This window comes from Jatropha curcas, chromosome 9 (genome assembly GCF_041381405.1).
Source record: "Jatropha curcas cultivar XTBG-Jc1 chromosome 9, XTBG_Jcur_1.0, whole genome shotgun sequence".
Classification (NCBI taxonomy): Eukaryota; Viridiplantae; Streptophyta; class Magnoliopsida; order Malpighiales; family Euphorbiaceae; genus Jatropha; species Jatropha curcas.
The window spans coordinates 16,051,686-16,123,774 of record NC_143159.1 but is presented as its reverse complement, the minus strand read 5'-3'; the positions used below and the strand labels follow the sequence as shown (position 1 = coordinate 16,123,774).

General features: G+C 38.7%; 1 protein-coding gene, 1 non-coding gene and 1 pseudogene across 2 annotated transcripts; all 3 read left to right on the top strand.

The window, feature by feature from the left end:
• Positions 1–23: 23 nt before the first annotated feature.
• On the top strand, positions 24–130 carry LOC149493707 (small nucleolar RNA R71). Its single transcript, XR_016322750.1, has one exon. It is a non-coding gene; the product is annotated as a small nucleolar RNA R71 (small nucleolar RNA).
• A 4,429-nt stretch (positions 131–4,559) lies between these two features.
• Positions 4,560–10,217, top strand: LOC149493706 (GDSL esterase/lipase At1g29670-like). Its single transcript, XM_089725680.1, has 4 exons — positions 4,560–4,987; positions 5,416–5,655; positions 8,786–9,041; positions 9,741–10,217. Exons 1-4 carry the CDS (start codon positions 4,592–4,594, stop codon positions 9,971–9,973), a joined length of 1,125 nt encoding a protein of 374 aa, XP_089581806.1. The 5' UTR covers positions 4,560–4,591; the 3' UTR covers positions 9,974–10,217.
• A 19,194-nt stretch (positions 10,218–29,411) lies between these two features.
• Positions 29,412–59,219, top strand: LOC149493705 (uncharacterized; annotated as a pseudogene).
• Positions 59,220–72,089: the final 12,870 nt, after the last annotated feature.

Here is a 72,089-nt window from a genome sequence, read left to right as displayed (position 1 = left end):
GATGGATGACAAAATGCCTGTCCCAGCCATGGTGAGGGCACTGCATTTGGACATCCTGATATCTCTCCCGGGCCTCAAAAAGACTTTCATCAGGTTTCTGCCTAAAGGTGGCAATCTTTGTTTTCAACTTCTGAGTCTTGCTGGGGGAAGTACTTCTTCAAAAATGCTGCACAGAGCTCGCCCCATTTCCTAAAAGTTCTTGCCGGCATCGAATATAACCAAGCTTTGGCTCTATCACGTAGTGAAAAGGTGAAGAGCCTCAGGTTTTTAGCTTCTTTCGACATTCCATTGATCCTCACTGTGTCATATATCTCGTTGAAGGTTGTAATGTGGAAATTTGGATCTTCATGCGACAACCCTCCAAACTGATTATTTTGTAGCAAGTTGATCAGGGATGCTTCAATTTATAGTTATTTGCTGCGACTATTGGTTGTACAATTGATGCGCATATCCCTTCAACAGTGGGGATGGTTAGATCTACCAATCTACGGTTATCTCCCATTGGTGGTACTTCTTCAAAACTAGGAATCTCTTCCTCTTGATCTTCTTCAAACACTTGTTGCTTATTGTCAGAAGCTAGAGCTTTAACCTGGGGTTCTGCAGAAACTCTCCTTGAAGAGCCTCGTTGATATTTGGGATTTATCCTCCTCAAAGCTGTTGTTGGTCTTTCGATCTTAAGATTTGTAGGAAGCAAATATCAACTTCTAGACCTGGGCATACAAGGTAATGGTTTATGAGTAGAAATCAAGGTGAAATAAGGAATCTAGATCAACACTATGGATCTGATTACTAATATCAACACAAAAGTGCCTATCCCTGGCAATGGTGCCAAAAACTATTTAGTGATTCCGCAAGTTTACAGATTGTGCAAGTAGTATAATAAAGATATCATCCTTAGGAATAGGGGGACTGAATATTAGTTTTAGATCCAGATGAATTGTCAAGAAATTAAACGAAGAATCATTGAAATTTAAATTATTTAAATGTAAAGCAAATGCTTAAATTAAAAGAAAGGATGCTAGATTTGTTGTAACCAACAAATAAAAGGCACTAACGTTAGGATCAACTCCACTGAACAACATTATGAAACTCAATTCCCATTTTTATCTATTTAGGAATGCATCTTGAAGGGGGAGCGGTCCCTTAATATCTATGCCATCTTCCAAGTGTCAAACGTTCCAGTATCATAAGAACATCTAACTTTCATGGTGTAATGATGATTCCAGCCCATTACTCTCTGTGACTCTCCCTAGTTCCTCAAAGCAATATCTCATTCCTAAGTCTATCACCTAGGTTCATGTGTAGGTCGATCCAATAAGAGACTTTACCTTCCAGTCATTCATCCTCTCATTTCATTTCATACAAATATGGAGCTCTACACATTTATAGGCATTAAGTACACAAACATATAAATCAAGAAAACATCGAATAAATAGAAATGAAAGAAATTAATTAAATAATTATCGCTCAAATGGGTTTTCACCCAACACTAGCTTAGGGAACTATTCACTACATATAATCAAATTACAAATCAAAAGATTGAGAGGAATTAGTAGTTCTAAAACCATCCTTGTGCATAAAGGAAACTAAGATCGAAACCTTGTTTCAATTGCTAACTATGGAGTAGATCCTTGAGCTAATCTCCAATTAATCCTCTTTAAATCAGAATTGTTCCTTAGCTATTACTTGATGCCCATCTGCATTCTTTCTGTATCCTTTTATAGCCTCGAAAAAGACTTGGAGTATCCTTTTTGAAAAGATCTTTGACATATTCTTCTTCTTTCAGTTTGCCAGCTGAGGAAAACATACAGCCGATGCTTTGGTTGTGCTTTTTATGCTATGTATTCAGTATGCCAAATTCACGGCCCGTCATATGGGCAGACAGATTGTGCTGTTGGAACCCTAGCAAAATTCACGACCGATGCAACGGTCGTAACTTTTTATACAGCCGATTGATTGGCCGTATATTTTGCACTGAAAGTTTCTGTCTCGTGAGCTAAAAGCACAGTGGGTGCACTGCTTGTGCATTTTTTCACTAAGTCCTCTTCTTGTGGAATGGTCCAAAATGACTAAAATGACCCCTGTTTTAGTGTTTTCTCCCTAAAAAAGGTAGGACCTGCATTAGAAGACAAGACAAATGCAAAATATGCACAATGCATGCAAAAACTAACTTTAATTTATTAAAATCCCTAAAATTGGACCAAACTAGGAGATTAAAGATATAAATATTTATGCATGAAATGCACACATCATTATAGGAAACAAATGGCTTGTTGTGATTTCTCTTGTTTATTCCTTGGCATTTGTGTTAAAAGAGTAATCATTGAGGACCGACAATGAAATAGCAAATTGATCACATTTGAGTGTTATTTCTTATGTTGCACTATCATACTGTGATCCACGGTGGTTAAGTCATTTATATTTGTAATTATGGATAGATCTTTTGTCAATAAAGGCCATAATTATCACCATGATTCGATATCGATGACTTAATGTGGATGGGATTTTTAGAGGTGTCATTTCTTAAACTGTTTGTTTTAACAGTAAGTGGCCACAATTGTATTTTACTATTCAGTTTGAAAGTCGTTTTCAAAATTATTTGTAAATATATTTAAAAGCCACAATTAATATTGCCTGAGAGGGAGAATGTAAGAATTTTTAATGCGGGCTACTATTAGTTGTGGGCTATTTTAGTTTGTGAAAATGGACCGAATAAATACAGTTTAAGAATATTTATGTGAAGCCCAATTCATGTTTAAGTGATCACTTGTGTAATGGGCTTATGCACCTCTAATGGGCCAGTATAGTTAGGTGATAAAAGTTTAGGCCTAATCCTATAAGGACTTGTGATGGAAAGTCTATAGGATTCTTCATAAATAGGCTAGGTCCTCTCTCCATCCTTAACACTAATTTTGGCTAGTCCATTGAAAGCTGTCTTTGCGAAAAAAGGAGAAGGAGAAGAAGATCTAGTCTTTATCTCAGAAATACTAATTTTATTTGCAAGCATGTGGTTGCAGAAAATTCAATGAGTCAAATTGGAATCTCTGCTTCAAACCATAAATCAGGTATGCAAATTGCTTCTGCCATATAATAATTATTAGTGTTCTAAATTCACGTACTAGATCCAAAATATCTTACAAAATATTGATCAGTATATGGTTAAGATAATTTTTAGAACAATAATTGTTATATTTTTTAACTATCAAACTAGAGTTTAATTAATCTAATTTTATAAGTTGAAATATTCAATGAAACAAATAAAATATTTAATAGTCCAATTCAATCGATCAAATAAAATATAAACTATGTGATTGAATAAATCCTCCTCTATCTGTTTTAACAGGTCCAATTTAGTGGATCAAATAAAATATTTAATAGATTCAATTTTGTAAGTCGAAGTGTTCAATGGATCAAAGTAAAAGTTGAAAGTACCATAAGTTTTTTTTTTTTTTGTGAAAAGTATAGGGATAAATTTATGGATTAAATTCAAGATTTTTGAAACCGAAGTGGTCTAAGAATAAATAATACAATATTGAAGGTGAAATTAGTTTTTCTAAAATTTTATTGATCACAATGTTACCTATATAATTTACAATGTTATGGACCGAAATATAATAAAAAATCATAAATTTATAATTAAGGATTAAAGTGTTGGGTTATCAAAATATGTGGACCAAAATTGCTAGTTCTAAAATTGTAGAAATTACTTGCATATGATCAGAAATCTCAAAGCCTTTCGTTTTATTTTAATTAATTTTTAGATATTTGAAATAATCTATATATAAGCTATCTAAAACTTTTCGATTTCACCATGATATTAACCTTTGAATTACACCAGGTTTCCAGAATTCTCGGTTGTGAAGTCTTGACTTTCTAGATAAAATTCAGTTGAAGAGATAATATATTTTGTTGATCTAATTGCTTACGGGTACATTCTGCATTTATGTTATGCATTCAAAGGTTATCTCTTCGACAAAGAGTGGCCGCGTGGTATACATTTCACCTCACTCATTTATATATATATATATATATATATATATATATAAAAAAAAAATTTTGTTTCCATACATAAGAGGTGAGATGGAATGACAAAGATTTCTTCTCCTTTAATTAAAAGTCTCGAATTCGTGCCTTGAGTAATATTCAAAGTGAGCGCTTTACTCTTTCTATAAACTTACTCGGTACGAATCCGGATTAATCGAACCAAATGTCAAAGAGGCTGGACCCTCCAAACTGAATTTTTCTTTACTTAAAAAAAATTCAGATTTATCTTTTCATTCTATAAATATATAAATTTTGGGTCAAAAAAATAAAATCCACGTTCCCCGGCGCCATAATTAAAGAGCGCATTAAAGTATTTGTAAAAAAACAATCTTTAATGCAAACATTATTTTTTTTCTTTCTTTAGATTCTTTATTATAATTTTTAATATTATCTTCTATTTTTTAATATATCCCAACATAACTATTGCAGTTATTAAACCTAAATATAGTTAATGTTGCTTCTACCTAAAAATTCAACCATACCTTTCCTTCCTTATATAATAACAGAAACTTGACCCTTTCAATAAGCTATCACTTTCACCAAAAAAATGACTCAAAAGCCAACCTCAAGATGTGCCTTCTTACACCTCTCCATGCTTGCCATTCTTTTTCTATCCATTTCACACTCAGTAGAGGGAAATAAAGATGGGAAGATCAAAGGAATGTTTGTATTTGGTAGCTCTTTAGTCGATAACGGTAATAACAATTTTCTACCAAAATCAAAATCTAAAGCAAATTATTTGCCTTATGGAGTAGATTTTTCTTCTGGGCCTTCTGGTAGATTTACAAATGGGAAAAATGTGATTGACCTTCTTTGTGACCAACTTGGTCTTCCTTTGATTCCACCTTTTTCTGACCCTACAACCAAAGGAACCAAGATCCTCAACGGTGTTAATTTTGCTTCTGGTTCTTCTGGCATATTAGATGAAACTGGCTCTATTGCTGTAAGTTAATTTCCCTTTTTGTTCCTTTTTGGCTTTTTTTTGAGCCTTTCATCTATTTAATTTGTTATGCTAATTTGATATTATTGTTAAAAATATTAATTAAAGATGAATTAATTATTGAGTTTTGGTTAAATATTTCCCTGTATTGCATGGAAACCGAAAATGGAAAAATGTGAAAACTCAGATACGAGAAAACGACATATAAAATATTATTTTTACACGGAAAAGATGTATTTTATATAAGAAAATGACAAGCAGAAATGTTTATGAAATGCGAAAATGCCTATGGGTAAAAGTTTCGGTGAATCATAGTTAGTCCTTGAATAAGACATAAAAGAAGTTTTTTTTTTTTTTCATATTTAATTAACAAATGATTGATGGCAAATTACACATTTAGGGTTTGTAAGTTTATTTATTGGTGAAAACAGGTCGAAGTGATTACTTTGAACCAGCAAATAAGGAACTTTGAGGAGGTTACAATGCCAGAATTAAAGGCATTACAAGGGAAGAAAAAGAAAAGTGAGGAATTATTAGCAAAATACATGTTTGTTGTGGGAACTGGAGGAAATGATTACTCATTCAATTACTTCCTCAAACCACCCAATTCCAGTGTCAGTCTTCAGTTCTTCACTGACAATCTCGCTGACTCCTTATCCAAGCAACTTCAGGTGCATTCACTTCCTATTCTCTCCCAAATATAATGCAATCTATCATTAGTTTCTTAGTTCTGCTGAATATTTTTCTGTTTTTTTTTTAATTACATTCAAACATTTTAATTTGCATCACGTGGTGATCCCATTTGGTTATGCAAATAGAACTAATCTGCGGTTAAACCGGAAATAGTATTTCCCCAGATTGACTATTTCTCTTATAAGTTCTGATGATTTTAATAAAGTACCACGGATGTAATAATCTAATAATTAAATATCTCTTGTAATGTGGGAAAAGGCTTGAGCAGTTTTTATTTTAAATTTTTGATTTATAAAAAAAAATATAATATACATAAGTAAATTAGGAAATGGTTCTTGTCTTCTTATTTCACACTGCATGCTTTTGTAGGTTTGATCTGCAACATTCTTTAAGGATTACCTTTTACATATTCAAGATTTTTGTTTTAGTGATCAGCATAAAGGATTACCTTTTACCTCCATCTTTTATTCATCATGTAATACTGCTTTTTGATCTTAATGATAATTAAGCAGTTTTTTCTTTAAAAAAACAAAACAATTTGATTTTGGAACATAGATTATAAGAATATATATCTTTTTTAATTTAATTTTCTAATTTTAGTATGCTGTGGAAAAGCTAGATTTACCACCTTATCGCTAAATAAAAAATGGAAAATAAAAAAGCTTATAAATTAAGATTACATAGTGATGTTTAATGAAAGTGAAGAAAAGGGTTTATTCTTATGTTATTCTAAAAACACATACAAACATAATATGTTATTCTAAAAAACATAAAAACATTTGTGAATTTTAAGAAATAATATTTTTTCTTTCTATTTTTACCCTTTGCAAATGATGAACATTAATTGCTATAATTCTAAAAAATCTCTCTCTTTATTGTTGATAATGGTAATATAGTAAATTTATTTAAGGTTTGTCCAACAAAATTAGCTGTTTTGGTAACTGTTTGCTATTTTCGTAGAGTTTAACTGTTAGTTGTTTGAATAGCTTTTTCTAAAACACTAAAAGTTAAACGTTACATGAATTAATTTTTTATAAAACACTACTTTAACCTCTAAAAGCTAGCTCAAATCTTTTGTAACTGAACACGATAAAAAATAGCATTTGTTGACTAGTCAAAACGTTAACAGCTACTTAAAAAGTTGTTGCCGAACACATCCTTAATAATTTATACAAATTAAACAAATTAAATGATTTGCTTGTTAGATGAAAAAACTGCAAACGTGACACTTAGTTATGGATGGATGAAGTATATTATAAACTCGACTTTATGGCTCTGTTCGTTAAAATATTTTAAGCTAGCTTTTAACGTTTTCACCAAGTCAAAATTCAATCTCTATTAATAGTAGTGTCTGGTAACATGGATTTCATAATAGTTTTTAGAGTTTGAGAGAGCTTTTTATTAAACGTTAAAGGTTCTGTTCAGAAATATTAGATATTTTAGTAGCTATTAGCTATTTTGGTAATTTTTTTATGTTAGCTATTGCAATAGCTGGTAGCTGTTTATATAATGGTTTTTTTTTTTTTTGAGAAGAAATGAAATTAGAAATTTCACTAAGTAGAAATTGTATACAGATGTAGATACAAATCAATATGTTTCTATATTTTTGTTTAGGAAATCTTATAATAAACCACTTTTACATAGAATAAAAATAATACAATCTTGATTTGAAGTATCTAATCGAGTTGACAGAGTATAGTATTTGTGTCATAGGCGATCGCTTGCTCCACTTGTTAGTTATTCATGGCCACTATTTGACTCTATAGTCTTTCTCTAAGTCCGATCTGATTACCTTTTAATTTCTTCTTTCTATTGGAGAAGAGATATGCACTTCTTTCTGCATAACTATCTAAACAATAAAAGACACTAGACAAAATCATCATAATGATAATAACAATAACTCAGAACTAATCTGAGAACAAAATTTCAAGATATGGGCAACAATAAATCCCAATATTTAGCGATAATAACTCAGATCTATATACAGATATGAGGATATTTGCAAAAAGAAAAAAAAAGGAAAAGTGGTGACCACCGATAAGAGCTCACCGATGGCCACCCGTGGAAGAAGAAAAGAGAGCTTTTAGGTTTTAGGTTTCAAGAGAGAGGCAGAGCGGCTAGGGTTTATAAAGTAGTTTTATATAACGGTTTAAATTAGAAGTGTTTAGTAAAAATAACTTTTAAATTAGTTGTTTAACTTAAAATGATAAAAAAGACGCTAGTAGTTTAATTAGCTGAATTTTGAGAAAAAAAAGGGTATGATTGTCAAAAAGATTTAATTTACAAGTTAAAAGCTAAATGTTATAGGGTCTGTTCGGCAAAAGTAGCTATTTTGGTAGTTGTTAGCTGTTTTAATAGCGTTTAGTTATTAGCTGTTTCAGTAGCTTTTCATAAAACGCTAAGCTAAATATTACATGGATTAACTTTTTATAAAATGTCACCTTAACCTTTAAAAGTTAATTCAAAAGTTATGTTACCGAACACCATAAAAAATAGGCGTTAGTTAAAACGCTAAAAGCTATTTATAAAGCTGTTGTCGAACATAGTCATAATGTTTAATGTATCATAAAAAGCTCTCTCAACTTCTAAAAGGTATTATAAAAGTTATATTACCGAACACTACAATTAATAGACTAAAGTTTTGACTTGGTCAAAAAGCGAAAGGCTAATTCATAAGTTGTTATCAAACAGGGCTAAACACTGGAGCTTTTAGCGTTTTGAAGAGATTAATAACTTTTTTTTTACAATCATTACACTTATTATTTTTTTCTTCCGAATTCAACTAATTAAATACGTGAGATCCTTGTTGTCATTTTAAGTTAAATAATTAATTAAACAAATATCTTTGCCGAATATTTCTAATTTAAATCTCTCTGTAGACAATTGTCATCTAAAAGCTAAAAGCTAACAACTAAAAGTTAATAAAATAGCTAACAGTTAATATTGTGAATAGATCCTATATATGGAGAAATTTATATTAACTGCAATTATGTCTATATAATTTTGAATCTAATGACTAATAAAGGTATACTCTCATACCAAATGGAGCGTATATAGCACACCTACTCTCTGAAGTTTACAATATTAACGAAATTAATGTTGATGCAGAAATTGTACAATATAGGGGGTCGAAAGTTTGTGTTGATGTCGGTGAATCCAATTGGGTGCTATCCATATGTAATTACCAACTTAAAATCTCCTAACAATACTTGCATTGAAGCTCTGAACAATGCAGCTGAGCTCTTCAATGCTCGATTGAAGTCAACGGTGGACGCTACCAAGCAACAAATGCCTGCTTCTCATTTTGTCTTTGTCAATAGCTACAAGATTATCGCGGATATTATCCAAAATCCTGTATCCCAAGGTAAATTTTGGAGTATTTTTTATTCCCTTTCTTTATTTGTGGTTTCAAAAGTGGATTTTCATATTTGAAATTTCTTTCTCAAGATCGATTTTTTTTTTTTTTAAAAAAAAAAAAAACAAGTTCAAATGATTGAATATTCTGAATTTTAATAGTTTTATAACTTTATATTTAAAATTAATATTAAAATCTATGCCTATTTGAACTGGCTAAATACCCAAAGGATTCTTTATATTATATTTTACACAGCTAAACATATTATTAAAATATTCAAACTTAAGCTATTATTTACTATTATTTTCATTTTAGCTTTGGAAAGTGAAATTTTAACAATAGTGAGAGTTGAACTATAGTGTCCGACTTTTAAAGTAGTCTCCACTCAGAGAAATGTTAGGTGCAGTAGAGAAGTGGGAAGTATCATTGCTCGCACCACAGTACCATCTATTCTCATTTCACCTCACCTTTTTTTTTATTATTATTTATTTAGAGGTTGATGAGACAAAATAACACTGCGGGCTAGACAATAAAGGTAGCTATTTTTTAAAACTCACCAAATTTGTGCAAAAACTTATGGTCGAAAGAGATCTCACACTCCACACATAAGTAAAAAGACAACCAGATCACACTTGATTGATTTCACCTCATCTTGTTCTAAAAAATATAATTGCATAAAAACTAATGTTTTGGGTTTTTATTTAATAGGGTTCAACAACACCAGCAATAATTGTTGTGAAGTGGGAAGTGTAAATGAAGAAGGAAATGGTATCTTATGCGAAAAAGAAGGAAAGGTTTGTGATGAAAGGAGAACTCATGTTTTCTTTGATGGGTTGCATCCAACAGAGGCAGTGAATATTCTTATAGCATCTAAAGCTTTTAATTCTACTCTTACAACTGAAGCCTATCCCATTAATGTCCAACAGTTAGCTAAGAATTAAGTTTCCTCAACGTTTGGATGATAAACCTATTCTTGCTTCAAAATTTTCAAATATTAGAAGGTCTTGCTTTCTGTAGACGTGAAAAATATCTTCTATTTTTTTTTAATTTTCTATTTCTCTTCATTTTTTATGTAATGGTTAAGTGCTTGTTTAATCTCTCTACTCTTTTATATTTGTTTTTGTAATGAGAAGACAATAATTAAAGTTTGAATTGTTGATACTTTATATCACTAAATTATTGCTATATTCGGCAACAACGTTTTAAGTAGCGGTTAGCGAACGCTACTTAAAAAATTATTCGGTAACATAGCTTATAGACTAGCTGTAGAGGTTAGGGTAATGTTTTTTGAAAAGCTAATTCATGTAACGTTTAACTTTTAGCATTTTATGAAAAGTCACTCAAATATAAGGATGGACAGCGTTTTTCGCAAAGGAAAATATATTAATAGAACAAGCTTGGTTCATTTTAGTCATTAAATTGGTTTTCTCTTTTAAATCTATTCATTAATCCTCAAAAGGCCGATCCTTTAATGTTTCCTACTTTGGTAAGAGTTTTAATTTTTGAGTCGCCACCCTCTTTAGGGAAAATGTAACACCCTAATTTTTTTTGTAGCTTAGATAGTAATTTGTCGGTCTGTGAATAATACTAAGCGATCGGAAATTGATGTTTTTTCGATCCTGAAGTATTATTATTCACAACTAATATTTTCAATAATTATTTTGGAGCATACATATATATTATTTTGATGGGCAAGAGAGTAAGTTATGAATTTATTGGAGAAATTAAGTAATTAATGAATAGTAATTCGGGGTCTTTTTTAGAAATTAGAAAGATTGAGAATTTAATTTATTGAAAATTTTTAAAGAGATCTGTGGAGATAAATATAATTTTTAGAAGATGTTATAGGGTTTAATATTGGCTATTAGATTAAAGTTTGGAGATTAAATCTCAACCACCCATTCAATAACTTCCTAAGGAAGTTGTTCAAAATTTCAAAAATGCCCTTGAAGCTTTGTAAAAGCTTTTTTTCCTCCTCTTTTTCCTTCCATTTGATTTTCCTCTCTTCTCCCATTTCATGGCCTAACCCCTTACTCTCTCTTCCTCTCATTTTCTTTTGATTTCTACCTAAGAATATCATAAATTAAACCTAATTAAACCTAAAGCTAGTGATTATTCTTGAAGATTAAAGCATAAATGGTGATTGTGGCTAGTGGGGTTTAAGCCTTTGGAGATTTCTACAAGTTCAAGTAAGTTGAGTGTTGATTTTGAGTTAAATTATGGGATTTAGGTTGGGTTTCTTGAATTTTTTTACATCTTTCTATTTGATCTCTTCCTCTTCTTAGCTTTTCTATTTGTTGATGGTGACTTTCTCTTATGTAGAAAAAGGAGAACTATGTAGAACGGACTAAGTGAAGTTCATTTCTTGAATTGGTGTTTTTTTTTAAAGCTTCTTAAAGCTTAATTGAAAGGTTTTTGTTCACTAATTTCATCTCCTTTTGCTTGTTCTTTGAATTCAAATTTTAGGATTCTATGAGATAAATTTAGGAATTTTGTGATTTTTGGCTTAAATAATGTGTTCTAAGAGTTTAATTGTGTTCTTGGGTGCCAAATTAGTTTGGAAGTAGGTTTGATTGCATGAGAAGGTTTCACCTTCTATTTTTCCTATGAGTGGCAAAACCACCCTAGTGTGATAAGACTTGTTTTTTCTAGAATTTAATTAGTGATAATGCTTCTAAATTAATTCTAGATATGTATTTTATGTGTTGGGAAATTTTCCTTACATGAATTCTTATCTTAGCTAAATTTTCCTATGACTTAAAAGCATGAGAAATTGGGGGTTTTTGATCATAAGCATGCAAATGGTGATTGGACTATATATATGTGTTATTGAGACTTAATGAAATGTTTGAATGATTAGAATAAAAAGGAAAGTCCTCCTCTCCTTTGCCCTTAGTTAAGGCCAAACCTAGGAAGAGCATGAACCTAGGTTTGTTTTCCTTTTTAATTGGAAATTCTTATTTTAATTACGGTATTAAACATGTGGCTTAGAGTTGGTAATCATGCTTTGCCTAAACCCTTAAGAACGTAACTTTTCCTATAACTTTGAAAGTGGGATTTGGACCATATTAGGTGAATTCATATATATTAAATGTTCTTTTATGCTACACATGATTTATATATGAAATTATCAAGCTTGAATGAAAGAGAAGATTACTTTTTGATATGGAACTTCATTTGACTAAACCAGAGAGGAACAGGTAGCCTTGTGAATTCCTTATCATTAATTGACTATTTTCTTTCCATTTTGATGCTTAGCATGTATTTAGAATTTGACATAAATATCTCTTTTAAATTTTGAAAAAAAAATGATAAATTTTCTATGACTTAAGACAAAGATTTTTGGAGAAGACGTGAGTTTATGCATGCTTTAAGTTTAATTATGCTTCTTTAAGTGCAATAAGTATCTTGAATGAGTCGAATGAGAAATAGGGAGCTTTTATGGTAAAAATCACTTTTGTGACATGACTTTTCTTATGACATGAAATTTATGAACTTTGGAAAATTGTACAAGATTTTGCATGTTTAGAATATATCTATACTTCTAAGGATATAATTAAGGCTTTAGATGAGTTGCATGTAAAAAGGAAGATTTATATGATAAGAATCACATGAATTTTTGAAATATGAGATGTCGTATGGCTTTTCTTAAAATTGAGTTGAAAAGAGTTTTTACATGTTATTGATGGCTTGTTGAATGTGATAGTGCAATTAATGTAAAATATATATATATATATATGTTTTCTTGATGAAAGTGTATCTCAACCTAACTATATAGCCTTAGTATGCTATTATTTTCTTACTTTTAAATTGATAATTCATGTTTAAAAATAATGCCTATCATGTGGTTAAAATTTGGTAATGAAGTTTTTGATGAATTCTTAGAATTGACTATTTCTTAAAACATGAGATTTGGAGAATTTTGGAAAATGGTATAAGATTTTGTATGAGAAGTGTCTAATTATTTTTTTAATTATCTAACTAAGGTTTTAGTTGATTTAAATGTAAAAGGAAGGATTAATTTTTTAAAATCACATTTTGGGCCATATGGACCATGAAACCCTTCCTATCAGTCATGTGACTTGCATGATGTTGAATATTATGATTTCCATAATTGAAGGACTAAAAATTTGGTTTAAAGCATGAGTTATAAACTACTTGATTATGAGAAAAAAAAAATGAACTTTCAAAGTAATATGTTTTTCATGAAAATGAGACTTTTGATACAAGCATTAAAAATATGATTTTAGTTCGTGTATATGGATGATATATATACATATATGCATGTTGGATTTGAGATTTATGCCTATATAGGTAGTTATGTGACTTTAAAGCTCATTTGGGATTAGTGAGTTCACATGGGTCGTAAACATGGATTTTGGTATTGTATGATGTTATTATCTATGGACCCTTTGGAATTTCTTGAATGCTTATAAGATGGTTTATGTGATTTTCCAAACATATTGGCTATGTTTAAGTTACATAGCCTAATATATATATATATATATATATATATATATATATATATATATATATATTAAGAAATATATATTTTATTGATAATGAAAAATAGGAAAAGATACATCGGTAAGAATAGCCCCCCTAACTATTTTGGGCAAACTTGAGAATGTAATAAAAGTTGTGTACAAATTATGTTCAAGAGAAAATGAAGCTAAATGGTGGGCAGCTTGGTTCCCTTCTCTAAAAATATGTTGAATGTGAATGTTATACTCCACCAGCAATTTTTTGAAGACCCAGTTATCATTCGCCGTTTCAGTCCGTTTCTTCAAATCCATAGAGTCGGTCTCCAAACATTGAATTTCACCTAGGTTAATTGCCCAGAGAGTTCCCTTGAAAGCAGCTTCCGTCGCCAAATCTAGCGAGTGTGAAGTGTCAATTTTGAAAGATAGACCAGCTATGAATCTTCCTTGGTAATCCCTAACGATCACAGCGCCAGCCCCTCCATTTCTTCCCTTCACTCCATCTGTGTTGATTTTAAGTTTATTTTTGTCTGGTGGTACCCAACTGACTCTAATTATTCTATCCGAAATGTGTAGGTGATATTGGGGAGTAAGCTTTGCAAGAATTAGTCTTTCGTGATTTTTGGCTAGTCTGGAATGCTCAAGATTCATTGCCCAACGGTAAGTCATCCATGTAATTTCCTGTATCAGCCTATTCTGATTGAATTGTTCCTCACCATGAGTGATGTTGTTATATGTTTTCCATATGTGCCAAGTAATAATTCCTGGTAGCACACCCCTTATGATTTTGACAATATCTTTCTCCCCTGCTTGTAGCCACCATAGCATGCATATCTGGTGATAGTTATTAGCTGTTATTACCTGCAAGTCCAAAATATCAGCAAAGAAAAACCATATTGTTTTAACTTTTGTACATGTATAAAACATATGGTTATTGGTAGCTTCGTCTTTCTTGCAAAAAGGGCATTGGGTGGGTAGGTGGAACCCTATCTTCCGCAAATTGTCAGGCACAGCTAGACTTCTATTGAAAAGTTTCCATAAGAAAACCTTAATTTTTGGAACTTGTTTGAAACTCCATATTGCTTTGTCTATGAATGAGCCTGTGGTCTGTCCTTGACACCATGTATAAATCTGAGATAGAGAGTGAGTGGTTGTGTTTGGATCCTTAGGAACTTCTGCTATCAACTCCTTCTCTCTATCGTTGAAAGAACAGATAGTTTTCCAAATAGGAGAGTCCACAAGTTTGGCAATAAAGTTGTCCCCCCTTGGATATCTTGAATGCATAAAATGTCCCCACCAAGAGTTATTAGCAACATAGTCTTCCCAAATTTTTAAAATTTATGGATTTCTGAAGTTTGTCTATGCTTCTGATTCCTAGACCTCCCTGTGTAGTAGGCATGCATAGTTTACTCCACTTCACCCATTGATGCTTATTTACATCAGTTGTTGAGCCCCAGAAGAACCTTGCCATTTTCTTGTTTAAAAGTTTTATAACTGATTTTGGAAGAGGGGAAGCTGCCATATTATGTAGAGGGATGGCACTTAGGACATGCTTTATCAGGACTAGTCTACCACTTGGAGATAGAGTTGGCTTGAACCATCCATTGAGTTTTTTGTCAAATAGATTAAGGAGTTTGGTGCAGTATTTAGTTCTATTGATTCCCTTGAATATCTGAGCACCTAGATATTCAAAGGGCTGACTGCTCCTTGACATACCTAGGGCTCTCTCCATTTCTCTAAGTTTGTGGCTCCCCAATTTTTCTGATGCTATGAAATGACTTTTTTGGAGATTTATCCTTTGTCTTGATACTGATTGGAATCTATTAAGGAAATGCTTGAGTTTCAACAGATTAGGCAAACTTCCATTGGTGAATAGTATTAAGTCATCTGCATAGGCTAGGTGACTGACCAGTTGAGAGTGTCTTCCCAGAGAATATGGTGTAAGAACTCCTGATGTGAAAAGCTTGTTAAAGCCTCTGGAGAAACCCTCAGAAGCAATGATAAAAAGTAGGGGGGAAAGTGGGTCTCCTTGCTTTACCCCTCTACATGGTTTGAAGAAACCTTGTGGACTTCCATTAATTAAAATTGAGAGGTAGGTACTGTCTAGAAATTGAATAATAAGATCTTGGAATTTAGGAGAGAATCCAAATGCATTCAATATCTTTGAAATGTAGGTCCAGGACATCATATCAAATGCCTTCTTCATGTCAAGCTTGATAACTAGGTTCCCCCCTCTCACTTTTTTGTCCAAAAGGTGAATCATTTCCTTGGCTATTAATATATGTTGATGAATGCTTCTTCCTGGGATAAAACCAGCCTGTTCCACTGATATTATCTTGTGTAGAACTTTAGAGAGCCTGGTTGCTAGTATCTTGGTGAGGATTTTGCTAAAGAAGGTTGATAAGCATATTGGCCTGAATTGATCCATTCTATTAGGACTTTCAGTCTTGGGAATAAGAGCAATTAGGGTGCTTCCTGCAGCTTTTGGAATTTTCACCCCCAGAAAAAATTCTTGGCAAGCTGAGGTGACATCAGTATGAATAATATCCCAACATTTTCTAAAGAAATATCCATTGTAACCGTCTGGACCTGCTGAACTATCTGGATGCAAATCCCATATTGCTTCCTTAATTTCCTTTTCATTTGGGATGGATAACAAATGTGAGTTATCTTCTTGTGTGATGATCCTTAGTATACTTGAGAAGAAATCCTCATCTTCCTCCACTGGTTGAAATTGGTACAGATTAGAGAAAAATTGGATGGCCTCCTCTTTGATTTCATCTTGATTATCAGTCCATGTTCCATCCTCACTTTTAATGGTTAAGATAGCTTGCTGTCTTCTTTTTTCTTTGGTTAGGGTATGGTAGAATTTTGTATTTGCATCACCTTCCTTAAGCCACTTCACATTTGCCTTTTGCTTCCAGTAGTAGTACTCCTCATTAGTTGCTTTTGTCAGTTCTGCCCTTCTTTGGAATGCTAGAGCTCTATTTGCTGCTGTTGGATTATTTTCAAAAATTATTTCTGCCTCCCTTGCTGTTATTTCTGCCCTGTTAATTTTGTCAAAAATATTCCCAAAGACCTCTGAGTTCCATCTTCTGAGTGCTTCTTTAAGAAATTTAAGCTTGAGCATTAGACCATGCATGCCATTACAAGGAGGATTAGAGTCCCAACTTTTCTTAACAGTGTCATGAAATGAGTGATGGGAAGTCCAAACATTAAGAAATCTGAAGCTTTTTGGTCCCTGTCCCTGAGGCAGCCAACCTTTCAAGAGTAAAGGATTATGATCTGAGGTTCCTCTGGCTAGAATTTGAGTGGTAAGGTTGGGGAAAATGTCTGTCATTGGAAGGTTGTGGAATACTCTGTCAATTCTTCTCCAGATCCTCACATTACTTCGAATACCAGTCCAGGTATAAGATTTGCCCAAAGTGTCATTCTCCAATAGGTATCTTTCTTCTATACATCGCTGAAAATCTGCTATATATGAAATATTGGGAGTGGAGGGTCCTTTGTGATGTTCCAGACTTGATATTGCATTGAAGTCACCCCCCAATAACCATCCAATAGCAGTGTCTTTAGCTTTTCGAGTTATCTCTTCCCATAATGTTTTCCTTGCTTGCTGGGTATGTTCACCATATACTGCACTAAACCAGAATTTTAGCCTTGTTTGAGTACATTGGAAGAGGCAGTGTACTATTTGATTATAAGGAGCCTGTTGAAGAAGTGTAAATTTGTCTGGGTTCCAAAGAATCCAGATTTTATTATCATAAGCATGAATGTATCCACCCATACCATCTTCAAAGCAAAATTATGGATTTTAGTGTAACTAACCATGGGTTCCATAATAGCAGCTATATCCATGTGCCATTTGTTGATTAATTGGTACAGCCTTTGGCACCTGGAGGCTATCCCACATACACTCCAAAATAAACAATTCATGAGGTATGGGTGAGGGTAGAAGCTTGTGCCATACTCCGGGTGCATATTCTGGTAGATTGTTGCTTTCTTCTATGATGCATCTTCCCATCAAATTTAGTATCACTAGTGGCAAGTCTTACCAGAGTATTAGTTGCCTAATATATATATATACTTAAGACTGATGACTTGATATGTATAATTATGAGGATTTTATCCTAATTACTTCGACTTAAGGCATATAAGACTTTCCATGTGTTAAATGGTTTCAAGGACATATGAATTAAGAGAAAACATGTATAAGCTATGTACTATCTGAATAAGTAAAGTATTATGAGTACTTTTATGATTTAAAGAAAACAAATAAAGTCTTGGGCTCTAATATTTGGTGTGAAATTGTTGTGTGATTTGGATTTATTCTGTTATGAGCATGCTCGACATTTGATGCCTTTCTGTTATTGGATATAGCTATGATCATATACTTGGCACGTGGGTGCCCTCTATATGAGCGGACGCGCTCTATCTGATTCTGTTAAGCTTTTAAAGTCCATCTGATTCTGTTAGGCTTTTTAAAGCCTCTCTGATTCTATTGGCTTTTAAAGCCTCTTTGGTTTTGTTGGTTTCTAAAGCATCTCTGATTATGTTTTTGAAATCTAATCTGCTTCATTTTCTTCTAAGTATATGTGAGTTTTACAAGTTAAAAAGGAAAGAAATTTACTTAATAAGATAATAATTCATGACATGTGTATTTATGAGTTTATGATTTACTTATGATATACTTGCTTGAAATTCATGATTTATATGTCTTATACTTTATAGAAGGATATTATATATTTTTAGCTTATGCTTATGTATTATGCTATTAAGTGAAGTTATATAATATGATTATGAGAAATCTAGATTCACATGTTTAACATGCCTATATGCAGTATAAATGCTTAAGTATGATTTATATGATATGATATGAGTTAATTATGAACACTATTGATATATATGTTTAAAATAATTACATGTACCATAAATGCTTATGCATGTTTACTATCCTCATGATTATATGATTATGATCTTGATTGTGGAATCTTGATTTGAATGTATGTTGCCACCACAATATTTTGGATGTATGTGATTTGTGAGCACCACTGAGTTTTATACTTAACACGTTGATTTTTATCACGCGTAGATTGTTGATCGAGGCTGCTGGTAGAAGACCAGAGTATCAGCATTAGAGCAGAAAGATATTCATTTTGTTAGTTTAGATTATGTCGTTTATGCATTTGTGTGAACCCCTCCCCCGAAAACAGGCATAAAAAATGCATGTGACTAAGGGTAGAAATGCACGTGAATGTATGAGTCGCCACCTTGTTTAATTATTTTAGGGTAAACTAGGAAAAACCCTAAGTGACTCCGATTTTAATTAACCTAATTACTAGATTAATTAACCCAATGTTTAAGGCATAATCCGCAAACCCGAGGTGGATCCCGAGACCATGTCATGTTGATGAACTAACCGATGAATGAAATGCTTTGCAAGGTGAATGAAGCAATTGGACCAATTAAAATGTTTATGTGATTTCGACTTGCCGCTCGGGGTTAAATCCCAAACGTGCCTACATACTTCCGTTTGAATGGAAGATCAAAGTCAACGTAGTTCGATAGGCCTTTTTTAAAGGGCTTTGAATGGGTATGCTTAATGCATGAGTGTGTGTATGCTTTGTGCATTTTGTTTAGGCCTTTTGCCAAAGAATTGATTGATTTTTAGGCATTAGTTGCCAAAAAATGTTGATTTAAGGCTTTTAGCCAAAAGATTGATTTAGGCAATTTGTTGCCGAAAAATTGATTGGGCGTTTGTTGCCAAAATGCTTGACTTTAAGGTTTTTAGCTAAAAGATTGATTAATTTGAAGGCCTTTAGCCAAAATGATTTGATTTAGGCAATTGTTTACCAAAAATTGATTGATTGGGCGTTTGACGCCGAAATGCTTGATTTTAAGGCTTTTAGCCAAAAGATTGATTAATTTGAAGGCTTTTAGCCAAAATGATTTGATTTAGGCAATTTGTTGCCACACTGTGATTGATTAAGGCTTTTAGCCACAATTATTGATTAATTGGACTTAAGCCGGATTATTCGAAATAAAGGCAATTTCACCATAGTTATTGATTAACTAGACTTTTCAGCCAATATTGTCGGATCTAGGCTTTAATACCACGATTATTGATTAACCGGGCATTTTAGGCTTAGTCATATTTAATTGAGGCAATTTATTTGCCTAATCTGATGACGTGAAATGCATTTATGCCAGAATTCAGAATTTGGAGTAGAAGAGAAATTATGCAGATGATACTGAAATTAAATAAACAGGGTTTCGTTATTACCTGAGTCAGTCGTCGGCCACTTCTTAGCTCCAGGTTAGGGAGAAGGAGTGTCCGTCAACACAGACTGAGTGAGTTGGAATGAAGACCCGGGACTGTATTTATAGGCCAAAAAAGGACTGAGGGCGGCCGCTGCCGCTGTGGCGGGCGACAGCTCCCGCCGAGGAGGGCGGCCGCCGCCGCCATCGCCGGCGGCCGCTACCGCCGGTGAGGGCGGCTGCTGCCGCCGTGAAGGGCGGCCGCAGCCACTGTCGCCGGCGGCTACCGCTGCCGCCGTCGCCGTGAAGGGGGGCCGCCGCAGTCGCGGACTTTCTAATTTTATGTTCCGGAGGCTTTTTCGGGAGTTTCGGACCTCCAAAAAATATTTCGGGACCAGTTCCGCGATCCTCGCAACGTCCCGGACGTTTTAAGTTCCATATTGGCATACTTTCGGTAAATTTCCAAAATGGCCTCTGGTCCGGCCGGACTGTTTGTAGTCCGGGAAAATTGGCTTTTTGAGCCTCAAAATTTGAGTATTCACAATTTGTTAATTATGGCATGTATAGTTTAAAATTTTTTGGAGTATGTAATTAATTGGGACTTATTTATGTATGAATGGATTATGAAATTTGTACTTAAGAGTATTTATGATAATATATGATCATGGGATGATGGTGATGATGATGACGATTTAAGAATTATGTATGCATTAGAGTTTGAGTTTGAGATTGACTATATGGGAGTTGATGGATTGTTGAGGTTAGTTTTGGAAGTGGTTTCTTGCTTCACAGGTTTTAGTTAAGTTCAACTTTTAGAAAAAACTCTTGCACTTTTTTTGTAGGATTCCCCCAATCATTTTCTAAGTAAAACCATGGACTTGCTAGACTTATGAGACTCGAACAAAAAATATCCATATCTTTAGCTAATAAGAATTAAACTTATATCTTAGAAAGGTGCTTCCGGCACCGAATGTGGCATCCATCGCCTAATCCTCCGGGATCGGCCAATAGGTGTTATAGAAATTATCTCGAACACATCGATTCTTTGGAATCGACTAGTTCAGTTTTAAACTAGAGACTGGGTAAGGGAGTTGGTACGGTTTTGAGGTGTTAGACACTCGAACTACCTAGTTAAACAGTCCTCCTTCGTTGTCCATTCATTCATAATAATCGATAATAAAATTAACTCTAATTGAGATGTAAAATTTTTTATGCAATTTTGAAAATGTGGCAAACAAGCATGTTAATTATTGAACATAACATATCAAACAAATAAAGAAAGGGGAGAGGAGAATGGAGTTACAGCCATCTCCTAATAAATATTTACTCTACCCATTAACCCATTAAAATTTCTCAACCAACTAATTATTACAATCAAATAATAAATTAGACCCATTAAGGTCCTTTACATTAAGCTCAATAATTGGAAAGAATAAATAACTTAAACAACAATAAAAACCACGGAATATGTAAACATCCACAAAATTAAATGAAAAATCATTCATGCATAATGATAAAGTGATGAATGTTAATGTTCACATGTTTATAGACTACCGTTAAATGGGTTAGATTAACAAAAACTAAAGAACAATAAAGAAAATTGCGTGAAGATAAAGAACAGGAATTAAAAAGTGCATAAAGATAGAGGAACAGTAAACTAAAAAAATCAAAATTAAGGTTTAAACAAGATTTGAGTTTGAAACCTTGATGTTCGTCATGGTTGATGAACAAATACACTCTTCACTACCCATTTCTTGTTGCTTTCATGTTTATTTAGCCGATAATGAGTCGATATCGTGATTCAGAATAAGATAGTTTTGTGCTTGACTCAAAAGGAACTCCGATTCGGGAACATTTTATTAATTTCCGCATTATGGACCCCTGAAATGATTAATTTCTGCATTATGGACCCCTGAAATGAAGGTTCATGGGCCACTAGAAGTGGTATGCACCACATGTAATGGCATGTAGACCTTTCCATGATTAGAGGATGCAGAACCAGTTTTTAGGGCATTGTTTTATGATCATCATGTTTCTGGGCTTCTGAATTTAATTAAAGGACGGAATAAATATTGAAAATGTGATTGACAAATATTGAGAATGGCGAATGGGAGCTGGTTGTTAATTTGCCTGACAGATGAGCTATGTATATTGTGTTATTATTGAGAGGTGAAATATACGTGTAGTTCAAATTATAAGGAAATATTGCCGAATTTTCAGCAAAAAGAGATTTATTAAAGAATTAAATTATTGTATGAAATAACAGATTGTGTTATTAAGTAAGGGAATAAATTAATATAAGAATAAGTTAGTCAATTGATGTTAGATGATAAACCAAGTTAGCAATCAAAAGGGAAAAAGGATGCTAAAGTCAGTTAGAGGAAATTAGTTTGTTGCAACCAATTGTACAGCTAAGAAAATTAGTTAGGAGTAAATTAGTTAGAAGTAGCTTGTAACATATGCAATATATAGCTGTAAATAAACATCAGTGTAATTATTCTTTTTGGTTAATCAATACACATAACAAAATTCAGTTTCTTCTTTTCTCTAATACTTCATATGGTATCAGAGGAATTTCTCTGATTTTGTTCCACTTCCTTTATTTTTGTTTCTCGTTCTCACTTGCCAAACACCATCTGGTTAGCTATTTCATAGATTCTTGGTTAATCTTTGATATCTCTACAAATTAAGAGATTTCCTCTGTTAATTTGATTTCATTTGACTGATTCAGTCGATGGTAGCTCCAACTTTGCATCCAACACAAGATCCAACGCATCATTTTTATCTCCACCCAAATGAGAATCCAGCTGTTGTTCTGGTTTCACCGGTTTTGACAAGAGCAAATTATCATACCTGGTCTCGCACTATGAAGTGGCGCTTCTTTCCAAGAACAAATCAAAGTTCATTGATGGAACTCTTATAATACCAGCTGTAGGAGATTCGCTTTATCCTATTCAGGAACGATGCAACACTATGCTACTCTCTTGGCTTATTCATTCTTTATTGCCTTACTGACACAAAGTTTCTTGCGGTTAGACAAAGCTATTAAGGTTTGGAATGATCTCAAAGAAAGTTTTCCACAGGGAGATATTGTTAGAATTTCTGACTTACAAGAGGAGATTTATGCTCTTAAATAAGGAGAGAAGTCAGTAATTGGTATTGCACAAAACTGAAAATCTTATGGGATGAAGTTCTTAATTTTAGAGCTTTACCTATTTGTATATGTCAGAATCCTTGTACTTGTGGAATTGTGAACAGAATTAAGTAATATCAAGAGAGTGATCATGTTATTAGATTTCTCAAAGGCTTGAGTGATCAATTCAACACAATTAAATCACAGATTTTGTTACTTGATCCTCTCCTAGCAATAAACAAGGTTTTTTCTCTAGTTCTGCAATAAGAAAGATAGAATAACTATGGCTCTCTTCATTGTATCCATGCTCAACTCTACTAGAAGCCAAAGAATTTGTAAACAAGAGATTTCCAACTGATTCTAAAAGCTTTCCTAAGCCAAAACATCATTTCCAAAGGTTTAATTACAAAGGATTTACTACTGATAATAGGTTTTGCACCTAGTGTGGTCAATCTAGACACACAATTGATACCTGTTACAAGAAGCATAGGTTTCCACCTAGTTATGGCTCTTATTATAAGCTTCATACAGTCTCTGCAAATAATGTTAATAATACTGCAGATTTCTCCCTTGCATCTCGAGACAATGGTTACTCAGTGAATTTTGCAAATCAAGAAGCCTTGGGATTGAGCACAAATGTGGCATTGACCTCATATCAGTATAGCCATTTGCTTAACTTGTTGCAAACATTTGTGTGGAGAGCCCTGGCCTTACCAACTCAGTAATAGCACGTTTCCTGCAGTAGACCTAACTAAATCAGTGACCAACAAACATTCAGTCACTAATCTGGTTTCTTCTGTTGCACCAAAGAACATATCAACTAATCATTTTGTTCTTGCTTGTTGTACTGTTGTGGATTAGTGGGTCACTGACACAGGTGCCACTGACCACATTACCTTCAATCTTAAACTTTTCACTACTTATCGCCATATAAAACCAATACCAATCATCTTACTTAATGGAACTAGAGTGCATGCCTTAATTTTTGGTACTGTCACTATATCAAAATTTTTAATTCTCCATGATGTTCTTTACATACCACAATTTACATTTAACTTGCTTTCTGTTTCTAAACTCACTAAAGTTCTCTTTTGTTGTTTCTCCTTTTATGCCCACGATTATCATATACAGAACCTGTACACTTGGAGACTAATTGGTATAGCTAAAGTAAAGGAGGGACTATATTTGCAACAACCACTTTCTCTTCCAAACTAATGACAACAACAACAAATTCATATTTTGACCTTTGGCACTTCAGATTAGGCCATCCTTCTCTTGCTAGAATAAAAGCTTTACCAAGCTTAGATTTTAATATTTCATACAAAGTAAATGAATTTTGTGATATCTGTCACTTTGCAAAACAAAAGGCTTTACCATTTCCTGTAAGCAACTCAGTTTCTACTAATGCTTTTGATCTCATACTGTTGATATATGGGGTCCTTTTTCTACCCCTTCCATTCATAATTATAAATATTTCTTAATCGTAGTAGATGATTGCACTAGACATATATGGTTGTATCTTTTACAAACTTGTGAATACTCAAATTTTGAGGCTCAAAAAGCCATTTTTCCCGGACTGCAAACAGTCCGGCCGGACCGGAGGCCGTTCGGAAAGTTCACCGAAAGTTTGCCAATATGGAACTTGAAACGTCCGGAAAATTACGAGGATAGCAGAACTGGTACCGGAATATTTTTTGGAGGTGCGGAACTCCCGAAAAAGCCTTTGGAACAACAGACTCGCGCACCCGCGGCCATGGCGGCAGCGGCCGCCGGACCCGGCGGCGCCGGCCGTCGGCCTCCGGCAGCAGCGGCCCCCTCCAGCCCGGGTTTTGCCTATAAAAATAGCCCCGGGTCTTCATTTCAACTGACTCAGTCTGTGTTGAAGGACGCTCCTTCTCCCCTACGCTCCTTACGATTCATTTACTGCTTTTCTGCATTTTAATTTAGCTTTATTACTTTCTTGCTTTGTTAATTGGTCACTAAAATTGAATTAATTAATATTCTCTTAATGAGGAGCTTAACCTGGAGCTAAGAAGTGGCCGACGACTGACTCAGGTAATAACGAAACCCTGTCTATTTAATTTCAGCATAATCTGCATAATTTCTCTTCTACTCCAATTCTGAATTCATGCATAAAGGCATTCATATCATCAATATGGCAAATAAGTTGCCTCAATTAAAATACGATTAAGCTTAAGTGCCCGGTTAATTAATAATCGTGGTATTAAAGCCTAAAGTCCGACAATATTGGCCAAAGAACCTAGTTAATTAATAATTACGGTTTAATCGCCTTTATTTCAAACAATCCGGCTTAGGTCCAATTAATCAATAATTGTGGCTAAATAGCCTTCATTAAACATGTTTTTCTTGGCAATCAATTGCCTACATTGCAATTCAATTGATCACTTTTGGCAAATAAATTGCCTATAAAGTAAGATTAACCATTTTTTTTAGCGACAAATCGCTTAAATCAATTTTTGGGCAAAAAAATGCCTTGAATTAATCAATCTTTTGGCTAAAAGCCTTAAAATTAATCAATTTTGGCGGCAATCGTCCAATCAACACTTTTGGCAAATAAATTGCCTAAATCAACTCATTTTGGCAAAAAACCTTCAAATAATCAATTTAGGCGACAATCGCCTAAATAATCATCTTTTGGCAAGAAAATTGCCTAAATCATTCTTTTTTGGCTAAAAGCCTTAAATCAACACTTTTGGCAACAAATGCCTAAAAATCAATCAATTTTCAAGCAAAATGCCTAAACAAAATGCACAAAGCATTCACACACTCATGCATTAAGCATACCCATTCAAAGCCCTTTTAAAAAGGCCTATCGAACTACGTTGACTTTGATCTTCCATTCAAACAGAAGTACGTAGGCACGTTTGGGATTTAACCCCGAGCGGCAAGTCGAAATCACATAAACATTCCATTGGTCCAATTACTTCATTCACCCTGCAAAGCATTTCATTCATTGGTTAGTTAATCAGCATGACATAGTCTCGGGATCCACCTCGGGTTCGCGAACCATGCTTTAGACATTGGGATAATTAATCTAGTAATTAGGTTAATTAAAATTGGAGTCAACTTAGGGTTTTTTCCTAGTTTACCCTAAAATAATTAAACAAGGTGGCGACTCATACATTCACGTGCATTTCTGCCCTTAGTCACATGCATTCATATGCCTGTTTCCGGGGGAGGGGTTCACAAAACTAAATCTCAAGCTAGATCATCTCTTCAATCCTTTTTCCATTTAGTTGAGACCCAATTTAACACTACAATCAAAACTGTCATGAGTGATAATGGCTATATGCTAGAATTTTATGCTTCAAAAGGCACCAATCACCAAACCTCATGTGTTGCTACTCCACAACAAAACGACATTGTAGAGCCAAACACTAATATATTTTGAATGTGGCAAGGGCTTTGTTATTTCAGTCCAACCTGTCCAAAATCTATTGATCTTATACTGTTGTCCATGCTGTGCATTTGATCAATCGACTACCTACAACTCTTCTGAAAAATAAATCTCCATTTCAGCTGCTTTATAAAGTTTCTCCCTCTTTTGATGATCTTAAAGTTTTTAGCTCACTTTGTTTTACCAATACACTTCCTACAAAAAGATCTAAACTGGACCCTTACGCAAGAAAATGTATTTTCTTGGGATTCAAACCTGGTATGAAAGGTTTTTTACTACCTGATATTCAAACCCGCACCACTTTCCTTTCAAAAAATGTTTCATTTTATGAGACCATTTTTCCATTGCATTCTTCAAATTCTCCTGCATCTGTTTCTTTGCCTACTGACTCTACTATACCAGATTTAAATCTTTCTTATCTCGATCCTAATGCTTCACCTTAACCAATCATTCCCATCAATCCTCCACCTGCTCCCTACACTCTTATTTTACCTATTCCTAGGCAATCAAATAAAACCAGAAGACCTCCAACTTACCTATAGGATTATCATTGTAGTCTTTCTTCTGCTACAGATTCCTCTCAGTCCTTCAAGCAATCAAAAGGTATTTCTTATCCTTTTTCTTCTGCCATCTCTTATTCTAAACTAACCCCTAACTATTTGTCCTATACTCTGACTATTACCATTGATAAAGAACTGACAACTATAAACAAGCAGTTAAGTTTGATTGTTGGAGAGAAGTAATGAAAACTGAATTTTTGGCTCTTGAACAAAATAATACCTGGACCATGATAGATTTGCCTCAAAAGAAAATAACTAATTGGTTGTAAGTGGGTATTCAAGACTAAAAGAAAGGCTAGTGGGTCAATTGAACGCTATAGGCAAGATTAGCTGCCAAAGGGTATACACAAACTGAGGGAATAGATTGCTTTGATACATTTTTCCCTATTGCAAAAATCACTACTGTAAGACTCCTTTTAGCCTTAGCTTATCTAAATCTTGCTATTTGCCTTATCTAAATCTTGCTATTTGCACCAATTAGATGTTAATAACGCATTCCTACATGCTGATTTACATGGGGAGTTGTATATGGAATTGCCTCAAGGTCTTACTTCTAAACCCAACCAAGTATGTCTACTTAATAAGTCACTTTATGGCTTAAAGCAGGCTAGTAGGCAATGGTTTTCAAAGCTCTCTGCTGCCTTAGAGTCTTTGGGTTATAAACATTCGCAATATGATTATTCTTTATTTGTTAAAAAGACATCTACTTCTGTCACACTAATTTTAGTGTATGTAGACGATATAATCTTGGATGGAGTAGATTTAATTGAAATGAACAAATTCAAGCATTTTTTAGATACTGCATTCAAGATCAAAGATTTGGGAGAACTTAAATTCTTTCTTAGTTTTGAGGTGGCTCGATCCCCTAATGGTCTTGCTCTTAATCAAAGAAAATACACCTTGGATATCCTCTTAGACACAGGTTTTTTGGATTCTGAGCCTGCAAAAACCCCCATGGATTCCAAACTTAAACTGATTGTTGCTAGCTCTCCTTTATCTGATATTTATCATAACAATTATTTTTAATTAATGTAAAAGTCTTGTTGATTTTGGTAATTAATTTAGAAACAAAAAAAAAATATTAAGAATGTTACTAATGTTTTTAATTGCATTTGAAAACAATTATCGATACCTAGTTTTTATAGTTTCACAGTAATAAGTAACAACCAAGCTTATTACTAGATTTCAAAAAAAAAAAAAAAAACTGTTATTACTAGTTTAGAATTTTTCAAAAAAAAAAAAGGAAAAAAAAGTAAAAATATAAACCTAGTTATTACTAGATTTAAAAAAAACTGTTATTACTAGTTTAGAATTTTCCAAAAAAAAAAAAACAAAAAGGAAAAAAATGTAAGAATATAATAACTGTCGATTCGAAAAAAAATTGTTATTACCAGTTTGGAATTTTCCAAAAAAAAAAAGGAAAAAAAAGTAAAAATATAAACTTAGTTATTACTAGATTAAAAAAAATGTTGATTTAAAAAAATAATTGTTATTACTAGTTTGGACTTTTCAAAAGAAAATAAATAAAAGTGCATAAAAGTAAAAATAGTTGAGTTTTATTGTGGAGGGTAATTTTGTCAATAATATTTCAATGGTAAATTTTGTGGAATTCATTAACAAATTCTATCAATTTTACTAGAATTTGAGTTAGACATACACAAATCTATAGAATTCAATTCATAGAATTTAAATCTGTATTTTTTTTATTCTAAACACAAAATTTTGGATTTCTAAATGAATTCCATAAAATTTGTTTATTCCAAACGGGCTCATACAGTTTAAATTTAAACATAGAGGAACAAAATATAAAAGAGGAAGGCCCATATTTTGCTTTTCTAGAAGCCAAAAATGTTTTCTTTAAAACTGTTTCTTGTTGTCGTTGATATTTGGAGATTTTTTTAATAATGCTCTCCATGGATATTTGGCCTGTATAAATTTTTCATAACTACATGAAGGCTGCTGGGGTTTGAATTTTTTATTTTCTCTAGCTAATTAGTCATTATCCTATACTAACAAATTAGATTTCATTTTTTTAATAATTTCTTATTTTATATATAATCATGCGCGAGATGATTTAACTTTAATCTTGTAATAGACTGACATATTTCATGGTCCTTCATGTGTGGGGAGATACAATTTTATGAAGAACATTGTTTTTCATCATGATAGTCAAAATGTGATAATTACTGTAGTGCATCATTAGTTGGATATGATATCTTCTTGTTCTTGACTTTGTGAGAAGGATTTAGAATGGTTCTTGGAGAAGGATTTACATGATTGACATAATGGACATTGAACAATTTTTACTTTTTTTTAGTTCAAAAAAAGAAGTAGGCTATATAGACAAATAAGTATTTGGTTTTACTTTGTTTGGCATTTTGGATTCATTTTGATTTTGGGGCTAAGGCACCTTGTATCTAAACTTAAACAATTTTATACTAGCCAGTATATTTGATGTAGCTTACTGTAAAATCAATTACTAATATTATTTATCAATACTTTTGTTTATTATATGTTACAGATTTCATAATGGAGAAATAATGGATGCAATACCAATAGATTGAGTGAAGAGCATATGCAAGGAGTTGATGATTTCCTTGAATTTGCTTTTATGCACTCAAAATTAGAAGGTATCATTCCTTGCCCTTGCATTAAGTTTAGCAATTTTGCTAATGGGACTATAGATGAGGTTAGGGATCATGTATTGATATTATGTGGAAATGCTCTTTGGTTATATCATGGGAAATTATGGCTAAAGAGACACATGTTGCTAGTGAAGTAGACAATGAAGCTGGTGATGATATACTAGGGATGATTCATGATGCAGCGGGACCTAAAATCTTGGATACATTACCTCAAGATGCTTTTGAGCACTAATCCAATGACATTGATAGTCCTAATCCTGTTGAACCTAGGGGTGAGTCTGTCTAACCATATCAGTTTGATAAGGAAGCTTTATTTTTTAATTTGTTAGAAACTGCTCAGCAAAAGCTTTATCTTGGTTGTGAGAAAGGCTCAAAATTATCATTAATTGTGAAATTGTTCCAAATTAAATGTCTTTTTAGATTGAGTGATAAAGCGATTAATAGTGTAATGCAATTATTTAAAGAATTCCTTCCTGCTGGTGAAACCTTTCCTAAAACTTTTTACGAAGCAAGAAAAATCATTCAAGATCTTGGTCTGCACTATGAAAAGATACGTGCTTGTGTTAATGATTGTATGTTATTTTGGAAACATCATGATAAGGCTAAATGTTACTTAGTTTGTGGTGAGTCTAGGTGGAAAACAGTAAGGACCATTCAACCAATAAGACTAGTCGTAAAATGAGTGGTAAAAAAGTTCCTAGAAAAGTTTTGCGATGCTTTCCTTCAAAACCCAGACTCCAAAGATTATTTATGTCATCAAAGACGGCTTCAGACATGACTTGGCATCATGATCAATGTGTTAAAGATGGAATCCTTAGACATCCAGCTGACTCAGATGCATGGAAATCTTTTGATGAATTAAACCTAAGTTCTACTAAAGATCCTCGCAATGTTAGACTTGGTTTAGCAACTAATGGTATTAATCCTTTTATCAATCTAAGCGTTTCCCACAGCACTTGGCCAGTAGTTGTTACAATTTATAACCTACCTCCTTGGTTATGTATGAAACAACCATATTGTTTGCTGTCTTTATTAATACATGGACCTAAAGCTCCAGGTAATGACATTGATGTATACTTACAACCTTTAGTAGAGGAGTTGCAAGAGTTATTGTATTATGGAACTAATATTTATGATACTTCAAAAAAAGAGAATTGTTGTATGTGTGTTGCGCTTTTATATATGGACTATAAATGATTTTCTTGCATATGCCAACATGTCAGGATGTAGTACAAAGGGAGCTCTAGCTTGCCTTTTGTGTAATATGGAAACTTCTTCTACTCGATTAAAATATGGTCGCAATACATGTATTCTCATCGGTTTCTTCCTATTAATAATAGGTGGCGTTTGAATAAATGCTCTTTTGCTGGAACTATAGAGAGAAGATCAGCTTCTAAAACACTGTCTGGGAATGATGTGTTAAATCAGTTGAGTAGCCTTAAAAAGGTTACATTTGGTAAGACTATAAAAAAGAAAAAAAAAAACGATAAAACTGGTCTAAATTGGAGGAAGAGCAGTACTTTTTTTTTAAACTTCCTTATTGGAAAGTTAGTTTATTATGCCATAATCTTGATGTAATGCATATTGAGAAAAATGTTTGTGAGAATATTATTGGCACCTTATTAGATATGGGAGGGAAAACAAAGGACGGTTTGAATGCTCAACGTCATTTAAAAGAGATGGGTACAAGTGTTGACGCGTGTTTTTATGCCCCCGCCTAACCCGATGAGGATATAAGGATGCGGAATAGGGAATCAGGGTCAACCAGAAGTGTTTTTAACCAAAAATTGATTTAAACCGGTTCAAGGAGTCTGACCTGCGTTAGGGTTGCGTCACGCAGCTATAAGTTGCGTGACGGCACTAGTAGTTGCGTCACGCAACTCTAACCAGGATGACATCACTTGGACAAGCCCGTGTAACGGTCTGCACTATTTCTATGGATACGCGGAAACTGTACGAAAAGTAAGCTGCGCACGCAGCTCGCAGGTCCTTCACGCAGCTGTTAGTTGCGTGACGCAGCTCTGTTCTGTTGCCCTACCCGTATAAATACTACTTTTTTGTGTTTTAAACGGGACTTTTCTCTAGACTTTGGATATTTGGACTTAGAGAAATCTTAAGAGCGTAGTGCGGCTAGGGTTTTCCCCAAGAACTCTAGTGAGTTACCTTGAGGAAGATCAAGCTATTAGACATAATAGATTAAAAACACACAACAAAAAAGGTCATAAAAAAGAGAAAAAAGAGAAAAGGAAAGAAAAGAAAGTTTTTATTGTTAACACTTGGTAACAAACACTTCTGGAATCGTGAAGTTCTATTCTTGAATCATCTAAACCGCATGCGATTCTCGAATCTGAGGGTTAGGTAGCCATCTAAACCTTCCTCTTCATTTTTTAGTTGTTTATTTGTGAAATATCTTGTTTTATTAGTATTTGATTAGTTTGGTATTGATTAAGTAACTGTGAATACCCAAAATTTTGAGGCTCAAAAAGCCAGCTTTCTTGGACTGCAAATAGTCCGGCCGGACCAGAGGCCATTCGGAAAGTTCACCGAAAGTATGCCAATATGGTACTTGAAACGTCCGGAAAATTGCGAGGATCGCAGAACTGGTCCCGGAATATTTTTTGGAGGTACAGAACTCCCGAAAAAGCCATTTGAACAAAAAAATAGCAAGTCCGCTGGCCCCGGCAGCGGATGCCGCCGGGAGGGGCGGCGAGTGCCACCAGCCACGGCGGCGGCTGCCGCCGGCCATCGGCGACGGCTGCCCCTGGCAAGGGCACCAGCGGCGGCCGCCGCCGCCACTGCGGCAGCGGCCGCCATCCAGTCCAATTTTTTCCTATAAATATAGCCCCGGCACTCCGTTTTTACTCACTCAGTCTGTGTTGACGGACGCTCCTTCTCCCCTACGCTCCTTGCGATTCTTTTACTGCTTTTCTGCATTTAGTGTAGGCTTTTATTATTCTGCTGTTGTGATATTTGGCCACTTAAATCAAATTAAATTAATTAATATTCCCCAAACGAGGAGCTTAATCCGGAGTTTTTCAAGCTGAAGCTAAGAAGCGGCCGCCGATTAACTCAGGTACATAAACGAAACTCTGCCTATCTAATTTTAGCACTTCATGCATATTCTTCTTCTACTCCAATTCTGATTTAAACTGCTGCATCAATGCATTCACGTCATCAATTAGGCAAATAAACTGCCTTAATTAAATATGATTAAGCTTAAATGCCCGGTTAATTAATAATCGTGGTATTAAAGCCTAAATTCGACAATATTGGCTAAAGTATCTAGTCTATCAATGACTATGGTATAATCGCCTTTATTTCGAACAGTTCGGCTTAAGTCCAATTAATCAATAATTGTGGCTAAACCGCCTTAATTAAACACGTTTTTCTTGGCAATAAATTGCCTACATTACAATTCAATTGATCTCTTTTGGCAAACAAATTGCCTATACGTGAGATTAACCATTTTTTAGCGACAAATCGCTTAAATCAAAGCTTTGGCAAAATGCCTTAAATTAATAAATCTTTTGGCTAAAAGCCTTAAATCACTCATTTTGGCTAAAAGCCTTCAAATATTTAATTTTGGCGACAATCGCCTAAATCACATCAATTTTTGGCAAACTGATTGCCTAAATCAATCTTTTGGCTAAAAGCCTTAAATCAACATTTTTGGCAACAAATGCCTAAATCGAATCAATCAATTCTTTGGCAAAATGCCTAAACAAAATGCACGAAGCATACACACACTCATGCATTAAGCATACCCATTCAAAGCCCTTTAAAAAAGGCCTACCGAACTACGTTGACTTTGATCTTCCATTCAAAACGGAAGTACATAGGCACGTTTGGGATTTAACCCCGAGCGGCAAGTCGAAATCACTTAAACATTCCATTGGTCCAATTACCTTGCAAAGCATTCATTTTTTAGTTAGTTCATCAACATGACATGGTCTCGGGATCCATCTGGGGTTCGTAGACTATGTCTTAAACATTGGGATAATTAATCTAGTAATTAGGTTAATTAAAATTGGAGTCAACTTAGGGTTTTTTCCTAGTTTGCCCTAAAATAATTAAACAAGGTGGCGACTCACACATTCACGTGTATTTCTGCCCTTAGTCATATGCATTTTTATGCCTATTTTCGGGGGGAGGGGTTCACAGTTTGGCGACTCTGCTGGGGAATTATGTAATCATTTTGCATAAAGTGGACTACGATTGTTGCATCAACTAACCTGCCCTTCTTTAGGGTATTATTTTACTATGCCTTGTTTTGCAGGGTACCCCAACAAAGATTAAGTATTCTTTCTTTAAGAATGCTTAATAAGGAGAATTTGGACCTAATTGAACTTTACTTTAAATCATTTAAATTTGTTTATTTATTTGCACGAATTGAGAATCTTTTCTCCATTGAATAAAAAAACGAATTTCAAATGAATTTCTTCTCTCTCTGTTCAAACTTCTGAGTCTGGATAGCAAGTAGCGCTGGTCGGCAGGTCTCTTTGATTATGTCAACGGACAGCCAAAGCGTCCTCCCTGTTACCGCCAACCATCCCTAATCCTTTTGGGGGTGGCCCATGAGTATGCGTACTGTTGGACCCACGCGAAACTCTTTATTTCACATGTGGTTAGGTATATCCTTACTCAAGGTTCAAGGGTCCCTTAATAAGCCAATTCTCTATTTGTGTCATAGCCTATAGAACCTATCCTTTAGGACTGTATGCACCCAATGATGTGAATCATATCATAAACGGATTATGACGTGATGTTGTGCACATTCATGACATATCATCACATTAAGAAGAACATGAAATATTCTTTTTAGTCATGCACAGTTGGACAAAGAGTCGATCTACCTCACATCAGCTACCCTGATACACGAACCACTATACCCTAATCCAATTACCCTTATACTTACAGGTACCCGTTGTTCGAGTGCCTATCCAAGTTCCAGTCACACCTACAGTGCTATCACCAACCTCACTAGCTTCACCAACTTCACCGGCCTCACCGACCTTACCAACTTCAACTGCACCAATGGCATCACTTGCTGACATCCAAAACCTCATCGAACAACTCGAAGCCAGGATGGAGGCTAGAATGAATGAGGCATTAGCTGCCCAGAGAACTGCCCTAATAGCTGAACTAGGTAGTGGTAATGGAAATGGGGCTTCCGTTGGGGGAAGTGGACCTGCTACCTCCAATCAGGGTCCTGCTGCTGAACCAACAAACCCTGCCCTTAACCTGGATGACATGCCCTCCAGAACTGCTTCTGAGCTGGAAGCTCAAAAAATGAGAGAGAAACTAGAACTCCTAGAAAGGTCTATTACTGCCCTTAAGACACACAAGGAAGTAGTGGACATGGACTCCTTGTCCTTGTTCCCCGAAGCAAGACTGCCAACCAAGTTCAAAATGTCCAACATGGACAAGTTTGATGGAACCACTTGTCCCAAAATGCACCTGAAAATGTATGTGGGTGCCCTAAACCCGTTCGGACTGAACATCGAGCTCCTTGCTCAGTTGTTTCAACAATCACTCACCGGTGCTGCTTTGAGATGGTTTGTCAGCCTGGACCAGTCTAAAATGGAGACCTGGGAAGACATCTGCAATGCGTTTAATACGCAATACCACTATAATATGGAGGTTGATGTTACTTGGAGGGAACTGGAAACCACCAAACAGAAGAACAACGAACCCTTTTCCTCGTTCCTTACGAGGTGGAGGGCCAAGGCCGCCCAAATGATTAACCGGCCTTCTGAGCAAGAACAGGTGGACATAATTATAAAGAACCTGCAGCCTGTCTACCAACAACAACTACAGACCCAGTACCTACCAACATTTCAGTCGCTCATTGCCACTACTACGAAGGTAGAAGATTTGATTCAAATGGGGCAACTGAAAGAAGACTCGGGAACCTCAAAATACAAGAAACCTAGCCAAGCAGGCAAAGTCCACGAAGTGGCAAGCATCACCCCCACGAATCCTTTACATGTGGGAAATATGAGAAATGGCGGTCAGTCAAGAAGGACATATACTGATCTAGGGATGCCAATCCTTTTGGTATTCCGAGAGGCTGTCAAAGCAAACTACATCAAGCCTTTAGAAGCAAGGCTGCCACCCAACCCTTTACCAAGGAACTACAGAATTGACGAATACTGTGAGTACCATCAGGGTAGCGGGCACAAGACTGAAGCGCGCTGGACGCTTAAGAACCGCATCCAAGACCTGGTGGACAACGGTTCAATTATTCCGAGGAGTAAGCCAAACATTAGCACTAACCCCTTACCAAATCACGGGGTAAATGCTATTGTTGCTGACCAGGAATTGATCGATCCTTTCGAGCTATTCCTAGAAATGAATGAAATCTGTGTCCTGGATCTGAATGACCTAACTGAAGAGGTCGATGCAATAACCAGGAGCGGAAGACAGTATGAACCGCTAGTCCTGGACAAAGTCCAAAATAACCCCTACCAGAGGGCAGATGAGCCAAAGGAAGACCCGGTACTCTCACAGTTGAAGAAGACCCAGGCTAAAGTGTCAATCTAGGAACTTCTGGCATCATCCTTTCCTCATCGCCAAGCTCTTTGCAAGGCTTTGAGTCAACTGCAAACATCGGTGGAGGTTAGCCCCGAAGTGCTGGTATCCACCCTCACCCAATCATCAAAGATGCAAAGCATCGGGTTTTCTAATGATGACTTACCCAAGGAGGGAGGCAGTCACAACAATGCCCTTTATGTCACTGTTCAGACCAGAGATAAAACTGTGCCCATGGTTCTCATTGATAATGGGTCAGCACTGAACGTCTGCCCACTAAGGGTAGCTAGCTGTCTGGGGTTGGAGGAAGCAGATTTCATTCCATCAGACCAGATAGTCAAAGCCTACGACAGCACCAGGAGGGAAGTGTTGGGGGTTGCTACGTTGAAGTTAACCATTGGGCCAACTGTGATGGAGGTCCCGTTCCAAGTAATTGATGTGCCAACTAGCTTCAACCTACTTCTAGGTCGACCATGGATACATCATGCTAAGGCAGTACCCTCTTCCCTGCACCAAAAGGTCAAGTTTCCTTATGAGGACAAGGTTATCACTATCCAGGGGGATGACTACAGCCAGCTCAAGAAGCCAAAGGGCGAGCCTCTCTTTGAGGTCAACCCTGAAACTGCCAATTTGCCCCTCTCGGGATTTCAATATGACACTGTGCAGTTCATAGAAGGAAAGACTACAAACTCTCGAATTCTCTTTGATTTCGGGACGGTGCAAATAAACTGCATAGTGCCTTTGATGCTGAAGATGTCCTATCTGCCGGGAATGATTATGGCAAGGTCCGGAAAGACATACCCCACACTACAAGCCTGAGAGTGTCCGGTGAATGAAGGGATCTTTGGATTGGGTTATGAGCCCACTGATGAAGACCATGCTGAGAGAACCAGGAGGGGAAGGAAGGAGAGTATACAGATGCGGCCTTACCTTTTGACTTTGAATGGTCACTTCTGCAAGCCGGGAGAAACAATTCCTTATCGTGGCTTCCAAGAACCATTTCGCTGCCCGACTGCTAAGAAGATGCTGCCTGGGTTAGAAATATTTTCTGATGTCCGGGGCAACAAGCCCGAAACAAGAACGGAACTAGAAGTGGAAGATTTCATGCAGCCTAGTCTCTTTGACGAGGTTGCGGTCATTACAGGAAATGATGGGAATCAAGACCTGCTGAGCCTAATCAAGCCGTACAAAGGGCCTCTCACCAACTGGTACGCCGAGGAGGAGAACACTGCTGATAAACCCCCTCTCGAGTCAAACCTAGAGTCCAAGTCTGTAATCAAGTCCTGTACTGAGTTTGAGTCTGACCCCGAGTCTGAAACCGAGTCAGAGTCCAGTTCTAGTTCTGAGTCGTCTATGTCGGATTTAGAAAGTCCAGACTTCAAGTTTGATGTAATTTTTGAGGACGATTCCGTCCTAATCAATAAAGGCTTGCAAATTATTGGCTACCCCTCATGTCTATCTTTCCAAGCATTTCCAAGCAAAAATAATGAAAAAAAAATAAATGAAATGAAAAATGAAAAAGAAAAAATAATAATTAGCAAAGAAGAAAATGAACATACATACATTGCATCTGACTGTGTGAACAGGGAACAGGTCATTGAATGCTTGAAGAAGTTTGCCGATTGCTTCATGTGGAAGGCAAGTGACATCACGGGAATTGACCCAGCAATAGCGGTGCACAAGATTCCAGTATACCCTGAGGCTAAACTGGTAAATTAGAAGCTAAGAAGGCTGAAGACAGAATGGTCCTTGAAAATCAAGGAGGAAGTAACCAAGCAATTGGAGAATAAGTTCATAGAACCTATTGCCTACCCGACATGGTTAGCAAATATTGTGCCGGTGCCGAAGAAAGATGGCAAAGTCAGAATGTGTGTGGATTACCAGGATTTGAATAAAGCATGTCCGAAGGACGACTTCCCCTTGCCGCATATTGACTTGTTGGTGGACCGAATGGCTGGACACGAGATGGTCTCCTTGACCGATCTTGCTGTCGGATACAATCAAATAATGATGCATTTGCCAGACAAAGAGAAAACGGCATTCATCACGGAGTGGGGAACCTACTACTATAGGGTTATGCCTTTTGGGCTCAAAAATGCCGGGGCAACCTATCAAAGAATGGCAACGACCATCTTCCATGACATGATTCACAAAGAAGTAGAAGTGTATGTGGACGATATGGTTGTTAAATCAAAAACAGCTGAAGAACATACAACAGCACTTGAGAAGTTCTTCCTTAGACTTCGAAAGTACAATTTAAAGCTCAACCCGGCGAAATGTCTATTTGGAGCAACATCCGGAGTATTTCTAGGGCATATGGTCAGTCGAAAGGGCATAGAGATTGACCCTTGAAAAGCCAAAGCCATTTTGGAAATGCCGGCACCGAAGACGGAAAAGGAAGTTCGGGGTTTCCTAGGAAGGCTACAGTACATCAGCCGGTTCATTAATCAATTGGTCGATACTTGTGGTCCGATTTTCAAATTACTCAGGAAAGGAATAGCCATCAAATGGAATGAGGATTGTCAGAAAGCTTTCGACCAAGTAAAGCAATATCTGTTATCCCCGCCGGTTTTACAGCCACCAAGGCTAGGAAAGCCTTTGTTATTGTACCTATCAGTGACAGAAGAAGTGATGGGTGCAATGCTAGTTCAATAAGCAAAAGATACAAGGGTAGAAAATGCCGTGTATTACCTCAGGAAAAGGATGCTAGACTACGAGCTAAAATACAATAAGATAGAGAAGTTGTGTCTGGCTCTAGTTTGGGCTTGTACAAAGCTGCAGCACTACCTCTCGTCCTACACCACATACGTTATTTCTGAATCGAACCCCTTGAAATTCCTTATGGAGAGGCCGGTTCTTGACAGTAAGATGGCTAAGTGGGTGTCGGTTCTCGCAACCTATGATTTAAAATTTGTACAATGGAAGGCAGTGAAAAGCGGAGCCTTGGCTGATCAATTAGCAGAATTATCGGTCAAAGACCAAATGCTGGAGGTAGAATTTCTTGATGAAGACTTGTTGAGGTTGGAAAGTGAAGTCTGGGAAATGTACTTCGATGGAACTTCAAACTACCATGGAAATGGGGTTGGAGTCGTATTCAAAACTCCTTGTGGAGAATACGTCCCAATCGCAATCAAATTAGATTTCGACTGCACCAACAATGAAGCCGAGTATGAAGCTTGCATAAAGGGGTTAGAAGTAGCCTTGGAAAAAGAAATAAAGGTCCTCAAGGTTTTCGGGGATTCCAATTTAATAGTCTCCCAAGCTTTGAGAAAATGGAAAATTAAGGAAGAGCGTTTGGTTCCTTACCTGCAACGCTTGGACGAATTGGCTCAGCAATTTGAGGATTTATCCTTCCACTACTTGCCGCGAGCCAAAAATCAGTTTGCTGATGCTCTGGCTACTTTGGCCTCCATGGTTAATGTAGGGGGAGACCAAGTCATTTGACCTCTGACAGTTCGGCTACAGAAACAGCCAGCACATATCATGAATTTGGTGGATGACAAGCCCTGGTATTGGGATATACAGAATTATCTTCAGAATGAAGCCTACCCGGATGGATCCACCAAGACTGATCAACGGACATTGAGACAGTTAGCATCCGGATATTTCCTTACTGGGGGAGTACTGTATAAAAGAAGTTGGAATGGCCTGCACCTAAGGTGCGTTGTTGAGGGAGATGCTCAAGCCATCATGGATTCCTTACATAATGGGGAGTCTGGTCCACACATGCATGGGATAGCCTTGGCTCGGAAAATCGTGAACCTGGGTTATTACTGGTCAACCATGAATGCAGACTGCGTGAGGCACGTGCAGAAGTGCCATGAGTGTCAAATTTTTGCTAAGCTGCAAAGACAGCCTCCGGTCAATTTGAATCCTATTGCTTCACCATGGCCTTTCGCAATTTGGGGCATAGACGTGATCGGAAAAATCCACCCAAAGGCTTCCAATGGTCACCAATTCATCCTGGTTGCTGTGGATTATTTCACTAAGTGGATTGAGGCATCCTCCTATTCGGTCTTGAATGCCAAGAAGGCAGCACAGTTCGTTCGTACTAACATCCTTTGTCGGTACGGAACGCCATTCGAGATCATTACCGATAACGGGTCCCACTTTCAAAGTGAATTTTCTGACCTGCTGAAGCAAAAGAAGATTCAACATCATAAGTCCTCACCCTATCGTCCACAAACAAATGGGGCTGTAGAGGCTGCAAACAAGGCTATAAAAGTCATTTTGTAGAAGACGGTTAGAAAGCACAAAGCTTGGCATGAACAGTTGCCAAATGCCCTATGGGGATATAGGACTTCAATTAGAACGCCTACTGGGGCAACTCCGTATTCCTTAGTGTATGCTATGGAAGCAGTGTTGCCTATCGAGTTGGAAGTTCAGTCGGCGAGGATTATCCGGGAAAGCCAGATCAGCGAAGCAGATTGGGCAAAGAATTATCATTTGCAACTCTTGGGTATGGATGAAAAGCGATTACGAGCAATCCACCAAACTCAAGCTTACCAAAGAAGAATGGCACGGCATTTTAATAAGAAGGTCAAAGACCGAAAACTGGAAGAAGGTTGTTTGGTCCTGAAGGAAATTAGACAGCCAATCGTAGACCCATGTGGGAAGTTTCGTCCTCATTGGGTTGGACCCTATGTGTTGAAGAAGATATTGTCTGGCGGAGCCGTCATTTTGACTGATTTGGATGGTTTGGAATTCACAAATCCATGTAATTTAGATCAGTTAAAAAGATATTTTGTATAATAAGCATTGCATAATGTAAAATGAACTACATTAGACCTGATTCTCTTCGGAAAAAAGAAATTATGTATCGGAGATATGTAGGCAGCCCTCATTGGGCACGGTCTAAACATTAATGGAAAAATCATTCCACAATTCTTTCTTCTTTGCCAACAATAATAAAAAAAAAAGGAAAAAAGAAAAGAAAAAAAAAAAGAGAAAAACCCGCTAAGTCGAAAACCCGAAAAGGGCGGCTTACGCAAAAGTCGGGGCCCGCTAAGCTGAAAACCCGAAAAGGGCGGCTTAGGAAAAAATGGGTAACCCGCTAAGTCGAAAACCCGAAAGGGCGGCTTAGGCAAAAGTCGGGGCCCGCTAAGTTGAAAACCTGAAAAGGGCGACTTAGGCAAAAATGGGTAGCTCGTTAAGTTGAAAACTCGAAAGGGCGGCTTAGGCAAAAATTAGAGCTTGCATAAATAAAGTTGGAAAATGCTTGGAAAACTTAAAAGTCAAATCTCATTCCAATCAAATAAAGCCAAACAGCCCGAAGTCAAGCAGAAAGCAAAAGAGTCCAAAATAAATAAATGATGAAGTCTAAGTCTCAGTCCAAAAAAAATAAAAACAAAACATACATCCAAAATCCAAAGTCCAAGTCCCAAACAAAAAAGTCAAAATAAGGGAAAATACAATAAAGGTCCGAAAGCCTATAAGAGTCTAGGTGTCCCGTCGCCTCCGTGGGGCAACATCCTCCGAGTCATCCCTAGCCGCTGAACTCTCTCCAACCTCGCCTGTCCGAGGAGCTAACACAATCTCCTCATCAGTCCCGATCTCATTATCAGCGTCAGCCTGAGCCCAACCTTCAAGTACACTCAGCAGTGCGTTCCTCCTTGGCCTTTCAACCGGCCAGACAACGGCAATGAACCAGGTCCGATACTCAGGAGAAGTCTGAACACCGGCAGGATTAGGTAAAGACCTAACCATATGATGGTCTCTAACCCAAGCCCTAAGGACGGCTCGGGTAACACCCGGAGTGATGGATGAATCAGCTGAAATGTCATCCATAATCGGAACAGTCTGGTCTATCCCCATTTGCCTCAAAACGCGCGAAGCGCAGTACCAAGTACAGTGTGTAAGGCCTAAAAGGTAAACCCGAGTATGGCGGAAGCTAACCTGGATAAAGCGGGTGATGTCATACCAAGAAATGTACCACAGTACCTCACTTGGACCCAACTCAATCAGCCATGAAGTCCATGCATCAGTAGATGGGTGTGTGATCAAGATCCTTCGCATACGATACTGAGTGGGGCTATAGGGCAAGAGAGTAGGAGCAGCAACCACTTGGAGGTGGTCCTTTAACCAAACCTGAGTAATGGATCCTTTCTATTACAAAGGAACGAACCAAAAGAAAGAAGAAAAAAGGAAGAGGAAAAGGAGAAATACCTGGAGAATAATCGGAGAGACCGTCCAGTCATTGAAGCCTAAAGCAGCTCTGTCAAGGCTCCTGATAGTCTCTGCCAGCACAATGCCACCAATGCAACCCATATCCTCCATCTGCCGAACCATGGGGCAGAGGCGCAAATCCCCAAAGCCTGGGTCCTGGTTGAACAAGAAACCAGCCAATAAGCAAAAAACCAAGGCCCGCATTCTCAGCCTCATTCGGTCTGGGTCGTCTGAATGGACCTCTAAAATTCGTCGATCAGGGGCAACAGAATTGATTTTTGGTCACCAACAATCATGGCCTTAGCTTGTGGTCGGCTGAACTGGAACAGGCTTTCAAACGACTGAACATACCCAATTTTGACCTCATGCTTGACTAAAGGGGCATTGGAGTCGCACCCTATAATAGCACAGAATTCCTCAAAAAGAGGGCACATCTCCTCCATCATGGCCCCGAATCGGAAAACGTGGGCCTCCGGGTCCCAAAGTCTGACGCAAGCCCATAAAAAATCCCAGTCAACTACTACCCCCCTAAGAGTAATGATAGGAGAAAGACCGTACCTACCCAAGTTGATCTTTTCGACTTTAGAGAGACTCCTAGTCCAGCTGTGCATGTGTGGTTAAAAAAGGGATTCATCTTTGAAAAAATATATATATATATATTTTTTCCCCCAGTACATATAAAATTCTATTTCATGGGCTGAAATGAAATCCTATTTTCTTTCAAATTTGATAATCATGCATACATATAAGATTTTCAGTACTAACCAAGTGCAGGTACAGTCAAAGTTCAGTACAGAAATACAGTAAAGAAAGAAAAACAGGAAAAATCTAGCAACTATCAGCGATGGGGCCTTCTCCTCCTCTGATCATCAAAGGCCCTCAGAGTCCAGGACGAAGTTAGTTCTTGCTGCATCCCGAGAATCTGATTGACCAATCCGATAGGAACCTGGAAATCATACAAAGAAAAATACAAGTCAATATCAAATCTCTTATGAATCCTTTTTGTAAGAGATTTATCGGTCTTTACCTCAGTAATGTCCTCAGGAGGAAGATCCAGGCGATCCACATTCTCCAGGGAGACCTCCCGAAAAGCTAGAGTGCCGTCAGGAGGATAGTAGGGAAAGGCTAAAAGGCGGGTCTTTTAGACGCGTCTGATTTTCGCCTTCAAAATTTGTGTTTCAGACAACCATCGACTCCCATAAATCATTTTTATGGTTGCCAGTGGGGGGCAACTGTGAATACCCAAATTTTGAGGTTCAAAAAGCCAGCTTTCCCGGACTGCAAACAGTCCGGCCGGACCGGAGGCCATTCGGAAAGTTCACCGAAAGTATGCCAATATGGTACTTGAAACATCCGAAAAATTGCGAGGATCACAGAACTGGTCCCGGAATATTTTTTGGAGGTACGGAACTCCTGAAAAAGCCATTTGAACAAAAAAATAGCAAGTCCGCCGGCCCCGGCGGTGGCGGCAGCCGCCGGGAGGGGCGGCCATTGCCGCCGCCGTGGCGGTACGGAACTCCCGAAAGTATGCCAATATGGTACTTGAAACGTCCAAAAAATTGCGAGGATCGCAGAACTGGTCCCGGAATATTTTTTGGAGGTACGGAACTCCCGAAAAAGCCATTTGAACAAAAAAATAGCAAGTCCGCCGGCCCCGGCGGCGGCGGCTGCCGCCGGGAGGGGAGGCCGCCGCCGCCCTCCAGTCCGATTTTTTCCTATAAATATAGCCCCGGCACTCCGTTTTTACTCACTCAGTCTGTGTTGACGGACGCTCCTTCTCCCCTATGCTCCTTGCGATTCTTTTACTGCTTTTCTGCATTTAGTGTAGGCTTTTATTATTCTGCTGTTGTGATATTTGGCCACTTAAATCAAATTAAATTGATTAATATTCCCCAAACGAGGAGCAGCCGCCGATTAACTCAAGTACATAAACGAAACTCTGCTTATCTAATTTTAGCACTTCATGCATATTCTTCTTCTACTCCAATTCTGATTTAAACTGCTGCATCAATGCATTCACGTCATCAATTAAGCAAATAAACTGCCTTAATTAAATATGATTAAGCTTAAATGCCTGGTTAATTAATAATCGTGGTATTAAAGCCTAAATCCGACAATATTGGCTAAAGTATCTAGTCTATCAATGACTATGGTATAATCGCCTTTATTTCGAACAGTTTTAAGTCCAATTAATCAATAATTGTGGCTAAACTGCCTTAATTAAACACGTTTTTCTTGGCAATAAATTGCCTACATTGCAATTCAATTGATCTCTTTTGGCAAACAAATTGCCTATACGTGAGATTAACCATTTTTTAGCGACAAATCGCTTAAATAAAAGCTTTGGCAAAATGCCTTGAATTAATCAATCTTTTGGCTAAAAGCCTTAAATCACTCATTTTGGCTAAAAGCCTTCAAATATTTAATTTTGGCGACAATCGCCTAAATCACATCAATTTTCGGCAAACTGATTGCCTAAATCAATCTTTTGGCTAAAAGCCTTAAATCAACATTTTTGGCAACAAATGCCTAAATCGAATCAATCAATTCTTTGGCAAAATGCCTAAACAAAATGCACGAAACATACACACACTCATGCATTAAGCATACCCATTCAAAGCTCTTTAAAAAAGGCCTACCAAACTACGTTGACTTTGATCTTCCATTCAAAACGGAAGTACGTAGGCACGTTTGGGATTTAACCCCGAGCGGCAAGTCGAAATCACTTAAACATTCCATTGGTCCAATTACCTTGCAAAGCATTCATTTTTTGGTTAGTTCATCAACATGACATGGTCTCGGGATCCACCTCGGGTTCGTAGACTATGCCTTAAACATTGGGATAATTAATCTAGTAATTAGGTTAATTAAAATTGGAGTCAACTTAGGGTTTTTTCCTAGTTTGCCCTAAAATAATTAAACAAGGTGGCGACTCACATTCACGTGCATTTCTGCCCTTAGTCATATGCATTTTTATGCCTATTTTCGGGGGGAGGGGTTCACAGTAACATTCTGCCTGTCATTGGACATTACTGAGTAATATTAAACATCTGTTAATAAAAAAGAACACGTTAAAAAGGGTAGTTTGAAAGGTAGTTACGGACCAGAGCAGCTGCGTCATGCAGCTACTACCTGCGTGACGCAACTGTTCATGTCCAAAAGAACTTGACTCTGCCTGGACCACCTGCGTGACGGAACTGTTCGTGTGCGTAATTTTTATTTCGTTTTTATATTTTTATTTGATATTATGTTTTAAATAAGTGATTAATGAATCTGGAAATTTTGATAAGGTCACGAACAAATGCGTCACGCAATTAGGAGTTCCGCCACGCACCTGTTCTTCATAAAACAGCTGCGTGACGCTGTGAATACTCAAATTTTGAGGCTCAAACAGCCAGTTTTCCCGGCCGCGGCGGTGGCGGCCGCCCTTAAAGGCGGCAGCAGCCGCCGGCGACAGCGGCTGCAGTCGCCTGTGAATGCCCAAATTTTGAGGCTCGAAGAGCCAATTTTTCCGGACTGCAAACAGTCCGACCAGACCAAAGGCCATTTTGGAAGTTCATCGAAAGTATGCCAATATGGTACTTGAAACGTCCGGGATGTCGCGAGGATCGCGGAACTGGTCCCGGAATTTTTTTCGGAGGTCCGGAGCTCTCGAAAAAGCCTCCGGAGCGAGAATTAGCAAAACCACCAGGCATGGCGGCCCAGCCGCTGGCTTCCGGCGGCCCTGGCCGCCGACCGTCGACGGCCCGAGACGCCGAGCAACGGCGGCCCAGCCACCGAGCCCCGGTGGCCCGGCCGCCGAAACAGTCCCATTTCGCCTATAAATAGTGGCCTCGGCACTCCGATTTCCTCACTCAGTCTGTGTTGACGGACGCTCCTTCTCCCTTACGCTCCTTGCGATTCTTTACTACTTTTCTGCATTTTTATTTAGCTTTATTATTTTCTTGCTTTGTTATTTGGTCATTTAAAATTAAATTAATTAATATTCCCTTAACGAGGAGCTTAACCTGGAGTTAAGAAGTGGCCGTCGATTAAATCAGGTACATGAACTAAACTCTGCCTATTTAATTTTAGCATTTCATACATTCTTCTCTTCTACTCCTAATAATTCTATAACTGCATAAATACATTCATGACATCTTTAGGCAAATAAACTGCCTCGAATAAATAAGTTTAGGCTAAATGCCCGGTTAATAAATAATCGTGGTATTAAAGCCTAAATCCGACAATATTGACTTAAAATACCTAGTTAATTAATAGCTATGGTATAATCTCCTTTATTTCGAACAAATCTGGCTTAAGTCCAATTAATCAATAATTGTGGCTAAAAAGCTTTAATTCAAACACGTTTTTTATTGGCAATAAAATTGCCTACATTACAATCCAGTTAATCAATTTTTGGCAAACACATTGCCTATAAACTAGATTAACTACTTTCACCGACAAATCGCTTAAATCAATTCTTTGGCAAAATGCCTAAAATTAATCAACTTATTTTGGCTAAAAGCTTTAAATCAATCATTTTGGCGACAATCGCCTAAATAATCATCTTTTGGCAAACAGATTGCCTAAATTAACCTTTTTGGCTAAAAGCCTTCAAATTAATCAATCTTTTGGCTAAAAGCCTTAAAATCAAGCATTTTGGCGACAATCGCCTAAATCACAACATTTTTGGCAACAATTGCCTGAATTAATCTTTTGGCTAAAAGCCATTAAAATCAACACTTTTGGCATCAAATGCCTAAAAAAATCAATCAATCTTTGGCAAAATGCCTAAACAAAATGCACAAAGCATACACACACTCATGCATAACGCATCCCCATTCAAAGCCCTCTAAAAGAGGCCTATCGAACTACGTCGACTTTGATCTTCCATTCAAACGGAAGTACGTAGGCACGTTTGGGATTTAACCTCGAGCGGCAAGTCGAAATCACTTAAAACATTTCATTGGTCTAATTACATCATTTTACCCTGCAAAGCATTCATTGTTTTGGTTAGTTCATCAGCATGACATAGTCTCGGGATCCACCTCGGGTTCGTAGACCATGCCTTAATCATTGGGTTAATTAATCTAATAATTAGGTTAATTAAAATTGGAGTCACTTAGGGTTTTTTCCTAGTTTACCCTAAAATAATTAAACAAGGTGGCGACTCACACATCACGTGCATTTCTTCCTTAGTCATATGCATTCATATGCCATTGATTTTTGGGGGAGGGCTTCACAGTTTGGTGACTTCACTGGGGAATATTATGTAATCTTTTTGCATAAGTGGACTACAATTGCTGCATAGACTAACCGGCCCTTCTTCAGGGCATTATTTTACTATGCTTCGTTTTGCAGGGTACCTTGACCTGAATCGAGTGTTCTTTCTTTGAGAATACTTGATGAGAAAATTTGAACTTAATTGACAAATTTGATTAAAACATTTAAATTTGTTGACTTATTGGCACGATTGAGAATCTTTTTCTCCATTGCATAAAAAATGAATTTCAAATCAATTTCTTCTCTCTCTGTTCAAACTTCTGAGTCTGGATAGCAAGTAGCGCTGATCGGCAGGTCTCTTTGATTATGTCGACGGACAGCCAAAGCGTCCTCCCAGTTACTGCAAACCATCCCTAATCCTTTTGGGGGTGGCCCATGAGTATGCGTACTGTCGGACCCACGCGAAACTCCTTGTTTCACATGTGGTTAGGTATATCCATACTCAAGGTTCAAGGGTCCCTTAATAAGCCAATTCCCTATTTGTGTCATAGCCTATAGAACCTATCCTTTAGGACTGTATGCACCCAATGATGTGAATCATACCATAAATGAATTATGTTGTGATGTTGTGCGCATTCACGCATTCATCCCATACTTCACAAAAAAAAAAACATTCCATTTCAAAGCTGAAAAATCACATTTTTTGTCCCTGAGACCTGAAAAATTACATTTTAGTCCCTGAGACCTAGAAAATTCACATTTTGGCCTCTAAGGCCCAAAAATTCTCAATTTGGCCCCAGAGGCCCAAGAATACCCATTTTGGCCTCAGAGGCCCAAAAATTTTCAATTTGGCCCCGAAGGCCCAAAAATTCTCAATTTGGCCCCAGAGGCCCAAGAATACCCATTTTGGCCCCAGAGGCCCAAAAATTTTCAATTTGGCCACAGAGGCCCAAAAAATTCCCAATTTGGGCCCGAAGGCCCAAAAATTCTCAATTTGGCCCCAAAGGCCCAAAAATGCCCAATTTGGCCACAAAAGCCCAGAAGTTCACATTTTGGCCTCTAAGGCCCAAAAATTTCCAATTTGGCCACAGAGGCCCAAAAATTCTCAATTTGGCCCCAGAGGCCCAAGAATACTCATTTTGGCCACAGAGGCCCAAAAATTCTCAATTTGGCCCCTAAAGCCAAAAAAAAAAAAAAATTTTGAGAACTTAGGGCCTTTCGAAATGTCGAGGTGTCCAGCCCTAAGCACTTTACCTTACATATCACATCCCATTAGGTTCTATCCTAGGTATCCTAGCATACCAACATTATCCTACCACACAGGGTCAAACCGTCCCATCTCACAGGGTCAAGTCCAAATACCTTACCCATACACCACCCTACCGCACACTATCTCACATACCCTATGGAAACGCCTTATATAGGATAGTCTAATCGTTTTGACTATGTCCTTTTACAGGTACCCCTCCAAAGACCACCTGTACCCGAAACACCAACTGAGCTCTCACCCACAAGTCCAACAACCCCGACTGCGCCAATGGCATCACTGTCTGACATCCAAAACCTCATTGAACAACTGGAAGTCAGAATGGAGGCTAGAATGAATGAGGCATTGGCCGCCCAAAGGACTGCCCTAATAGCCGAACTAGGTGGTGGTAATGGAAACGGGGCTTCCGCTGGGGGAAGTGGACCTTCTGCCTCCAATCAGGGACCTGCTGCAGAACCGACAAACCCTACCCTTAACCGGGACGACATGCCCTCCAGAACTGCTTCTGAGCTGGAAGCTCAGAAAATGAGAGAGAAACTAGAACTCCTGGAAAGGTCTATTACTGCCCTCAAGACACACAAAGAAGTCGTGGACATGGACTCCTTGTCCTTGTTCCCCGAAGCAAGACTGCCGACAAAGTTCAAGATGCCCAACATGGACAAGTTTGATGGAACCACTTGTCCCAAAATGCACCTGAAAATGTAAGTGGGTGCCCTCAACCCGTTTGGCCTGAACAGCGTGCTCCTTGCTCAGTTGTTTTAGCAATCTTTGACTGGTGCTGCATTAAGATGGTTTGTAAGCTTGGATCATTCCAAAATGAAGAATTGGGAGGACATATGCAATGCTTTCAACACGCAGTACCATTATAATATCGAAGTGGATGTTACCCGGAGGGAGCTGGAAACCACTAAACAAAAGAACAATGAGACCTTCTCCTCGTTCCTTTAGAGGTGGAGAGCCAAAGCTGCTCAAATGATCAACCGACCCTCTGAACAGGAACAAGTTGACATAATAATCAAGAATTTACTGCCTGTCTACCAGTCACAGCTTCAAACACAGTACTTGCCTACGTTCCAATCGCTCATTGCAACTGCAACTAAGGTGGAAGACTTAATCTAGTTGGGTCAACTCAAAGAAGACTCATACAAGAAGCAGAATCATGCTGGACTTTGAAAAAAAACCGTCTACAAGACCTGGTTGACAATGGGTCCATCATCCCCAAGAGCAAACTAAACATCAATCAATCCCTTGCCTAACCATGGGATTAATGCAAAAAAAAATTGCTGAACAAGAATCGTCCGATCCTTTCGAACTTTTCTTAGAAATGAATGAAGTTTGTGTCTGAGAAGGTTGAGATCAAACCTCCAAAAGATCAAAGGAATTGTTCAAGACCAACAACAACATGTCTGATCGATTGAAGCATCGAGAAGAACAAAGTCACTACAGTCAATCCAATCCTAGTCCATCACAGTCCACCTAGAGTCTATCTTTTAGGGTCTAGTTTTTGTTTTCATTTTCATTTCCATTCAAGTTTTCATTTGTAAATCTAAGTGTCTTTTGTACACAAATTTTATCTTATCAATAAAAAGTGATCAGTTTACGTTCCAATCATGTTTATACTCTCTCCCTATCCTTTCCTGTGAAAGCACAAAAAAAAAATCGAAAAAAATAATAAAAAATTAAAAAAAATGATGATAAAAAAAAAGATAATAAAAATTGGCAAAGTAAAATGCATTCATTTGCTCTGCATCAATCAAAGCTGGGGGCATCCTAAGAAGCACCATCAAAGGGGAAGTTTTGAAGGGTAATCATGGAAAGGATCCAGCAAAGGGTACGCAAGACTTCAAACAGTACCGAGGCAAAGCCGATGGAAGGGGTTAGGGCCAGAATGGTTTCTCCGAAAACCCAGGAATGGAAGATGCTCCGATTGAGAGGTGTCTGAATTTTGAGCTTAAAAGCGACAGAATAAAGAAGTTATGTTTGGAATTGGGTTGGGTCTGCACGAAGTCGCAATGCTATCCATACGCTACTCAAGTCATCTCAGAATCAAGTTGCCTCGAAATTCTTTATGGAGAGGCTGCTTCTAAGCAAGCAAAAAGGAAAAACGGGACAAAAGGAACCCCTGGTCAAAAGGAAGCAAACAAGCAAAAGAAAAAAAAATGGGTCAAAAGAAACTTCTGCACAAAAGAAAGAAATCAAGGACAAAGCTACAGGAAATCAAGTTGTCAAAAAACGGGTCAACTGCAAGCTCTCCGTTAAATTCAAGCCCATCAAGGGTAGATGACAAATCATTTCAGCCATAAGGACAAAGACCAAGCGGCTGCTCACATTTTGAAAAAGCAAGTTAAAAGAAGCTGTCATTTCCATAAATTGGATGACAACAAAGACCTTGAAAATCAAGCGCCAAGCATGGCACAAGTACTAGTGTCCTTATAAACAAGGATCATTTCTCAAAACAAGGAAAAGGAAGAGTCTCCTCAAAATTCCTTATGGAGAGGAGAACCATTGAGGAAATAAGTTTCAAATTCAGAGGAAGATAAAGTTCAAGAAAAGGAATCAAATTAACCTCGAGAATTCAAACATGGTGAAGCCACAAACTCAAAGCATAAAAGCTTCTTCAACACTCAAGCCACTCAAGTTACCATCACAATGTGGGTATTCAAAACTCTTTGTGATGAATACAAGTCACATTTCAGTCAACCAGTGGTAAAACCACTACAACAACAAAGTCGGATTCGCCTAGGGTCATCACTATTATACGAGCTCGAGTCAATAAGTTGATTCAACCTCATCAAAGTCGGGAATGAATCCCATAAAGATATCAAGTCGGGAAGGAATCCCGCAAAGACATCAAGCCGGGAAGGAATCCCGTGAAGAAATCAAGCCAGAAATGAATTCTGCATCAACATCAAATTGGGAATGAATCCCGTAAAGACATCCAGTCGGGAAGGAATCCCGCAAAGACATCAAGCCGGGAAGAAATCCCGCGAAGAAATCAAGTCAGAAATGAATTCTGCATTAACATCAAGTCGGGAAGGAATCCCGTAAAGACATCCAGTCGGGAATGAATCCCGTAAAGACAGCAAGCCAGGAAGAAATCCTGCGAAGAAATCAAGGCAGCAATGAATTCTGCATCAACATCAAGTCGGGAAGGAATCCCGCAAAGACATCCAGTCGGGAAGAAATCCCGCGAAGAAATCAAATCGGAAATAAATTCCACAATCAGCATTAAGGCGAAATTGAATTTTGCCCCAACAGCAAGTCGGAAATAAATTCCGCACCAAGACAGAAAGGAATTCCGCACTAACATCAAGTCGGAGATGAATTCCGCACCAGCCGAGCACGAAGTTCGCATCCCGGAAGGAACTATGAAAGACCTGATTCTCCCCATCCCCCGAAGAGTTCTTGGAGATACGTAGGCAGCCACAAAGGCGCGGTCACAAACATAAGTCTGCATCATAAAAAGCATTTTCTCTTTGCCAATAAAAAAAATATAATAATAAAAATAGTAAAAAAAAAGAGAAGAAAAGAAAAATAAAAGCTGGAGTTGAAAACCCGAAAGGGCGGCTTCAGGCAAGAATTGAGCCCGCTAGGCTGAAAACCCGAAAGGGCGATCTAGGCAAAAGTTAGGGCAAAGAGCCTGCTAGAGTCGAAAACCCGAAAGGGCGGCTACTAGGCAAAAGTTAAGGCAAAAAGAAAAAAAAGTGCTTTCAAAGGTCTTCTCGGGAGTATATAAATCATTTTTTCCAGGAACCACTGAATTCCTTCGAGTCAAAATTCACTACAAGAAAAATTTGAGTCTCTAAATCGAGTCTCTAAAATCAAGTCTCCATCACCAGTGGTCATTTCACAACGAGTCACAAAAATCGAGTCATTCTCAAAAAAAGGTTCGTTTTGAAAGCATCATTCTTTGAGTCATTCCTCGAAAAAAAAGAGAGAGAGGAAAATGTCAATTCAATCCCCGAGGTTTCCAAAACAACCCTAAAAAAAATGTCAAACATAATCGTTGAGAGGTAATTCTTTAATACCTCATCTCCACTCGGACCATCGTTTCTTCGATCCTTTCAGACGAGCAATGTCATCCACATTGTTCGTTTCCTCGAGTCATATAAGTGGCTTTGTTCTCTTTGATTCCTCAATCGATTGGACAAGTACAACGCCAATGTCTTGAAGTATTCCATGGTCAGCACCATTCTGGGGGTAAGAAGTGATAAGAACCTTCACCATTCTCCCATCACAAAAGTAATCACAGAATTTTTAGTCTTTCATTAAGAAAAAAATTCTATTTCAGCTAATAAGGGCATCAATTCTCTCAAGCAGGGGGCAAAATCCTCCAAGTCGGATTCAGGGGCAAGTGTTAAAAAAAAAAAACAACATGCACAACCCAGGGTGAAACCCAACCATCATCAATCTCTTTTACACAAACCTAGGGTAGAACCCGGTTAATGGTTAACTTTTTTTACATAAAACCTAGGGTGAAACCCTAACCAATAACCAACCATTTTTCATCCAAAACCAAGCCATTGGATGATTTCGACTTTAGGTGGACCCTTGGTTCTCAAAGAAAAAAACAAATCTCTTTTCAAGCCCTCATTAAGAGGCAAAATCTCTTTCCAAGTCCTCTAAGAGGCAAAATCTCTTTTCAAGCCCTCATTAAGGGGAAAACCTCTTTTTCAAGTCCTCTAAGAGGCCAAATTTCTTTTTAAGTCCTCAAAGAGGCAAAAACATCTTTAAGTAACAAACATAAATCCATGCATTTGATCATTTCATTTCATAGAAAAAACCCACGGCGGGGTTTTCCTCCTCTGCCCATCCTCAAAATTTGCTCCTTCAGACAGCCATTGGCTCTCATAAATCATTTTTTATGATAACCAGTGGGGGGCAACTGTGAATACTCAAATTTTGAGGCTCAAAAAGCCAGTTTTCCCTGCCGCTGCGGTGGCGGCGGCAGCCGCTGGCGACAGCGGCTGCAGTCGCCTGTGAATATCCAAATTTTGAGGCTCGAAGAGCCAATTTTCCCGGACTGCAAACAGTCCGACTGGACCAAAGGCCATTTTGGAAGTTCACCGAAAGTATGCCAATATGGTACTTGAAACGTCCGGGACGTCGCGAGGATCGCGGAACTGGTCCCGAAATTTTTTTCGGAGGTCCGAAGCTCCCGGAAAAGCCTCCGGAGCGAGAATTAGCAAAACCACCAGGCACGGCGGCCTAGCCGCTGGCATCCGGCGGCCCGAGACGCCGAGCACTGGTGGCCTAGCCGCCGAGCCCCGGCGGCCCGACCACTGAGCCCGGCCGCCGACCGCCGGCGGCCCGGCAGCCGAGCCAGTCCGATTTCACCTATAAATAGTGGCCCCGGCACTCCGATTTCCTCACTCAGTCTGTGTTGATGGACGCTCCTTCTCCCTTATGCTCCTTGCGATTCTTTACTGCTTTTCTGCATTTTTATTTAGCTTTACTATTTTCTTGCTTTGTTATTTAGTCATTTAAAATTAAATTAATTAATATTCCCTTAACGAGGAGCTTAACCTGGAGTTAAGAAGTGGCCATCGATTAAATCAGGTACATGAACTAAACTCTGTCTATTTAATTTTAGCATTTCATACATTCTTCTCTTCTACTCCTAATAATTCTATAACTGCATAAATACATTCATGACATCTTTAGGCAAATAAACTGCCTCGAATAAATAAGTTTAGGCTAAATGCCCGGTTAATAAATAATCGTGGTATTAAAGCCTAAATCCGACAATATTGGCTTAAAATACCTAGTTAATTAATAGCTATGGTATAATCGCCTTTATTTCGAACAAATCTAGCTTAAGTCCAATTAATCAATAATTGTGGCTAAAAAGCTTTAATTCAAACATGTTTTTTATTGGCAATAAAATTGCCTACATTACAATCCAGTTAATCAATTTTTGGCAAACACATTGCCTATAAACTAGATTAACTACTTTCAGCGACAAATCGCTTAAATCAATTCTTTGGCAAAATGCCTAAAATTAATCAACTTATTTTGGCTAAAAGCTTTAAATCAATCATTTTGGCGACAATCGCCTAAATAATCATCTTTTGGCAGACAGATTGCCTAAATTAACCTTTTTGGCTAAAAGCCTTCAAATTAATCAATCTTTTGGCTAAAAGCCTTAAAATCAAGCATTTTGGCGACAATCGCCTAAATCACAACATTTTTGGCATTGCCTGAATTAATCTTTTGGCTAAAAGCCATTAAAATCAACACTTTCGGCATCAAATGCCTAAAAAAATCAATCAATCTTTGGCAAAATGCCTAAAGAAAATGCACAAAGCATACACACACTCATGCATAAAGCATCCCCATTCAAAGCCCTCTAAAAGAGGCCTATCGAACTACGTCGACTTTGATCTTCCATTCAAACGGAAGTACGTAGGCACGTTTGGGATTTAACCCCGAGCGGCAAGTCGAAATCACTTAAAACATTTCATTGGTCTAATTACATCATTTTACCCTACAAAGCATTCATTGTTTTGGTTAGTTCATCAGCATGACATAGTCTCGGGATCCACCTCGGGTTCGTAGACCATGCCTTAATCATTGGGTTAATTAATCTAATAATTAGGTTAATTAAAATTGGAGTCACTTAGGGTTTTTTCCTAGTTTACCCTAAAATAATTAAACAAGGTTGCGACTCACACATCACGTGCATTTCTTCCTTAGTCACATGCATTCATATGCCATTGATTTTTGGGGGAGGGGTTCACAGACGCAACTGTTCTAGGGTTCCAGAATCATATTTTTATTTTATTTTAATTTCATGTCCTTAAATAAATGTTTAATTTTAATTCAAGAAATAACCAATGATGGGCAGACTATGTTTTAATCAAACCAAACAAGTTAATTTACTTTTATATATGATTTTAGGATTTATAGAATTTATATGGTTTAAATTGTATTATTAAATCCGGTTTGTGGCCCGCCTTTAACCATAAGGCAAGAGCGGGTCTTTTTAATTATTTTTGCTATGGGTGGATGATGGATGTGATTATGAATGGTTATGAATGCAATGAATGAACCTATTTGGGACGATTAATTAATTTTCAACATAGGAACTCGGTTCGATTTATTCGGGTTGGGTTTAATTAAACAAATTGGCTTTTCTAAATTAAAATAAATTAGAAATTGCAGGTTAAAAGAGGCCGATTTTCCGGGCATCGGCTTCCAACGGGCCGATGTACTCAATTCCCTTACCTAGAACCGCACACGGTGCGCCTAACCAGTTTTTCAAATAATTGGCCTTAAATAAAAATAGGGTTAAAAGAAGTCACTTTTATAAAATAAAATTGGAAACGGTCCCATTGTCGAAATAATGGGTGGCGACTCAAATATTTTATAAGACCGATTTATCGGCATCGCATTCCCAAAAGGCTTTAACACCACTTTTTCAATAAAAATCACTAATTCAAATAATAAGAACCAAAGAAGTTTTTCGAGGTCCCTTCCGGGGTTTGGGGATCTCAATTGGGCGAAAACAGATTGGTGACTTCACTGGGGATTCTGCATCCACTAATCCCCGGTTATTTTTTAATAATCAAGTGGTTACAATTAGGAATTGACTCTAAAAGCCTTCATTTTTTTAAATAAAATTGATTAGAAAAGCCGATGGAAAATTCTTTAATCGTCCGTATGTGCTTAATTGCTTTTTTTTTCTTTTTTAGGATTTTTTCATTCATACCGCATTTCTCTCTTCTCATCACTTTCTACCCATATTATCCTTCGGTACTGGTGTTAACTTTGACGGTGGATCTAGCCTAAACCTCGCGTTTTAGGTGCATCCATCCGAGAATTAACATTACTACCAACCGCAAGTCTAGTATCTTAAAGGTGCATCAAAAGGAGTAGGCCCAACAAAGCCCGAATCCTGTTTGCGGAACCCAGACTTTGTAAGCCTAATAAGACTAAAGCCAATGCACATAGTCAAAAACCTTAGTCACTTCCCCTAAGGTACACCCAATTCTGGTTGCTGTTGTTATGCCGCATTCATTTCCGAGAGTTGATATCGTCAATCTCAAAATCCCCTGTTGGTTGTCGAGATTAGACCAATTCCTAGGAAACAGATGTCGAAATTTATACCAATGGAATCCATGTGTGGGAGAAATAAGGTTGGAAGACATGCATTTCCCAACTCCTGTTCCCCTGTATGTTATAAACTGTACATATGTTGTGACATTCATGCACCATGTAACATTTTTCTTTTTCAGCCATTCATTAATAAGAGCTAATTTTCGGTATGGACATTTGACCTTGGTCTTGAGACTGGACCTCAAATTCATTTTGAATAATAAGATGCAATCACTTATAGCAAATTATACCCGAAAGAAAAGGGAGATATAAGGGGGTTGCGATTCTTTTGTATTTTTACATTTCTCGTATTATCTGAAAATAAGTGAGAGATTACAAAATTTGTAACAAAACAAAATAAGATCCTGCTTGGGACCATATGTCCCAAGGCAAAAAGTAAGGATACAAAATATATACACAATGAAATAAAAATAACACAAAAATGTCCCGCTTGGAAATTCTTTCATTCCAAGGCAAAAGTTAGGGACTTGAGAGAAAATAGTCGACCGTAAATCCAAAAGGAACTGTCGACGACAGATAATACTAGAAATGTTTAAATACAAAATAAGTTATTGCCATATTATTCACACCGAATTTTGGGTCCAGTCGTTGAAATCGAGATCTTATTTCCATACCGGTCTTTAGCACATTAGAAATGCATTTCTCATCCTATGTGCTTTCATTTTCTCATGCATATATGCAGGACCTGCTTTAACTCAGATATTTTTTGTCAGAATTGATTCTTCTCGGGAAATTGCTTCGAGAGCTTGGCACCGACACCCTGGTCAACGCTTAGTTAGAACATCCCCGATCCCCGAGCTTACTCCAGTCAGTTCTGTGAATTATTCAAGTTCAGATTCTGATTCAGGCCCAATAGAAATGGCTGATGACATGGAGAATGAGACCGGGTTCTCCCAAGCCAAGATAAGGACCATTACTCAGATAGTAGCTGCTGCTTTCGCCCAAGATAGGGCACAAAATCAGACTCCTCCCACATCAAGCAGCCAACCTGTGGTTGAGGAGAGACAAATCCCAAAACCTGCTTCAGATAATCAGGCCTCTGTGGGTAACACTGTCCCAGTCGAGAATGATATAATCAAGCAACTTGCTGAGCTGAAAGACAAGGTTGAGAAAATGTCTGTAGTGAAGGAAAAGGACCCGATCACCAACTTCCATATAACCGAATATGTCTTGCACCCTATCAGCTCCACTTCGTTCAAAACGTTCAAGCATACTGTGTTTGAGGGAGATAAAGACCCGCGGTCCCATCTATCTGAATTCCTCCAGGTTTCTCAAATGAACCGATACAATGAGGAGGATGTTTTACGAGCATTCCCACAAACACTACATAAGAGTTACCGGAGGTGGTATGATGGTCTAGATTTGGAGACACAAAAGAATTGGGTCAAGCTTCAGACCGCTTTTCTTAAGCACTTTAAGACTGATGATAGTGACGAATTTGGCTTGCGTGATTTGGAGAGTCTGAGACAGGAGAAAGATGAAAGCTTCTCTGACTATTATAGGAGGTGGAGAACAAAGCTATTCATGGTCCAGACGAGGCCGAAGGACCAAGAATTAATCAGAATTTTCAGCAGAAGCTTGTTGCCCTTCTTCAAAGAGAGAATGTTGACCCAACCTCTCATTGACTTTGCTCTAGTTCAAAGAGCTGGTTTGAACATAGAGGAGCTATATAAGGAGGAGAAGAAGAAGAGTCGAGGGTTTGGCAATTATCGGACCTCCTACAATGACAGAAATGCCGGAAACAGTAACCCGAATCAGTCAGGAAGCGGTAATACAGTGGGGGCTATCAATGAATGAGTGAGAAGAGAATTCACTGACCTGGGTAGACCTTTGAGTATGGTCACGAGGTCATGCATCAAGAATGGAGTACTTTCAAAGCTGCCAGTCGATCCAACTAAACCTGTGCGTGGAAGGTATATGGATCGGAACTGTGATTACCACCAATGCAAGGGGCATTCAATTGATGAGTGTTTCAAGTTGAGGCACGACATTCAAGATATGATAGATAGCGAAAAGATAACCAAACCCTCCGAGAGGAACAAGCCCAGCACCAAGAACAATCCACTCCCTCAATACCAGTACAATTATCCGCCCCGCAAGTCTCAGTCGGGTGGATCAGTCAATGCAATCGAAAGTGGCTTACCAGAGGAACTGGTATTAGCAGAGGCTGAATGGGAAGAAAGGATGTGTGCCATGCTGAACATATGGGACTATTGTAGCAGCGATGAAGAAGAAGGGAAGATACCCGTGAAAATAGAGATTGAGAAGAGCATTACTGTAAAGGTGGGCGAGGTACCAGAGAGTGAAGACGAGCAGATTCAGCTCGCAATCCAAAAAAGTTTGGCGGATCAGGAAGAGCAATGGTATTATAGCAGCGAAGAGGATGTGAATGAAGTAGGCATCTAGAGCTTAACCCGGAGTGGGCGAGTATATAATCCCGATAGCAGTGTTCAAGCTAAGGGAAAAGAAGTTGCTGCTGACGAAATGAGGAAGAAGACAATAGAAAAGGGCGGAGAAGAGCCAAAAGAAAAGAAGAAGGAAGAGGAAGTAGTGAAAATGCAAAAGAGGACTGCTGAAATGGGTGAGAGCAGTCAAAACCGAGCACCCAGTGGTATAACGGCAAACTCAGTGTTGAGCCAGTTGCAGAGGACAAGGGCAGATATTTCATTATGGGATTTGCTGATAGCATCCAAAGAGCATAGGGAGTCCTTGTTGGAAGCCATGACCTTTGTTAGAGTGCCTGCCCGAATCTAGAGTGTAGATATGATCAATGTGTTGCAACGCAGAATTGGCGAGATCACTTTCTTTGATTCGGACCTCCCGCCAGAAGGAAGAAACCACTTCAAGCCCTTATACATTCAGATTGCTGTCAACGGGCGCGAAACCCGAAATGTAATGGTGGACAATGGGTCAGCTTTGTGTGTGTGCCCATTGAAGATGCTATCCAAGTTCAAAATTGAGGAGTCAAAACTTGAACCATCTAACATGGTGGTCAAGGCATATGATAATACCATGCGCAATGCAAAAGGAACTTTCAGAGCGAAGATCTCCACAGGGGCTATAGAAAGTTGGGTGGATGTGGTCGTCTTGGACATCCTGGCCAGCTATGCTTTATTGTTGGGGAGGCCACGGCTTCACCCTCTAGGTGCAATTCCGTCCACCCTGCACAGAAAAGTAAAGGTCCCATGGGGTACTGAGGTGATGACCGTTAACGCGCAAGAGGACTTGAATGTGGCAACAGTGGAAGGCTTGGAGGTGGCAGTGCCGTTGTCTGGTTTCCAAGTGGCAGTGATTGATGCGCCAGTTAATGGGAGTAAGAGTGCAGTTAACAGGATGAGCCCTTTTTCGAGGAAAATGATGAAAAAGATGCAGTGGCAGTATGGCAAAGGGCTAGGCCGGGAGCTACAAGGAAGGTTTGAACCTCTCTCATCAGCCTATGGACAACAAGATAGACGTGGGCTGGGATATTCAGAGAACAGAAAGAAGGAGAAGTATGAGATCCGGTCTCCGGTTAGAGAGCCAAATCTAAATCATATCTTCTTTATCCCACAAGCTTCAGGAGAATTTCAAAGTAGAGGGAAGACCTACCCTGGCCTGGAAATTTTCATGACGGATTTTGCTGAATAATTGATCAATTCTCCTGAACCTTCCTTGGAACAGCTGGTTGAAGGCACCGAATTCATGGTGGGTATGATACAAGCAGGCACTGAAGCTGAATGGTCGAAGAAGATATCTGAGTTTGAAGACTTCTTGGGGATTGGGGATGAAGCTTCCAAGATAGTGCAAGAGCAGAAAGCCAAGGCACACTGTGAACCCCTCCCCCGAAATGCCAAGGCATGTCAATGCATATGAGTGCATGTGACTAAGGGCAGAAATGCACATGATGTATGAGTCGCCACCTTGTTTAATTATTTTAGGGTAAACTAGGAAAAAACCCTAAGTGACTCCAGTTTTTAATAAACCTAATTGCTAGATTAACTATCCCAATGTTTAAGGCATGGTCTACTAACCGGAGGTGGATCCCGAGACTATGTCATGCTGATGAACTAACCTAAACAATGAATGCTTTGCAGGGTAAATGATGCAATTGGACCAATAAAAAGTTTAAGTGATTTCGACTTGCCGCCCGGGGTTAAATCCCGAACGTGCCTAAGTACTTCCGTTTGAATGGAAGATCAAAGTCAACGTAGTTCAATAGGCCTTTTTAAAAGGGCTTTGAATGGGTATGCTTTATGCATGAGTGTGTGTATGCTTTGTGCATTTTGTTTTAGCCATTTTGCTTGAAAATTGATTAATCTTTAGGCATTTTCTGCCAAAAGTGTTGATTTGAAGGCTTTTAGCCAAAAGATTGATTTAGGCAATTTGTTGCCGAAAATTGATTGATTGGGCGTTTGTCGCCAAAAATGTTTGATTTTAAGGCTTTCAGCCAAAAGATTGATTGATTTGAAGGCTTTTAGCCAAAATGAGTTGATTTAGGCAATTTTATTTGCCAAAAGTTTGATTAATTCAAGGCTTTTTTGCCGAAAATTGATTTAAGCGATTTGTCGCTAAAAATGGTTAATCTGCTTTATAGGCAATTTGTTTGCCGAAAGTGATCAACTGAATTGCAATGTAGGCAATTTGATTGCCAAGAAAAAAAAACGTGTTTAATGAAGGCTATTTAGCCACAATTATTGATTAATTGGACTTAAGCCGGATTTGTTCGAAATAATGGCAATTTCACCATAGTTATTGATTAACTAGGCTTTTTTGGCCAAAATTGTCGGATTTTAGGCTTTAATACCACGATTATTGATTAACTGGGCATGTTAGCCTGAACTTAATTAATTGAGGCAATTTATTTGCCAAATTGATGATGTGAATGCATTTATGCAGTTGTAGAGTTTAGGAGTAGAAGAGAAGCATGCATGAAGTGCTAAAATTAAATAGGCAGAGTTTAGTTTATGTACCTGATTTAATTGACGGCCACTTCTTAACTCCAGGTTAAGCTCCTCGTTAAGGGAATATTAATTAATTCAAATTTAGTGACCAATTAACAAAGCAAGAAAGCAATAAAACTAAACTAAAAAATGCAGAAAAGCAGTAAAGAATCGCAAGGAGCGTAAGGGAGAAGGAGCGTCCGTCAACACAGACTGAGTGCCTTAAACTGAGTGCCGGGGACGATATTTATAGGCAAAATCGGACTGTTTCGGCGGCCTGGTCCGCCGGGTCCGGCGGCCTGGATCGCCGTTGACGGCAGCCTGAGCCGCCGTGGCCGGCGGCCTGAGCCGCCCTGGTATGGCGGCCGGAGCCGCCGGGTTTGCTACTTTCTCGTTCCGAAGGCTTTTCCGGGAGTTTCGGACCTCTAAGAAATATTTCGGGACCAGTTCCGTGATCCTCGTAATTTTCCGGACGTTTCAAGTACCATATTGGCATACTTCCGGTGAACTTTCCGAATGGCCGGCCGGACTGTTTGCAGTCCTGGAAAACTGGCCCTTTGAGACTCAAAATTTGGGTATTCACAGTTGCCCCCCACCGGCAACCATAAAAAAGATTTATGGGAGCCGGTGGTTGTCTGAAACACAAAATTTGAAGGCGAAAATCGGACGCGTCCAGAAGACCCGCCTTTTGGCTATTTGCTTATAAATAGCTTGAAATTCTAACTTTTCATTCATTCTTAAATTTCAAATTCAAAGAGTTCACTCAAATTCTCTCAACTTCCTCATCATGACTTCTCCGAGCCACAGCAGCGACGAGGATTTTCTGGAGTCTCTGGGGATTTCCCTCGAGGAGGCTAATGTTACGGCGGACGCTGACACTCACGCCTCCGTAACTGGCGTCTATGTCCGGGTTAGCTCCCTTTCACCTTTGCTTGTTTTAATTATTTCTTGGGCCTTAGAGGCCAAATTGTAGATCTTTGGGCCTCTGTGGCCAAACTGTGTATTTTTGGGCCTTAGGGGCCAAAATGTGAATTTTTGGGCCTCTGTGGCCAAAATGTGAATTTTTTTCTGTGCTTACTGTTTTATTAGTATGCATGCTAGGGTAGAACTAAGATATTACCCTTAGTAAGGAACCGAGGAGTAACTCTTAGATTGTTTTACCTTTTAGGACTCCGGTATTAAATTGGATGTGGGTGAGAGTTCTGTGGCTGAAATTCCGATCGAGATATTCGACCACCATAACCCAGTTGGAGCGATTATCGGTCCATCTTATTTGGGCTACCTGAGGCATCTTGACATGGGTCGGAGCAGCCACAGGGAGTTACTGGGCGCTTTGGCCGAGAGATGGTGGGACACCACCAATACTTTCCACTTTTCTTGGGGCGAGTTGACAGTGACCCCTGCGGACTTTTCTGTGATCTCTGGGATCCCTTTCGGCATTCGGCCGATCGAGCTATATGATGACTGGAGGACAGAGATCTCCTCTGACCGGATAGTGGAGCTGATCGGGATAGACCTGCCATCTGGTTGTCGAGCCAGGCTCCGTTACTCTTGCTTTGAGCGTTTCCAGATGCTGGTTATCCCTCCAGGCCCCTGACATCTATGCTAGATACAGGCGAGGAGAACTGACGGCTACTCAGGTGGCCAGATTCACTTTGTTGCTGTTGTTTGCTTCGACCTTCTGGTCCAACAGGAAAGAGAAGTTTAATCCTTCTATTTTAAAAAGTTTGGAAAATCTGTCCCATTTGGAGGAGTACGACTGGGCCGGTGCTATTCTGAGCCGCATGTACGATGACATGTGTGATCTGAGTCGAGGCCACTGTAAACTCAGCGGGACCTACTACTTCTGGGAGGTAATGTAAAGAACATTCTTCCTTTCTGTGTTTTTCTGTTTATCTTGATTTTTCTCACTGATTCCCGTTTCTGTTTTTCAGACTTGGGCATTTGAGTACTTTCCTTACACTCGCCCAGAGCTACTTCATACTGATCTTAGATTAGGGCTGGTGCCTTCGGCTTGGAGATGGTACCGAACAAACCTTCATACCGTTTGGCGCAAGAAATCGTTGAAGGAGCTGAGAGCCTTTTTTGATACTTGCACTCTGGAGCAGGTATGTGCTTAGTGATTCTTAGATATGTTAAATAAAAAGGATTTATCAACATATTTACATCTTTTATAGGCCGAAGTTGATACGGATCCATCATCACTCGTCGCTGGATCACAAGGAGGCATGGTGAACGACGAAGGAGATCCATTGGTGCTTCCTATTGGACCGATTACAAGGAGCCGTGCCAAGCGATATGGGGCAGCCATATCATTATTTGTTCAAGCCCAAATAACACAAGAACTGCATGATGTTGCATTCAACAAGTGTTGTGAGGAACTTGAAGGCATTCCTAGGCTTCTAATGTTGTTGGTGGCTCTTTAAGTGGAGGAAAGCACGCTGCTACAGTAACGTGCTACAGGAACTCAGAAGCGCTACAGTGCTACAGGAACTCAGAAGCGCTACAGTGCCGCGCCAATCAGTTTGACTTTGCTACAGTAAATTTGACTTTTCTACAGTAACGTGCTACAGGAACTCAGACGCGCTACAGTAACGCGTTTTATGTGTTTTATGCTTCATTAAGCCCTAGTTTCTTGTTTTAGTATAAATATCTTGTATTCCATGTAAGAACACGATTTTTGAGATATTGAAAACTTCATTTGTTTAAGCTTTGCTTGTACTCCTTTGCTTAGAGTGATAGTGAGAGATTGCTTCCTCTAATTGCATCAAGAATTAAGGTAAGCTTATCAACTTGTTTGTGGCGTTTATCTTGTTCTTTGCTCGATTATTGGTGTTACCGTTTCATTATAAACGTGGGGTGCCATAGAGCGTTTAATCTCGATTATTGGTGTTTCCGTTTCATTATAAACGTGGGGTGCCATAGAGGCGAACTTATATCTCATTCTTTGATCCGATCCGTATCAGAAGTGGGGCCGATGACTGCCCGTCGGTAGAGCTGGATTCAGCCTGACCCCGATTTCCAGCGGTCAGATGCCTTGTCCCGGCGGAGGGTGGTCCTGTCACACTTAGTCCTGCGGCGATATTATTTGGGCGAGAGAGTAGACATTCAGATAAGAGGCTACCGTTCTGTCCCTTATTCCCTCCCGAGGACATGCGAGCAGGCAAGCAGATGACGCTCACTGCTGCTCATACTGAGGGTATTCCACATGTGGAGCTCATCATGGGAGGAGACTATGACGAGTTCTGTAGAATCTCTTTGATGCAGCCCATTGGATCTCGGTTAGATGATTTTCAGAGGTCGGCTCCTTCCCAGCCGCTTGGCACCCGTTCTTCTCGGGCTTCGGGCCCCTCGACTAGGACTCCAAGGAGGAGGCCTATGACTGATCCCACTTCTTCCACTCCGGTTGAGGGTCCATCTCGGGCCGAGCCTAGTCGCTCGACTGGTCCTTCCAGGGCTCCCCGGGCTATTTCGGAGGCTACTGGGACGCTTCACCCAGACCTGGCCAATCTACGCCTTCCGTACAGCATTCCCTACTATCTTCCCGACGGCCCTCCAACTCTTCGAGAGATCTCCATGGAGAGTGTGGATCGCCTATCTCTTCCTTCCGAGGACATTACTGAGGTAAAAACTGAAAAAAAATCTCTCACAAAAAAGATTCATAAGAGATTTGGTATTGACTTGTATTTTCCTTTGTATAATTTTCAGGTTCCTGTCGGGTTGGTCAATCAGAGTATGGAGCTGGTTCTCGGGATGCAGCAAGAACTAACTACGGCCTTGACTCAGATAGCTTTTGATGATCAGAGGAGGAGGAGGCCCCGTCGCTGATAGTTGCTAGATTTTCCTGTTTTCCTTTTTTGTATTTCTGTACCGAACTTTGCCTGTACCTGCACTTGGTTAGTACTGAAGATGCATGATTATCAAATTTGAAAGAAAATAGGATTTCCTTTCAACCCATTTTATGGAAAAAATATATATATATATTTTTTTTGCACTGAAAATTAAAAAAAAAAACTCCTCTCTCTTTTTTTTTTATGGTACTTGGAAAAATATTTTTTTTTTTTTGCGGTGGCCGCCGCCGCCGCCGGGTCCGGCGGCCGCAGCCGCCCCCGAGCGCTTTTTTTCTATAAAAACTGTTTTTTTCTGTCCTTTTCCAGAATTCATTCATCCTCAAAATTTGTGCCAAAAAAGCACAAAATTTTTTTCTCTTTTTCTCTTTTCCTTCCTTCTTTTCTTCTCAGAAAAAAAAAACATGAATCCCTTTTTTAACCACAGCATGCACAGCTGGACTAGGAGTCTCTCCAAAGTTGAAAAGATCAATTTGGGGAGGTACGGTCTTTGTCCTATCATTACTCTTAAGGGTGTAGTAGTCGATTATATATTTTTTTTTTGCACTGAAAATTAAAAAAAAAAAACTCCTCTCTCTTTTTTTTTTTTTTATGGTACTTGGAAAAATATATATATTTTTTTTTTGCGGTGGCCACCGCCGCCGTCGGGTTCGGCGGCCTGGGCCGCCGGGTCCGACGGACTGGGCCACCGGGTTCGGCGGCCGCAGCCGCCCCCGGGCGCTTTTTTTTCTATAAAAACTGTTTTTTTTCTGTCCTTTTCCAGAATTCATTCATCCTCGAAATTTGTGCCAGAAAAGCAAAAATTTTTTTTCTCTTTTTCTCTTTTCCTTCCTTCTTTTCTTCTCAGAAAAAAAAAAAACATGAATCCCTTTTTTAACCACAGCATGCACAGCTGGATTAGGAGTCTCTCCAAAGTTGAAAAGATCAATTTGGGGAGGTACGGTCTTTCTCCTATCATTACTCTTAGGGGGGTAGTAGTCGATTGGGATTTTTTACGGGCCTATCTTAGACTTTGGGACCGGAGGCCCACGTTTTCCGGTTTGGGGCTATGATGGAAGAGATGTGCCCTCTTTTTAAGGAGTTTTGTGCTATTATAGGGTACGACCCCAATGCCCCTTTAGTCAAGCATGAGGTAAAGATTGGGTATATTCGGTCGTTAGAAAACCTATTTCAGTTTAGTCGACCACATGCTAGGGCTATGAATATTGACGACCAGAAAGCAATTCTGCTGCCCCTGATTGATGAATTTTCAGAGGCTCGCTCAGACGTCCCAGACCGGATGAGGCTGAGAATGCGGGCCCTGGTTTTTTGTTTATTGGCTGGCTTCTTGTTTAACCAGGACCCAGGCTTTGGGGACTTGCGCCTCTGCCCCATGGTTCGGCAAATGGAGGATATGGGTTGTATTGGCGGCATTGTGCTGGCAGAGACCATTAGGAGCCTTGACAGAGCTGCTTTAGGGTTCGATGACTGGACAGTCTCTCCCATTATTCTCTAGGTATTTCCCCTTTCCTTTTCCTTATTCTTTTCTTCTTTTAGTTCATTCTTTGTAATAGAAAGGATCCATTACTCAGGTTTGGTTGAAGGACCACCTCCAAGTGGTTGCTGCTCCTACTTCCTTGCCCTACAATCCCACTCAGTATCGTATACGGAGGATCCTGATCACCCATCCGTCTACTGATGCATGGACTTCATGGTTGATTGAGTTGGGTCCCAATGAGGTACTGTGGTTCATTACCTGGTATGACATCACCCTCTTTATCCAGGTTAGGTTCCGCCATACTCGGGTTTACCTTCTAGGCCTTACACACTGTACTTGGTACTGTTCTTCGCGCGTCTTGAGGCAGATGGGGATAGATCATACTGTTCCGATTATGGATGACATTTCAGCTGATTTAGCCATTACCCCGAGTGTTACCCGAGCCGTCCTTAGGGCTTGGGTTAGAAATCATCATATGGTTAGGCCTTTACCTAATCCTACCAGTGTTCAGACTTCTCTTGAGTATCGAGCCTAGTTCATTGCCACTGTTTGGCCGATTGAGAGACCAAGGAGGACCGCACTGCTGAGTGCACTCGAAGGTTGGGTTCAGACTGACGCTGATGATGAGGTTGGGACTGGTGACGAGATTGTGTTGGCTCCTCGGACAGGCGAGGTTGGACAGAGTTTGACAACTAGGGATGACTCGGAGGATGTTGCCCCACGAAGGCAACGGGACACCTAGACTCTTATAGGCTTTTTGGACTTTTATTGTTTTTCCCTTATTTTTTATTTGGGACTTGGACTTTGGATTTTTGGGATGTATGTTTTTTTTTTTTTTTTTTTTTTTTTTTGCTTTGGACTTGGACTTAGACTTTGTTTATTTCGCTTGGACTCTTTTGCTTTCTGCTTGACTCCAGATTGTTTGACTTTACTACTTAAATTGAGAATGTCATTTAGCTTTTAAGCTTTCCAAGCATTTTCCAACTTCATTTATTTAAGCTCTAATTTTTGCCTAAGCTGCCCTTTCGGGTTTTCAACTTAGCGAGCTACCCATTTTTGCCTAAGCTGCCCTTTTGGGTTTTTGACTTAGCGGGCCCCGACTTTTGCCTTAGTCGCCCTTTCGGGTTTTCGACTTAGCGGGTTTTTCTCTCTTTTTTTCTTTTTCTTTTTTTTATTTGGCAAAGAAGAATGAATTATGAAATGTTTTTTTTTTCATTAATGCTTAGACCGTGCCCAATGAGGGCTGCCTACATATCTCCGATATATATTTTCTTTTTTCCGAAGAGAATCAGGTCTAATGTAGTTCATCTTACATCATACAATGCTTACAATTACACAAAATATCTTTTTAACTGATCTAAATTACATGGATTTGTAAACTCCAAAGCATCTAAATCAGTTAAGATGACGGCTCCGCCAGATAGTATCTTCTTCAACACATAGGGTCCAGCCCAATGAGGACGAAACTTCCCACGTGGGTCTATGATTGGCTGTCTAATCTCCTTCAGGACCAAACAACCTTCTTCCAGCTTTCGGTCTTTAACCTTCTTATTAAAGTGTCGTGCCATTCTTCTCTGATAAACTTGAGTTTGGTGAATTGCTCGCAATCGCTTTTCGTCCATACCCAAGAGTTGCAAGTGATAATTCTCAACCCAATCTGCTCCGCTGATCTGGCTTTCCCGGATAACCCTTGCCGACTGAACTTCCAGCTCAATGGCAACACTGCTTCCATACCATATACTAAGGAACACGGGGTTGCCCCAGTAGGCGTTCTGATTGAATTCCTGTATCCCCATAAGGCATTTGGCAACTATTCATGCCAAGCCTTGTGCTTTCTAAATGTCTTCTGCAAAATGACTTTTATAGCCTTGTTCGCAGCCTCTACAGCCCCATTTGTTTGTGGACGGTAGGGTGAAGACTTATGATGCTGGATTTTCTTTTCCTTCAACAAATGCGAAAATTCACTCTAAAAGTGGGACCCATTATCAATGATGATTTCAAATGGCGTTCCATACCGACAAAGGATGTTAGTACGAACGAACTGCGCTGCCTTCTTGGCATTCAAGACCGAATAGGAGGCTGCCTCGATCCACTTAGTGAAATAATCCACAGCAACCAGGATGAATTGATGACCATTGGAAGCCTTCGGGTGGATCTTTCCGATCACATCTATGCCCCAAGTTGCGAAAGGCCATGGTGAAGCAATAGGATTCAAACTGACCGGAGGCTGTCTTTGCAGCTTAGCGAAAATTTGACACTCATGGCACTTCTGCGCTTGCCTCACGCAATCTGCGTTCATGGTTGACCAGTAATAACCTAGGTTCATGATTTTCCAAGCCAAGGCTATCCCGTGCATGTGCGGACCGGACTCCCCATTGTGTAAGGAATCCATGATGGTTTGAGCTTCCCCTTCGTCTACGCACCTTAGGTGCAGGCCATTCCAACTCCTTTTATACAGAACTCCCCCGGTAAGGAAATATCCGGACGCTAACTGTCTCAATGTCCTTTGATCAATCTTGTTGGATCCCTCCGGGTAGGCTTCATTCTGAAGATAATTCTATATATCCCAAAACCAGTGCTTGTCATCGACTAGATTCATGACATGTGCTGGCTGTCTCTGTAGCCGAACTATCAGAGGTCGAATGACTTGGTCTCCCCCCACATTAACCATGGAGGCCAAAGTAGCCAGAGCATCGGCAAACTGATTTTTGGCTCGCGGCAAGTAGTGGAAGGATAAATCCTCAAATTGCTGAGCCAATTCATCCAAACGTTGTAGGTAAGGAACCAAACGCTCTTCCTTAATTTTCCATTTCCTTAGAGCTTGAGAGACTATCACATTGGAATCTCCGAAAACCCTAAGGACTTTTATCTCTTTTTCCAGGGCTGCTTCTAACCCCTTTATGCAAGCTTCATTCTCGGCTTCGTTGTTGGTGCAATCGAAATCTAATTTGACTGCGATTGGGATGTATTCTCCACAAGGAGTTTTGAATACGACTCCAACCCCATTTCCATGGTAGTTTGAAGCTCCATCGAAGTACATTTCCCAGGCCTCACTTTCCAAGCTCAATAAGTCTTTATCAGGAAATTCTACCTCTGGCATTTGGTCTTCGATCGGTAATTCTGCTAATTGATCAGCCAAGGCTCCGCCTTTCACTGCCTTTCGTTGTACAAATTTTAAATCATAGGCTGCGAGCACCGACACCCATTTAGCCATCTTACAGTCAAGAACCGGCCTCTCCATAAGGAATTTCAAGGGGTTCGATTCAGAAATGGCGTATGTGGTGTAAGACGAGAGGTAGTGCTGCAGCTTTGTACAGGCCCAGACTAGAGCCAAACACAACTTCTCTATCTTATTGTATTTTAACTCGTATTCCAGCATCCTTTTGCTGAGGTAATACACGGCATTTTCTACCCTTGTATCTTCTGCTTGTTGAGCTAACATTGCACCCATCGCTTCTTCTGTCACTGATAGGTACAATAGCAAAGGCTTTCCTAGCCTTGGTGGCTGTAAAACTGGTGGGGATAACAGATATTGCTTGACTTGGTCAAAAGCTTTCTGACAATCCTCATTCCATTTGACGGCTACTCCTTTCCTGAGTAATTTGAAAATCGGACCACAAGTATCGGCCAATTGATTAATGAACCGGCTGATGTACTGTAGCCTTCCCAGGAAACCCCGAACTTCTTTTTCCGTCTTTGGTGCTGGCATTTCCAGAATGGCTTTGGCTTTTGAAGGGTCAATCTCTATGCCCTTCCGACTGACCATATGCTCCAGAAATACTCCGGATGTAGCTCCAAACAGACATTTTGCCGGGTTGAGCTTTAAATTGTACTTTCGAAGTCTAAGGAAGAACTTCTCAAGTGCTATTGTGTGTTCTTCAGTTGTTTTTGATTTAACAACCATATCGTCCACGTACACTTCTACTTCTTTGTGAATCATGTCATGGAAGATGGTCGTTGCCATTCTTTGATAGGTTGCCCCGGCATTTTTGAGCCCAAAAGGCATGACCCTGTAGCAGTAGGTTCCCCACTCAGTGATGAATGTCGTCTTCTCTTTGTCTGGCAAATGCATCATTATTTGATTATATCCGACAGCGAGATCGGTCAAGGAGACCTTCTCGTGTCCAGCCATTCGGTCTACCAGCAAGTCAATATGTGGCAGGGGGAAGTCGTCCTTCGAACATGCTTTATTCAAATCCCGGTAATCCACACACATTCTGACTTTTCCATCCTTCTTAGGAACCGGCACTATGTTTGCTAGCCACGTCGGGTAGGCAATGGGTTCTATGAACTTATTTTCCAGTTGCTTGGCCACTTCCTCCTTGATTTTCAAGGACCATTCTGTTTTTAGCGTTCTTAGCTTCTGTTTTACCGGCTTAGCCTCGGGATATACTGGAATCTTGTGCACCACTATTGCTGGGTCAATTCCCGTGATGTCACTTGCCTTCCACATGAAACAATCGGCAAACTTTTTCAAACATTCACTGACCTGTTCCCTGTTCATACAGTCAGATGCAATGTATGTATGTTCATTTTCTTCTTTGCCAATCATTATTTTTTCCTTTTCATTTTTTATTTCATTTATTTGATTATTTTTGCTTGGAAATGCTTGGAAAGATAGACACGCAGGGTAGTCAAGAATTTGCAAGCCTTTATTGATTATGACGGAATCGTCTTCAAAAATTACATCGAATTTGAAATCTGGATCTTCTAGATCCGACACAGACGACTCAGAATTGGAACTGGACTCTGACTCGGTTTCAGACTCAGACTCAGTACATGACTCGATTACAGACTTTGGTACTAGGTTTGACTCGGGAGGGGGTTAATCAGTAGTGTGATCCTCCTCGGCGTACCAGTTGGTGAGAGGACCTTCGTTCGGCTTGATCAGGTTGAGCAGGTCTTGATTCCCATCATTTCCTGTAATGACTGCAACCTCGTCAAAGAGACTAGGCTGCATGAAGTCTTCCACTTCCAGTTCAGTTATTATTTCGGGCTTGTTGCCCCAGACATCAGAAAATATTTCTAAACC

Coding starts and splice junctions, on each gene's coding strand:
- LOC149493706 (XM_089725680.1), top strand. CDS start 4,592: ATGACTCAAAAGCCAACCTCAAGATGTGCCTTCTTACACCTCTCCATG. Junction 4,988..5,415: donor ATGAAACTGGCTCTATTGCT/GTAAGTTAATTT, acceptor TGGTGAAAACAG/GTCGAAGTGATTACTTTGAA. Junction 5,656..8,785: donor CCTTATCCAAGCAACTTCAG/GTGCATTCACTT, acceptor ATGTTGATGCAG/AAATTGTACAATATAGGGGG.